Source organism: Nicotiana tomentosiformis, chromosome 7, assembly GCF_000390325.3.
Source record: "Nicotiana tomentosiformis chromosome 7, ASM39032v3, whole genome shotgun sequence".
Lineage (NCBI taxonomy): Eukaryota > Viridiplantae > Streptophyta > Magnoliopsida > Solanales > Solanaceae > Nicotiana > Nicotiana tomentosiformis.
Window position 1 is genome coordinate 385,859 of NC_090818.1, and position 59,421 is coordinate 445,279.

General features: G+C 39.5%; 2 protein-coding genes and 1 pseudogene across 11 annotated transcripts in view; all 3 read right to left on the minus strand.

Annotated features, from left to right (window-relative positions):
- Positions 1-9,183, minus strand: part of LOC117277769 (receptor-like serine/threonine-protein kinase ALE2) — a 9,345-nt gene extending 162 nt beyond the window's left edge. Inside the window, exons 1-10 of the mRNA XM_070179796.1 lie at positions 8,967-9,183; positions 3,321-3,434; positions 3,029-3,226; positions 2,851-2,940; positions 2,642-2,743; positions 2,419-2,520; positions 1,937-2,308; positions 1,556-1,849; positions 857-1,056; positions 1-537 (exon numbers count right to left, since the gene is read on the minus strand). The exon at positions 1-537 is cut by the window's left edge and continues 162 nt beyond it. Coding sequence (XP_070035897.1) covers positions 1-537; positions 857-1,056; positions 1,556-1,849; positions 1,937-2,308; positions 2,419-2,520; positions 2,642-2,743; positions 2,851-2,940; positions 3,029-3,086 — 1,755 coding nt within the window. The 5' untranslated portion in view covers positions 3,087-3,226; positions 3,321-3,434; positions 8,967-9,183. The remainder of the gene's footprint in view (positions 538-856; positions 1,057-1,555; positions 1,850-1,936; positions 2,309-2,418; positions 2,521-2,641; positions 2,744-2,850; positions 2,941-3,028; positions 3,227-3,320; positions 3,435-8,966) is intronic.
- Positions 9,184-13,241: 4,058 nt separating this feature from the next.
- On the minus strand, positions 13,242-28,722 carry LOC138895065 (uncharacterized; annotated as a pseudogene).
- Positions 28,723-39,245: 10,523 nt separating this feature from the next.
- Positions 39,246-47,350, minus strand: LOC104114212 (receptor-like serine/threonine-protein kinase ALE2). 10 transcript variants are annotated; one of them, XM_070181201.1, is made up of 18 exons: positions 46,719-47,350; positions 45,703-45,831; positions 45,346-45,618; positions 45,141-45,266; positions 44,958-45,047; positions 44,740-44,829; positions 44,276-44,365; positions 44,094-44,183; positions 43,561-43,674; positions 43,269-43,466; positions 43,091-43,180; positions 42,882-42,983; positions 42,659-42,760; positions 42,177-42,548; positions 41,796-42,089; positions 40,856-41,236; positions 40,523-40,766; positions 39,246-40,247 (listed from the first exon to the last, which is right to left on the minus strand). In XM_070181201.1, the coding sequence occupies exons 1-18, from the start codon at positions 46,795-46,797 to the stop codon at positions 39,563-39,565; spliced, it is 3,549 nt and encodes a 1,182-aa protein (XP_070037302.1). In that variant the 5' UTR covers positions 46,798-47,350; the 3' UTR covers positions 39,246-39,562. The 10 variants fall into 10 exon arrangements, with proteins under 10 accessions (XP_070037302.1, XP_070037303.1, XP_070037301.1 ...); XM_070181202.1 differs by having other exon boundaries at positions 40,856-41,245; positions 44,958-45,032; positions 46,719-47,349; XM_070181200.1 differs by having other exon boundaries at positions 40,856-41,245; positions 46,719-47,348.
- Positions 47,351-59,421: the final 12,071 nt, after the last annotated feature.

The window sequence follows — 59,421 nt, forward strand, 5'->3', positions numbered from 1 at the left end:
TTTCTTTCCAAATCTTGCTAATGGACTCAGTAAATCGGACATTGAGAGTCCCCTCTCAACATCCAGCTCACTGTCGGAGTTAGAGACCGGTGATCGAGGGTTCAAAAGTTGGCCCGAAGCTGTACTCATCCTAGCATCCATGTCAATAGATAGATCATCTCGGCTACAACTTCGAGACACGAATTCTTTTGTATGTTCACCTTCGCTGCACACCAACTTCAAAGCCTGGACGACCTCACCCATAAAAGGCCTGTGCGATACCTCTGGTTGAACACACATTGAAGCAATAGCAGCTACTTTTACAATGTCATCAAAAGGGAAATCAGGCCCCAAAGTAGAGTCCACAATCAACTCCAGACCACCATCTTCACTCGTTAGGAGTGGGCGTGCCCAAGCCACTAAATTCTCTTGACCAGGTGGTTGGGACATATCCACCGGCTTTCTTCCGGTTAGCAGCTCAAGTAGGACAACCCCATAGCTGTAAACATCACTCTTTACAAGGAGATGCCCCGTCATAGCATATTCTGGAGCTAATACCTGGTATAATAACAAAGTCAGAAATGTACATCTTAAGAATCAATTGTTAACACAGATGGTAGAGGTTTACTTATAGTCAAATTTCAATGTCATCGACTATGTATTAACCCATATTCAGGGAAAATAACAAATAAGGCATTTACAAAAATTATACTGCAGGCAAGCAAACCAGCATGAAGCAGCTGACCTGCTCAATGCTTCAGGCCTTCGAATAGAAAGAATGGCGAGACGACTGGCCTACTGAAAATAAGAATTTAAGTCGGCGAATATTTTACCCAAAAGTTCCCATGACTCGAGTGGATATGTGTCTGTTTTCTACATCTAATGCAGCTCTAGCCAAACCAAAATCAGACACTTTTGGGGTGAAATCATGTTCCAGTAAGATGTTGCTAGATTTAAAATCCCTGTGTATGACACGGGGACTGGAATCTTCATGCAAATAGGCCAGGCCTCGGGCAGCACCAAGTGCTATTTTCATTCGGTCATGCCAATCAAGTGGAGAAATTTCCTTGTCAACACCTGAAAAACAGACAGTTTTAGCCAGTCTAAAATCTAAATACTACATGGCTTCAATTGATGTGGTTGGTTCATATGATAAAATTTTGAAGCTTAAAGGTTCCCTAAGGCACCCATTAAGAGTTGACACTTCAAGATATTCCAGTCAAAAGACATTGGATGATTCACCATATTATCATTAAGAATTAACCAGTTAACTTGTTCTATATGCCATTTCATATATTTGGACATTCATTCCATTGTATGCTCATGATAAGAAGTAAAAGAAACTGCATTGAGCAACACATAGCATATTCAAAACTACAACATGATTTTAATTTCCCCTAATATAGTATTTACCTGGAATGCTACAAAGGCATGATGATAAGGGAGGTTAGACTTCTGAATTTCACTGTTTGAATTTCTTTTTCGGCATGAATTAAGAGAACTTATGACAGAGGATAAGAACACTAGGCAAACCAGATTGCACTATATCATATACATGTAAAGAGAAGGATTTAACCTGATGACTTTTCAAGGGATGGTAATGTAGTTCGCAGAGTTGGGTTTGACTGACATCCGCGATCTCTATGTCTGAAAAGAAAAACCCATGTCGCGGCACAGCATAAAATAACTGCGATAGAGGCTGACAATACAATTACTGCTATGACACTCCGATTTGGCCCACTTTTGTGCCTTTGCCCGCTCACATCAATGCCAAGGGGCTGTATGGTCCTTCCGTTATTATCACCAGGATATGGTCGGCTACCTATGGTATCAATGTCTGAAGTTGCTGAAGGATGGGAGGGAGGAAGACCTGTACATATAAAAATTCTATTTAAGTACTCAGGACATAGCAAGTGGCATCAAGATGACATGAATGCATTAGGGATGATTCTGATACTTGGATATTGCACATACAATACATCATAATCACCAAAGAGTGAAGCTTTTATAAGAACTTGTTTGTGCCAGAATCTTTGAGATGTCAGAAATGCTGTAGTGTTATCAAATTTTTCTCCAAGGGGTACCAAATCAATAAGGACAATGGTCTTTTCTGGATACTGGCTGGCTGAATTTGCTCCCATAATATGGACTTGACTTGGATCTATAAATACACCAACAGTGATTTCTGTAGCCAGCTCCGAAACCAAAGGGAAGAAGGTGTAAAGTGCTACACTAAGGTGTAGTCCAACTCGCATGGGCAAGACACAAACACAAGGTGCTTTTGGTGGACCATTTGTGAAAGGCTCCGCACAAGCCAATGATGCGCAATCTGCAACATCAACATCATGGTTTGAAATTGTTAGTGGGGCAAAACCTGGCAACTTGTGCATAAAAGATCTATATCATTTAGAGGAGATATCTCAGACAGATAACAGTTACCTTCGTTAGGAGGTGGCGGTGGTAGTGCTTGAAATGGATGCGGTATCTTTGGATGCCTTGGTGAAGACCCAACGGGAGACATTTTAGGGGAAAGAAATGGCTCTTGCAATGGCAAAGATGATATAGAGATAAGCATCAACTATGCATAGGATGAAAAATATAATGCAAGGTTAATGCCTTGATTATGGATTGCATGAAAAGGAAAAATATGACATACTCTTACTTTTAGTTGGTCTAGATGAAGCATCCGGAGAGGGTGCTATTGCAGGAGAATCATGGCTTTCTGGAGATTTTAAAGGCGCAAGAAGTGGCGGGACCGATGATCCTGTAAAGTAGGAATTATCAGAATCATATTTTTTTTCTTTTGCAACTCCTTTGTTTGTAGAGAGGCAAATGGGTAGCTAACTGAGAATGACTAGAATGATCACAAACCTGCAGTTAACGGTGAATGAGATTGGTGCCTAAGGTTAGTCTTTGGATATGATTTTGTGTGAAACGAAGGAGATGGAGGTATCAATGGACCTTCATCAATTATTGACCAAATTTTTGTCAGTGGCATATAACAGAATGAGGATATCAACGGACATATTTCTCAGGTAAGATACAGAACCTTGTTCAGTTGAAAGATGAGGATGAACTTCATAAGATGACGGAGTGATTGCTGTCATGTTATCTTTTAGGTGGTGATCCCTCTGAAATGAGGTTGAAGGTGCAGATAAAGGAGGATATAATCTTTCCTTGGGGGGAGAATTAAAGAATTTATGAGGAGCATTAGTAGAGGATCACATGGCTTTGTGTTCAGTAGGAGCTACAAAACGAGAAGAAATCCTTCAGTGACATAATTGGCCATTTCTCGTCATTGCTGACAATAAGAAAAAGAAAGAAGAAAAATATTCACATACCTTTTGCTGGATGCTGACTGATAATTCCATTATGAGGTGCAGCAGCCGGAGCACTTGCAATTTTGTGGTGGTTGCTTGGCCACAGAGTTGATACAGGGGATATGTCATGCTTAACTACAGTAATACCACTGACTCATATTAACTATGCTGTCAATACTACTTTGAGAACAAGTAGCTATTTAACAGAAAATGGGGAAAAAAATAAAACACATTCTTGTGTTTTTCTGCAGGTAAGGACAATCCAGGAAGAGGAGCAGTGACGGTTTCAACTACGAAAACTTTCAATAAGCATCAGTTCATTTTTCTTCGCCTAGTTCTATATTGGCAATCATTAGCAATTTGGAAGCAAGCAAAATTCTAGTTAAGATTCTCATATTCATCTGGGTTTTTTTACTCAAGGAGGTTATTACTTGATGTACAGTTTGATAGGTTTAAGTTTAGAATCGAAAAGGAAAATGGTATCTCGACAGCGCGTGTTCCAGACATATGACGGGTGACAAACAACTGTTCAAATCAGTCACCAAGCTAGATGGAGGAACAGTTACTTTTGGTGACAAATCCAAAGGAAATGTTATTGGTGTTGGAAAAGTTCCTTTAAGCTCGACATAAGTCTACCTAGTTGATGAACTTGGCTATAATCTTCTCAGTATCAGTCAACTATGTGACAATGATTATGAGGTTCGTTTTAAGAAACATGGCTGGTTTATAGAAGACGAATCAGGTAATATCATTCTCTCGGGTAATAGAGACAGGAATGTCTACACTATCAAGAACTTAGAAAACTTTGGGGATAAAATCTGTCTTACATCTATGATTGAAGATCCCTGGGTTTGGCATAGAAAACTTGGCCCTGCAAGCATGCATACTATTCAAAAACTGTCTAAACATGATCTTGTTATTGAACTCCCAAAACTAGATTTTTCGAAAGATCATATATGTGATGCATGTCAACTAGGAAAACAAACTGTCTCATCTTTCAAAGTCAAAAACATTGTTTTTACCTCTAAACCTCTTCAATTATTGCATATGGATTTATTTGGTCCTACTAAAACTGCTAGTATAGGAGGTAAAAAATATGCTTTTGTTATTGTAGATAATTTCTCTAGATTTACCTGAGTTATGTTTCTTAGTCATAAAGTGGATGAAGCTCTAAAGGATTCTCATTGGATTAGTGCTATGAAAGAAGAATTAGATCAATTTGAATGAAATAAAGTATGGGAATTAGTTCCAAAGCCTCAAAACTCTTCTGTTTTTGGAACTAAGTGGGTCTTCAAAAATAAATTGAATGAATCAAGTCAAGTTGTTCGAAATAAAGCAAGACCAGTGGCTTAAGGTTATTCTCAACATGAAGGAATCGACTATGATGAAACCTTTGCGCCTGTGGAAAGACTTGAATCTATTCGAATACTACTCGCCTTCGCTACTCACAAATGATTCAAATTATTTCAAATGGATGTTAAAAGTGCATTCCTAAATGGTTATATCTCTAAAGAAGTATATGTGAAGCAACCACCTGGCTTTGCAAATGCCACCTTTCCAAATCGTGTATACAAGCTGACTAAAGCCCTGTACGGTCTCAAACAAGCTCCTCGAGCATGGTATGAAAGGTTAAGTTTTTTCCTTCTAAATTAAGGTTTCAAACGAGGTACTATCAATAAAACCCTTTTCATTAAGCAATCCAGTTCAAGTAATCTTATTACTCAAATTTATGTAGATGATATTAGTTTTGGTAGCCCTAACTCTGTTCTTTGTGAAGAATTTGCTCTTTCCATTAAAGGAGAATTTAAAATGAGCATGATGGGAGAACTCACTTTCTTCCTTGGGCTTCAAATCAAGCAGTCCCCTAGAGGGATTTTCATCTGCCAAATCAAGTATACCAAGGAGCTTATCAAAAATTTTGGGATGGAAGATGCTAAGGCTATTGGTGCTCCAATGAGTCCAACTACCGTGCTAGATGAAGATAGCAATGGAAAACTGGTTGATGAAACCAAGTATAGAAGGATGATTGGATCTCTACTATATTTAACTGCCAGTCGACCAGATATCATGTTCAGTGTATGCAAATGCGCTAGATTTCAGTCGGCTCCTAAAGAATCCCATCTTTCTGCTATTAAACGAATTATTAGATATTTAATTGGTACATCTGAACTAGGACTATGGTATGATCACTCTAACAATTTCTCTCTAAGACACTTTTCAAATGCTGATTTTGCAGGAGACAAGATTGATAGGAAGAGTACCAGTGGGACATATCAATTGTTAGGAAATGCATTAGTATCTTGGCACAACAAGAAACAAAATTGTGTTGCACTATCAACGACTAAGGCGGAATACCTAGCCGTTGGAAGCTTTTGTACACAAGTTCTATGGATTATGCACCAACTTCTTGATTTTAATTCATCTCTTACATCCACTCCTATCTTTTATGATAATACTAGTGCTATTTGTTTATCAAAGAATTATGTACATCATTCTAGAGCAAAGCATATAGAAATTAAACATCATTTTATCCGTGATCATGTAGCAAAAGGTGACATTGTTTTAGAGTTTATTAGTATTGATTCTCAACTTGTTGATATTTTTACAAAACCTCTTTTGGAAGAAATATTTTGCCTTCTCTGAAAAGAATTGGCATTGTGTCAAATTTGTAAATCAAATATTTTCTTGAGTGTTTAAAATATTTTACCCTATACTAGAATATTTTATTTCCTTACTTATATGTGATCTAATTACTTTTCTGTGTAAGCGTAATTATTGCAAGTACCGTTGATCAGTCACTTCTGAACCATCTCTTCCGTCTGAACTTGGCCTTTCCATTAACCAAGGCGTCTCTTCGCTCTTCCCAAAATCTTCAATAAAAATCCTTCGTCTCCAATACTCCTCTTATTTTCTACCAAACAACCCTTCACACCATGTCCAAAAGAAATCCCTTCTCTGCAACCAGACATAGTCGAAGGTTCCAAAAACCTCTTAACACTGAAGTGCCTGTGGATGTGGAGTCGTCCATTGACTCAGATTTTCTTAGAACAGACAATGAAAGTAGCGAATCATCTGAAAATCCTCCCATTAGCCAGAAAAAGGCCGGCAAGAGACCCATGGAGCAAACCCCCAAAAAGCTGCATGCAAGAAGGGTAAAGTGGAGCGCTTGGAATTTGGTCCTGAGGACAAGCTAATCTTCTACGGCCCCAGTGAAAAGGCAAGGTTTGAATCCTACAAGTCAAAATCCATGGTTTATGGACGCTCTGTAAGTCTCTCTCTTATGAAAAGTCTTCATTGTGATGTGACTGCAATTATCGATTTTCATCACATTTCCCCTCTCTTTGACACTATTGGAAACTCTGTGTATGAAGAACCTGTTAGAATGTTTTATGCAAATCTTTTCGTGAATGATAAAGATAATTTGGAATCTATGGTTTTAGGGACTAGAATTGTTTTGGACTCGTACCAATTTGAAAAGATCTTTTCCGCCAAGTTTAGTGGGTATGATGTGTTTGTCCAAAATTCTTGGCCCAAAAACATTGAAGTGTCTTTTGATGAAGCAAAACTTTTTCTGTCTGATAACCCCCTGACATTGGCCCCAATAATCTTAAGTTTGAACACCGTGTCTTGGCCCACATGATTGCCACTACTCTCCTTCCCAGATCTGGGTCCCTTAGCTCTTTGTCCACTAGAGATGTCTTTGTCCTATATTGTCTGGTTAATAATAAACGTCTTGATTGGTTTGTGTGGATTCATCATTATATGCTTGAGAGTATCAGGGATATATCCTCCTCTACTGCACGTCTGCCCTATGGTCTTCTCATCTCTCATATTCTAGAAGTCATGAAAGTAGACTTGGCACCCTTTATACCCAAGTACATCACTAGTACTTATGATAAGATAGCTTTTTCAATGATGGGGTACACTCTGGGTGATGATGTATGGGTTAGGCGAGCCAAGGTTGAAAGTGCTCCAGCGCCAGTTAAAGTCCAAAATGACCAACCAGCTTCTCAGTCAACTGCATCTCAGAATCTTCAACAAATTCAACATTACCTTGATGGAGTCAAGCTGCTTCTTGTTGAGATGAAAGAACAGGTAGATAAAACCAGGGACGTCACCAAGGAGACAGGTACAGATGTGGCCAAGCTCCGGATGGATATAGGAGCCACATGGAGACAAGAAACCAGGGCTTTCAATTCTATGAGTGAAAAAATGGACAAACTCGTCAAGGACGTTGAAAACTCCTATGACTCCTTCTGTACCAAAGTGATCAACACCCTCAAATACTTCCTGGGAAGAAGTTAATGCATTTTTCCATGATGTTATGACAACCAATTGTATTTGCTTATGCTTATTTTTGTTGGTGGTTTCTCTTAGACAATTTTTTGGGTCTGTACTAACTAAGCCTCTGCTGAAGGCACTACTTCTACTGCTCTAACCACCTTATTAGTATGTACATTTTATCCTATATTATTTTGTATGCTTTTCTTTCCTTTTTGATTGATATCAAAGGGCGAGAAAAAATGTGAGTAAACACCAGCAGGAGGACCTGCAATTACAGTTATTCAGGAGGAGATGGAAACACATAATCTCAAGGGGAGCAACATCTTCAAAGGGAAGTATCTTAAATTACTGTTTACTCCTTCTTGATTGTCATCATCAAAAAGGGAGAGATTGATAGGTTTAAGTTTCAATGATGATAATATTATCTTATGTTATATTTGCAGGACTAACAAAAAGGAAAGAATGGAGATGCTCAGCAAGATGCGATTGCTACAGGATTCGAAATAGCAAATAATGATCAATCAGGATTCGAATGAAGATGTTTTTGCTACATCACTTGTCAATCAAGAGAAGCAAATTTATTCGTCCTCAATCAAAGGAACTCAGATTGCCAATCATGGATATTCAAATCAAGAAGCTCGCCAGCAATTATTCTGTATCCAGAATTAAGCACACTCCAGGCGTAAATGGCTCCTTAATTCAAGCTGTGACAAAGAAAGTCACAATCGAATCTGAACTCTTCAAAGAGCAGGATTCGAAGAGGCACCCCTTGGGTCAAAACCCTTTTGCAAAGATCTTGTACTCTGATTTCGCTGAAGACTCAACGGCTCTTTTCTCTCCTATAAGAAGGCTGATACTTTCAAGAAGAAGACTTGCGCAACTACATACATTGTATTCTAAGTCCATCTACTTCTTAGTTCAAACACTGTAATCTTTAGTTATCAGTGTCTCAAGATAGAAAGATTTAGAACACAAAAGAGAGTTGTGTCAATTACTCAGAACTCAAGGTGTGATACTGTTCATTGGTGATGAACGCGTTAAAACCATATGTGTTGTAACATTTTCAAAGATCTTAAGGGAACCCTTGTGACCCAAGGGAAACTGAATGTAAGTACCGCAACGGTACCGAACCAGTATAAATCGTTGTGTGTTTTTTATTCTTCTTTACTGCTTACTTTCATTCTGCATTGTGATCAGTCAACTAATACTTGTGTTAGTCAACTAATTTTTAAATAGTCAACAATTCATCCCCCCCTCTTGTACGTTCACAGTTGCCAACAATATGTGTTGATTGCATCAAGCCACAAACTTTTGGTTGGAATATGAAGAGTACATGTGCATCAGCAACACTAGCAAGCACTGAATACATTTTCCAAATGTCACCTAGTGAACTGGATGGAGGTTTTAGAGGAATTCTTGGATGGCTGGGTGGTGAATTGTTAGGCAACTTCCTTGGTGGTGGTGCAACTATCACTGCAAATTCATGGCATGGATGATCACATCTTGCTTACCAACAATTTATGTAAGATGAATATCACACAATAAATATAAGAGGGTAAGTATACCTAGTGGAATAGATGGTGAGACTTCTGGATTAGTTGGGAGAACCGGCAGCGATTTCTATGGCTTTCCCCTTGGAGAAGGGGCATTAAGGACTGAATGCAATGAGAGAAGGCTCTATCATGTAAGCCTTTATGCCTTCATGATTACATTTAATTTACTCTTTATTTTGCTTACATACTCCCTTTGTTCCATTTTATATGACACACTTCCTTTCTTTGTTTGTTCTCAAAAGAATGACTCATTTCTATATTAAGAAACTTTTTACCTTTGAACTTCCCATTTTACCCTTAGTGACTTAGTCATTTAGTCATAGAAATGTCATTACATGTATAAGACCTCAAATTCTAAGGCTACTCTTGGTATGCGTCAAAAGTCTTTCTTCCTTTTTTTCTTAAACTCCATATCCATTCAAACACCACAATATAAAATGAAACCTAGGGAGCACTAGATAAATATAGGAAAAATACCTGGTAGAACAGATGGTGAGACCTCTGGAATGATTGGGTGGGTGGGCAGTGGATTTTCTGGATTTCCCCTTGGAGCAGGCGCATTCAGGACTGAGATAAATAGTAGCAACACAAAATAATGTAAAAAATTTAACGCCATCCATGATCAACTCTAATTTACTGAAAACGTTATTCTAACAGGATTGTTACAATTTCCTCTAGAAAAAAGGCAAGGATACCTGGTGGAATGGATGGTGAAACTTCTGGATTTCTTACGGCCGCACGTCTTCAGATTCTATGGACCGCACATTTCTGAGTGCGGCCACACTCTTGAATTTGAGCTTGACAGGAGAGACTTCTGCGGACTGCACATTTCTGAGTGCAGCCGCACTCTTGAATTCTACAGCTGCACAATTATAGTGCGGTCTGCACTTCTTCAGGGACTCAGAATTCCATCTCTCTGAACCTCATCTTCTGCGGCCGCACAATAATTGTGCGGTCCGTACTTTGAAAAGGAATTCTATCAGAGTTCCTTCATAGTCTGCGGCCGCACTCAATATTGTGCGGTCTGCACTTTGCTCTTTTTGCTTGGTTTTAGTCCTTGTCCAAAAATACTCCTTCTTGAGTTGAATTTCATCATTTTGGCTCTTTTTCCAATGCTCCTACAAGTAAGCACATTTTATCAGTTTTCGGGAATACCTTTAAGTATTTTTGAGCTAAAACTAAAGTAATAGAGTGCAAATAAGTAGTCAAAATCCCTACTTATCAACTCCCCCAAACTTAAGCTTTTGCTTGTCCTCAAGCAAATAAGGTAATTCCCACCTCCACAAGAAAAGAACTATTTCAACTGGTCTAAGTTGAATCAAACACACATCAATTGGGACCAACAATGACCCACACACTCATGAATTATCAACACGGCCATGTTTTGAATGTTAAAGTACAAATAATTCTAATGTGACACTTGAGCATCAAGAGTTGACTTTACTCATCAAGGAAGTTTGCACTTTCATGTAGATCACTATGGATCACAAACTCCTCCTCCTACACTCTCCGTAAGCTCATCTCATTCAAGAATGTAGCACTCAATTCAATGATTCATGAAAGGTTCGCTCATCACTCTCAAAAGAATGTCACAAGTACGGCTCTAAGTACCATATGCTTGCCCCTCATGTAGATCACCACTAATGTAAGCTTACTCGGCTTGAAATCACGTAGGGCTTTTTCGGCATGTAATGAAGGTTTTTGGACTAAGGAGGAAAATGTTGGAATGGAACGGGTTCATCTTTGCTTTAGCACTCCATTTTCTCTTTTTGGCTCATATTTTGCCGACTCTTTGAGTCATTTTCTTTTTCCTTAGGGGAACTAGAGAGACTTGACATCACTCTTTCTTGGTCATGATATTCATATTCTCCTTCTTTGTTTTCTCCATGCTTTGCACTTTTTCTTTCTTTTGAATCCCTTCAACCCTTCACATTATTCACTTTCTTTTTGTGTTTTTCTTTTGTTCTCTCTTTCTTTTTCTTTGCCTTTCCTTTTCTTCATTTCTTTTCTCTTTTTGTGCCTTGATACCACTTTCAAACTCCTCATCTCTCTTCCAAACTTATATTTTTATCATTTGTTTCTCATGAGTGCAAAGGAAATCTCGGGTGTCAAGAGAGGATCACTATAAAACGGGTAAAGGCGTGTACCGTGGTTATCGAATGAAAACGACTTTAGACTCAAAAGGGTTGACTACGGATAACATCATTGGTGGGCCATGGAAGGTTTCAAAGTGGGTCAAGGAGAGACTACAATCACTTCTCAAGCCAAGCAAACTTAGAATTTCGCCTAGAAACACATTCAGGGCAAGTTCTAGACTATTCGCACGGGTACTTGGACTTGTAACAACATATCTCACCTCTCACACAACCGGATTGTCAAAGAGGATAGAGTCGAGGGCCCACAACAACCGTATTCAAGATTGAAAATCGCTAATGGTTCAACTAAACCACCCGATGATTGCCTAAGTCAACACAAGAGTCACAAGGTCAGTAACTAGAGTCATTTCTTTCCAAAAGCTTATTTTTGACTATAAGCGTGTAGTTAAGTGTGTTGGTACCAAGTGAAGCATGCTTGACACTATTTTATTCATTAACACTATTGTTTTTACCTAAACATCAAAAACGGACTCAATCCCTTAAGAAGGTTATCACGCCATCCATCGTTGGGAAGAGCCACCAGGTTCACACAAAACCCACATTTGGAAAGAACTGTGGCATTAAGAAAACCAAAGCGTTATTGCTCACTTAAACATAAAAAGAAGCTATCGAATCAAAAAGAAGTTATTAACATAAATAAGAAGCTAGAATATTAAGAAAACAAAATAAAGAAGCTATGAAATAAACTACTGAAAGTAAGACAAATGAATATACAAACCGAGGGGAATAGAATATATATATACATCAAAAGAGAGGGAGGAATATATACATAATGAAAGAGAAAATAAAGATAAAATAAAAATAGTATTAAAGTTATTACATGCCAATGTCATCAAATCAAACCCACCAAAATAGACCACCCCCTGAATAAAAATAAGCATTGTCCTCAATGCTTAGCAAAATCAAAATAAGGGAGGGTGGAGAGTAAAGAAAACTCCCTATGTGGTCTCAGGGTGCATGGCATCATCACCACCCTCGGGCTCCTCCAACTGGATCTCATCATCCTCTGCTCGGGGAACAACGAGGTTGGTAAACATCTGAAGCACCTGCTCGGTAGTATGGGTGGCAAGGTCTGGCTCGTCAGACTGGCCAGCTGGTGCCTTTGCCGATGGTGCTGTTAGGTCTGCTGGTACTGATGGATCTGTCTCCATCAGTAGGTCAAATGGTAAATCACCAACTCCTACAATCTTTGTCACCTCCTTTCTCAATCTCTCCACTAATTTCTTCGAGGCTTGGGATTTTCTTATCTTCTTCACCTATTTGCCCAACTCCTCAATAGCTCCCCCATGTGCTACTAGTGTATCCATAATGGTCTTCTGGTTGTCCAGGATCTTCTTTAATGTTTTCTCCACTGACGGAGGAACCTGTGGTGTTGCTGGTGTAGACGACTCTGCTGCATCAGCAATGGATATATCAGACAGCTTTGAAGTAGTTGTCTGCATCTAGTTGTTGAGACTCGCCAATGTCTGGGAGACTCACAGCGCAGTGAGTGGATATGTGGATGAGGCATGCACTGGTGCTGATGCTGATGCTGATGGTCTAGAAGATGAGGGTGGTGGCATGCCAGATGTCTCGGTGGAAGGACCGACTGCTGTGGAAGGCATGAGAATTGTAGATGGCTCAGCAGCAAAATCTGTAACCACCACAGATGGCTCATCAGACTGTCCAACGGTGGTAGTTGCCTTACCCTTGAACTTTGGGTTTCCCGGACCTTGCAAGTAGTACCATAAGAAGGGCTTCTTGGCCCGTACTTTTGTATCAAAACTCCTTGGCTTCACCTTTGCATATGTGAGATATTCTGTGAGGGTGTTGGGATATGGGTAGGAGCTTTCATCTTTCCGGATAACCACTGACATGTTGGCCAACATGATGGCATCCACATTGATTGGGTACCCGGCCATGATAGATGCCACCAAAACTGCTCGGGGAATCGGAAGATTGTTCTCATTCTAGCTTAGGTCAATATGGCTGCACACAAAAGTTTGCCACCCCTTTGCTTCAAAGTTGAGGGTGGCCCGTGCAATGGGAACCCCCACTATGATCCACTGTGGTAGTGGTCCTGGTGCTGCCAACATCTCTGCTAGCCAAGGGCGAGCTGCATCACTAATAACAAGCTTCTCCAAGTACTGGATTGTCTCTACCTCCTTGAATCCCAGGTAAGTGTTCAGAGTGGTTAGGTCGAATCTAACTTTCAAATTTATCACTTTGGTCACTTTGGTACCCTTCTTGATGTGTGCCACATTGGCATAAAACTTTCGTACCAAGTGCTCTTTGGCATCCATAACACTCTGGGTGAACCACATCCACCCTTTGCGCTCCCTGAACTGTTTAAGGATATTTGATTGTATTTATCAAAATCCTTCAACAAGAATTGTCATTCAAGTATGAGCGATCTCTGGGGCCAGTCAAACTCATGAACTTGTCTTCCCACAATTCCTTCTTCTTCGACCTCTCTAGGCCACCCACTCTAGTGTCACCTCCCCTACTATCCTCGGGAACATCATCATCATTATCTACTGCAACTGGTGCAGAGAAGGTGTGTGTAGAAGAGGGCTCTGAACCCTGGCTACCGGCATTGGAACCCTCAGAAGAATTTACTGTGGTGGAGGGTTCGTTGCGCAATTGGTATCTCCCAGTGAATTGTGGTGATTGGGACTGGGCCTCAGGTTGTACCTCCACTGAGTGACACTCGGAGGCTTCCCTAGACGGGACATACAAGCTTGATTCTGAGGGCTTTGTGGCCCTACCTCTCCCAGTGGTCGGCTTTTTGGCTATTGCTTTAGATTGCACTCCCAGAGGTTGAGTGCCTTTTCCTCGGCCTCAGGAGGGTTCACCCCTTCCTTTAGATGTATCACCTCTACCTCGTGATCGAACCATTGTCTGCTATATGAAGCACATAAGTTAGTTAAAGTTCAGAAGCATGTTAATAGTTGCAGGAAATCAGTTGTACAAAAGAGACAGTGCGGACCGCATAATATTGAGTGCGGCTGCAGACTGCCTTGTGCGGACCGCACAATTTCAAAGTGCGGTCACACATGCTGAAGTGCGTACCGCACAATTTTGAGTACGACCGCACAAAACCAGGTTCAGACTACTGGTTCTCTAAAGTTCCAAAGTGCGGCCGCACACATTTTTTCGCGGACCGCACAATGTTTTTGTGGACCGCACAATTTTGAGTGCGGTCCGCACTTTTCATGTATCACATTTTTCACTAACTCAAGATCCGCGGACCGCACAATTTTGTGTGCGGTCGCACAATTCAAAAACAAAATGGCACTGACTAAGGTTTTGCAATTTTTGCATTATTTAGACATGGTATTTGCAAATTAAACAAGATGGATGATTTACCCAGTCCCCAATGAGCACACATGAAATTACCTACACAATTTCAAGCACACATTAAGAACATTTGACATTTTAGGCCTAAAAATAACTATACTAATTAAGAACAATAACTAAAAATTTGAAAAATCGAAACACGAATTGAACATACCAGTGATGAAGGATGCAGGGGTGAATCTAAACTGATTAAATGGGTGTGGAGTGTGAAACAATTTATGTGTGCGGTCCGTATCTTTTCAACACTTGGCCAATTTTTTCTAACACAATTCCTGCGCTGCACACTCATTCCTGCAATTCACTTCAAAAGCAGTTAGCTCAATACAAAACCTATCTAAAAAAAAGAAAGTAAAAAATGAAAAGAAACATGGGTTGCCTCCCAAGAAGCGCCTGATTTAACGTCACGGCACGACGCAGATTATCATCAATCACTTGAAATGAATTAACGCCACGACATGGCCATCATCAACTTTTCCAAGATAATGCTTCACTCGGTGACCATTGACTCTAAACACTTCATCATTTTTGTTCTTCAAGTCTAATGCACCAAAGGGTGTCACATTCACAATCTCAAACGGACCACTCCATATAGACTTCAACTTTCCCGGGAACATTCGTAACCGAGAATTGAACAATAACACAAGATCACCTTCTTTAAACTCCTTGTTCCGGATGTACTTGTCATGGAGGTACTTAATCTTGTCCTTATATAAGTATGGACTTATGTAAGCATGGTACTGGAATTCATCAAGCTCATTCAATTGTGCAACCCTTAAGTTGGCGGCGACAACCCATTCAAGATTAAGCTTCTTCAATGCCCACATGGCCTTGTGCTCAAGTTTCATCGGAAGGTGATAGGCTTTCCCGAACACTAACCAGTATGGAAAAATACCAATCGATGTTTTATAAGCCATCCTATAAGCCCAAAGAGCATCATCAAGTTTCTTTGACCAATCTGTTCGGTTGGCATTCACTGTCTTTGACAAAATACACTTGATCTCCCGGTTGGAGACTTCCACTTGCCTGCTTGCTTGAGGATGATAGGGGGTCGAGACTTTGTGAGTGACACCATACTTGGTGAGTAAGGTATCAAAAGATTTGTTGCAAAAGTGCGATCCCACATCACTAATAATGGCCCTTGGAGTACCGAATCTTATGAAGATATTCTTTTTCAAAAATGCCACCACACTTCGAGCTTCATTGTTGGGTAAAGCCACAGCTTCAACCCACTTTGACACATAATCCACAACTACCAAAATGTAAGTGTTCCCACAAGAGCTCACGAACAGACCCATGAAATCAATGCCCCACACATAAAAAATGTCAATCTCCAAGATGGTGGTGAGGGGCATCTCATTTTTCTTAGAAATCCCACCGGCCCTTTTGACATTCATCACAACGCTTGACGAGATCGCTAGCGTCCTTGAAAAGAGTATGCCAATAGAATCCACAACTCAACACTTTTGTTGCCATTCTAACTCTACCATGGTGACCACCATATGGTGAAGAGTGGCAAGCCTCAAGAATTTCTACTTGTTCTTCCTCCGGTACACATCGTCGAATCACGCCATCGGTACAATTTTGGAAGAGATACGACTCATCTCAGTAATAGTCAAGGCAATCTCATTTGAGCTTCTTCCTTTGGTTTGAAGAGAACTCATTTGGTACAATACCACTCACAAGATAATTTGCTAAGTCGGCGAACCATGGTATCTCGGTCATTGAAATGGCTAGAAGTTGCTCGTCGGGGAAGGAATCATTTATCTCAAGGCCATCATGTGGCCTCCCCTCCTCCTTTAAACGAGATAAGTGGTCCGCCACTTGGTTTTCACTACCCTTGCGGTCTTGAATCTCTAGATCAAACTCTTGTAATAGAAGCACCCACCGTATTAACCTTGCCTTTGAATCCTTTTTGCTCATTAAGTACCGAAGCGTCATATGATCGGTGTGGACAATCACCTTTGTACCCATCAAGTACGGGCGGAACTTCTCCATAGCAAAGACAATAGCAAGTAGCTCTTTTTTGGTCACTGTTAAGCTGACTTGGGAATCATTCATGGTCTTGCTAGAATAGTAGACTGGATGGAATATTTTGTTGATACGTTGCCCCAAAACTGCTCCAACTGCCACATCACTTGCATCACACATGAGCTCGAAAGGCAAGCTCCAATCCGATGCGGTGATAATAGGAGTAGTAGTCAATTTGAACTTGAGAAATTCGAAGGCCTATATACAATCCTCATTGAAATGGAACTTGGCATCCTTCTCTAACAGTTTACACAAGGGGTTCACCACTTTGGAAAAATCCTTGATGAATCGGCGATAGAACCCCGCATGACCCAAGAAGCTCCGCACTCCCATCATGGATGTAGGGGGTGGGAGTTTAGAGATCACCTATATTTTGGCCTTGTCGACTTCAATACCATGCTTTGAAATTTTGTGGCTGAGGACAATTCCTTCCTCGACCATGAAGTGACATTTCTCCCAATTCAAAACCAAGTTTGTCTCCTCACATCTTGCCAAGACCTTATCCAAGTTGCTCAAGCAATCATTGAAAGAGTTTCCGACTACGAAAAAGTCATCCATGAAGACCTCAAGAAACTCCTCCGCCATGTCGGTGAAGATGGCCATCATACACCGTTGAAAAGTCGCATGTGCATTGCATAACCCAAATGGAATTCGCGAGAATGTGAAAGTACCATAGGGACAAGTTAAGCTAGTCTTCTCTTGGTCCACCGGAGCAATAAGAATTTGATTGTAGCCGAAATATCCATCAAGGAAACAATAGAAAGCTCGATCGGCTAACCTATCAAACATTTGATCAAGGAATGAGAGTAGAAAATGATCTTTCCGAGTGACTTTGTTGAGCTTCTGATAGTCCATACACACTCTCCACTCGGTCACCGTTCTTGTGGGGATTAACTCGTTCTTGTCATTTGTGACCACAGTCATGCCCCCTTTCTTTGGGTCACATTGCACCGGAGAGTTCCACGAGCTATCATAAATGGGGTAAACAACCCCGGCATCCAACCATTTTATGATCTCCTTCTTCACCACCTCTTGCATTGCTTCATTTAATCTTCTTTGATGTTCAACGAAGGGTTTGGCATCCTCCTCCAAAATAATCTTGTGCATGCAAAAGGCGGGGCTTATACCCCAAATGTCCGCCAATGTCCATCATATAGCTTTCTTCCTCTTTTGTAGCACCTCCAAAGTAGAGTCTACCTACACGTTAGTCAAACAAGAGGAAAGAATAACCGGTAAAGTAGAACATGGCCCAAGGAATTCATACCTGAGATGTGGAGGCAATGGCTTCAACTCCAAAGTGGGAGGCTCCTCGATTGAGAGCTTTGTTGGAAGAGTCTTCCAGTTCTTAAGATCTAAGGACAATTTTCGGGGTTCATAAGTGTATGACCTCATTCCTTGCAATCCATTTACACATTCCACATAGTCTTCCTTCTCATCATCATCATGATTATGCAATACGGCCTCCAAAGTATCATCAACATTCATCATGTCACTAGCATCATCAACAATCACCTCGGTCACTAAGTCCACAAACGAACAAACTTCATTGCTATTCGGTTGCCTCATAGATTTGCATACATGGAAAACCACATTTTTATCGCCCACCCGGAAGGTGAGCTCACCGGCTTCCACATCAACAAGAGCCTTCCCCGTAGCAAGGAAAGGTCTACCCAAAATAATAGGCACCTCATAGTCCACTTCGCAATCAAGAATCACAAAGTCCGCCGGGAAGATGAACTTATCAACACTAACCAACACATCATCAATAATACCCAATGGTCGCTTCATAGTACGATCCGCCATTTGTAACCTCATAGATATGGGTCTTGGTTGCCTAATACCCAAATTTTTGAATACCGAGTAGGGCATCAAGTTGATACTCGCCCTTAGATCACATAGAGCTTTGCCAAAGTCAGCGCTGATCGGTGCCAAACCTACATCACTATTAAGTAGCGAGGATGGTCGATGTAGTTTTACCCAACAAGGTCGGGATCGATTTCCACGGGGAATTAATTGATTTGGAATTATTAAGTTTTTATCTAAATCTAGATGTGTGTGTTGTTCCTAATTGCACTTCCAAACATGATGGTGTTGATTCTACTTCTATTTCTATTTCTATTGTATGCTAAGATTAAAGCTAAGTACAATATTTTTGATGATAGCTTTCAAGTGTTTACAAGGACTAGGGTAGTGACTTCCGCCTAGGTAGATATCTAACGGGTATCAAGAATCTAGGGCGAGTTTGATTTGATTGGGGTCGTAATATAGCTATCACACCCAAGCACTCACTCTATACCTCTCGGTAGTTTGAGTGATTTTGCCCAATTTGGCTTTCTCAAGTCCAAATGGGTATTCATGCAATACAAGTGATATTAGCTCAAGTCGGGTATTACTATCTCTAGGTTTAACACTTTTATTGGGGCTATCAATTTCTAGAGTTCACCCCAGTTCCTTGTTAGCCTAGTTTTCCTAGACTTAGTCCCTCTTTCTCAAGAAGAGCCTAAGTCACAAAGGCATGAATCAGTGTTTGCAACCACTAATTCTACAATTCTAGAATGAACTAGGCTAAATATCACTAACCCATAAACAATCAAACCCTAAAATTCAAGACCCGTTAAATACCCACACTAGGGTTAGGTCACAACCCTAGCTATGGGTCTAGCTACTCATAATAATATCATAAATCAAAGGTAAAGAGAAGATATAATCCATAATACTAAATTAAAAGATGAAAATCTAATGTTATAAGGTAAATCTTGTACAAAATTGCCCAAAAGGAAAAACCTAGCCATCTCACGTACTCAGAAAAAACATAACATTCCTAAAATTGACTAAAAGATCTATTTATACTAAGCTGAAATTTTCGAATAAAAATACCCCTGTAGAAGTTTCGCGGTCGCGTAATTTCCACCGCATCCGCGTGAGAGACTTTCGCGGCTGCGTAACTTTGACACAGACTGCCCTTCTCATTTTTTGCTTGAATTATGCTCTCTCTGAACCTTAGCAACCACGGTTCGCGGAATTCCCATCGCGGCCGTTTGGTACTTTCGCGGCTGCATCTTCTTATCGTTGTCCGCGTTCATGTTTGTGCCCAAAAAACCATCTCTCTGATTCTTCATATCGCGGACCTCGAAATAATGGCCGCGTCTGCGTTGATACTTTCACGACCGCACGTTTTTGTCGCGGTCTGCGTTCCACCCCTCTTGGCCCAGTCTTGGTTTTTGTTCACGTTTTGACTCCTTTATGAGTTGATTATGGCTCCTTTGGCTCATTTTGAACAATCCCTGCAAGCAAGCATATTAAGTTAGTTTCCCGGAATACATTCACGCATTTTTGGCCCAAAACACAAGTAAAAGAGAGCAATTAATAGGCTAAAATCCCTACTTATCAACTCCCCCAAACTTAAGCTTTTGCTTGTCCTCAAGCAAATAAGGTAATTCCCGCCTTCACAAGAAAAAGAAAAGGATATTTCAGCTGGCCTAAGGTGACTTCATCAAGCATCAATTGGGACTAGCAATTACCCTCAACACAAATGAATTATCAATAACGTCATGTTATGACCTTTTGAGTTCCATAGTTCTAATGTGACACTAGAGCATTAAGAGTTGACTCAATTCATCAAGGAAGCTCGCTCTCTCACATAAGTCATTATGGATCCCAAACTCCTCCTCCTCTACTCTCCATGAGCAAATCTCACTTTTTAGAATGTAACACTCAAAACAAGGATTGTGAAGAAGAGCGCTCATCACTCTCAAAAGAATGCCACAAGTCTGGATCTAAGTACCATAAGCTTGCCCCTTATGTAAATCACCACTAATGTAAGCTCACTCAACTTGAAATTATATAGGGCTTTAGCAGGGATGTAATAAAGTCTTTTGGATCAAGGTAGGACATAACGAACTATGATGGTTTCATCTTTCCTTAAGCACTCCATTTTCTCATTTTGGCTCATACTTTCTTGACTCTTTGAGTCATTTTTCTTCTTCCTTAGGGGAACTAGAGAGACAAACCGTCACTCTTTCTTACTCATGACAATCATTTTTCTCCTTTTCTCATCATTCCTTGCCTTTCATCATTATGTTCTTTGAATCCCTTCAACCTTCTCTTTCTTTTTGACATATTTCTTTTTGGCTTTTCTTCCTTTTCTTTGACTTTTCATCAATTCTTTTTTTTTTTTAAACCTTTTATCACTTTCAATTTTCTCGTCTCTCCCCCAAACTTATGCTTTTGCCAATTGTTCATCATGAATGCTAAGGAAAGATTGGGTGTCAAGAAAGGGTCATTATAAAATGGATAAAGGCTTGTAATGTGACTATTGAATGAAAAAGGCTTAGGCTCAAAGGGTTTGACTAGGGATATCATAATGGTAGACTACGGAAGCTTTCACAGTTCAAATTGGACCAAGGAGAGCCTACAATCACTTCTCAAGTCGAGCTACACTTAGAATTTCGCCTAGACAAACATTTAGGGCAAGTTCTAGACTTATTGGCACGGGACTTGGACTTGCAATTCAATACCTCACCTCTCAAGCTACTGGATTGTTAAAGACAACGGATTTGAGGGCCCACAACAACCCTAGCTAAGATTGAAGATCACAAATGGCTCAAAGAAATCACTCGATGATTGTTTTAGTCAACTCAAGAGTCTAAAGGTCCCAACTAGAGCTATTCTTGTCAATCAACTTGTCTCTAACCATGAGGTCGAAGGTAAATGTGTTAGTATCAAGTGAAGCCTGCTTGAGACACTTTTATTCATTACTACTATATATAAAAGCAAAAAGAAAACGGACTCAATACCTTAAGAAGGTTGTCACGCCATCCATTGTTGGGAAGAGCCACCTGGTTCACACAACATCCACCTTTGGAAAGAACCGTGGTATTAAGAAAACCAAAGGCTTATTGATCACGCAGAATGTAAAAAGAAGCTAAAAACTCAAATATAAGCTACTAAAGGAAATAAAAAGCTAAGCTATTAAGGAAAAATACGAAAGAAGTTATGAAGTAAACTACGGAAAGTAAAATGAATATGTACAATAATGGAGTGAAATGAATATATATACAAAATGGAAATGAATATATACATCGAATGGTAAAGTTATATACATACCAAAAGTGAAAATAACGATAAATAAAGTTAAAGAAAAATAGTATAATAGTTATTACATATCAATGTCATCAAATCATAACCAAATCAAAATGGACCACCCTCACCACCCCCCCCCCCCAAATAAAATATAGCATTATCCTCAATGCTAATATCAAAATAAGATCAGTGAAGGGTTAGAGATTAAAGAAAACTCCCTATGTGGTCTCTGTCTGCATAGGGTCAGGTTCATGAGTGGGGTCCTCGGACTGCATAGGATCATCAGCTCCCTCCGGGTCCTCTAACTGGATCTCCAAATCCTCTGACTGAGGGACTACAAATCCTCTAACTGGAGCTCTGTTTGCCTCATGCTCTGCTGCTTGTGCTGCTGGGGCAGTCTCCTCCATAAGCTAGTCAAGTGGGATATCTCCAGTAGAAGTGAACTTCTCTACCTCCCTTTTCAGCTTCTCCACTGACTCCTTTGAGGCCTGAGTCTTACTCATCTTCTTTACTTGCTTGCACAGATCCTTGATCACCTTTCCATGAGTATCCAAAGTCTCCAGGATCTTCTTTTGGTTGTCCAGGAGCTTCTTCTGGTTGTCCAGAAGCTCCTTCAATGAATCCTCCACTGATGGAGGTACCTGAAGCTGTGTTGGGGCTGACTGCGCTGCTAATGCACTGGAGGCATAGCAGCTGAAGGTCCCTTTGCTATGGAACGCTCTGACCCGGTGGCCACTACCCTTGGCTCTTCAGACTGGCCAGTGGAGGTAGTGGCTTTACCCTTTGCTTTAGGGTTGTCCGGTCCTTGGAGGCTATACCAGGAGAAAGGTTTCTTCGGCTTTACCTTCGTGTCATAGTGCCTCCCCTCTACCCCTTGGTCCTCGAGATACATAGTGATGAAGTTGGGGTAGGGGTAGGACCTTTCTTTTTTTCCAGTTTCTTTGGAGATGTGGTGGGACATAAGGTTCCTCACATTGATTGGATACCCCACCATGATGGAAGCTATTAAGATCGCCCGGGAGAGTGGGATGACATTATCATGCTGCTAGGATCAAGCCGGCTGCATACAAATGTGCACCACCCTTTGGCTTCAAAGCTGAGGATGTTTCTGGCGATTGGGACTCCAGCTGCGAGCCAGGCCGGTGTTGTCCCTGGGATGGCTATTACTTCCGCTAGCCAAGGTCGGGCTTCTTCATCTAGGGCCATCTTCTCCAAATAATGTACTGCTTCCACATCCTCAAAACTGACATATTTGTTCAAGGTGTCTCCATCAAACTGTATCTTCAAGTTCCGTACCTTTGTCACAGTGGTGCCCTTTTTGATGTGGGCAACATTTGCGTAGAACTCCTTGACAAGGTACTCATTGGCATCCAGAACCTTGCTGATGAATTACTTCCACCCTTTTCTCTTCTCAAACTGTCTCTTGACATTTGGATTGTGAGGAAGGAGATCTCTTTCTATAAACTGTCGCTCAAGGGTAAGTGACCTTTGGGGCCACCATTCTCGAAATTTGAGGTATGCTTTCTCGCTCACGAATCTATACGCCCACACCTCGGGCTTCCTTGATCTAGCAAGACCACCCACATTGGTATCACCCCCTCTCCTGTCATCTGGGACCTCGTCATCCTCATTTACATTGATAAGAGCAGATGTTGAGGTCGGAGTTGTAGCAGGTAGGGAAGATGGCTCCGATGCCTCACTACCTCCCTCTGAGCCATCAGACGACCCAGAAGAGGAGGTAGCTTCATTGATTAGGCGGTAGGGTTGTGATTGGGCCTCTTGTTGAGGTTGTGTAGATTCCCCCTCAGAAATCTCCCGGGATAGGAGATATTCACTTGTGTCTGATGATTCGGCAGGAGGTCTAGTGAGGGTTTGCTTTTTGCTTATGATTCTTTGAGCTGCTAAGGGCAAAGCCTGTTTTCCTTTGCCCCGGCCTCGGGAGGATTCTGCCCTCCCTTTTGATTTGTTTGCTCCTCCACGAGATCGCACAATTTTCTGCAACACCCAATTAGTGAAAGATAATTAGAATTGGGGTTCAATCATGCCTTAAAGCAGTATAGATGAAATGAACAACAGTTCTTCTCAAAACAGGGCATCGCGGACCGCAAAAAAGTGGACGCGGCAGTGGAATGCCCATCGCGGACCACGAAAAAGTGAACGCGGCCGCGAAGAGGTCAAGTTCATACTACTGACTCTCTGATCTTGGACACACGCGGACCGCAAAAAATTAGACGCGGCCGCGAATGACCAATCGCGGACCGCGAAAATATGAACGAGGCCGCGAAAGCAATTAACAGACTCTTTGAAGTTCACAAGTGAAGACCGCGAAAACTTGAATGCAACTGTGAAAGACCAACTGCGGACCGCGTAAAAGTGACCGCGGCCGCGAAATCTTAGCAATCACTCAGTAACTAAAAACTGGGTTAGCGCGGACCGTAAAAAAATGAACGTGGTCGCCTACCCTATCGCAGACCGCGTAAAATAGACTGCGGCCACGAAATTAAAATAAGATCGGTACTAAGAACACTGATAACTAGGGTTTTCATTAAGTGTACAAAAATTAGTTCAATTAACCATGCAAAGTTACTAACCCCAGCCCCCATCAGGCATATATACACTACCCACATATATTTAAGTATCAATTAAGCATTAACTTGAGATCATGGCATGTATCTAACCCTAACTAAAAAGAAAAATTAAAACAAAGAGAAAAAAAAATATATATAAAATCACATCATGGAATTGAACATACCACTTGTAAAATTATAGTAGGAAATGAACTCTTAATGTGAATGAGATGCAAATTGAGAGCAGGATGAGACGAACAGTGCTTTTTGTGCGGTGAAATGTAAAATGTTTAAGGAACCCTTATTTATACTAATCAACTGTGGAACCCACTGCCTTACCTGAGCGCGGCCGCGAAATTCTATCGCGGTCCGCGCTATGTTACCTTATGTAGACCAGCTTCAAGCACATGGGCGCGGTCCGCGGAATATTGGCTGCGGCCGCGAAATTCAACGCGGTCCGCAAAAATTGGAACGCGGCCGCGATCTCTGAAGGATTTGTTTGACAGTCCAACTTCAGAGAATTGGAATTTTACTCTTTTCAAGTACGCGTCCGCAGACAAAAATGTGCTGCCGTGAAATGCTCATGCGGTTCGCGAACTTCCAACACCCTGTCAAAATCCTGCACTGCACAACCAGTTACTACATACACTTCACAACCAGTTAGTCCAAATCAATGCCTAATCTAAGAAGAAAATCAAAAGAAAGAAAAACACATGGGTTGCCTCCCAAGAAGAGCCTGATTTAACGTAGCGGCACAACGCATGTTACCATCATCATTTGAAATGGATCAAGGCCACCACGTGGCTATCATCAATCTTGCCAAGGTAATTCTTCACTCGGTGCCCATTGACTCTAAAGATTTCACCATTTTTATTTTCCAAATCGAGAGCACCAAACGGAGTTATATGCACCACTTCAAAAGGGCCATTCCACTTTGACTTGAGCTTTCCCGGAAACATCTGTAACCGAGAGTTGAATAGAAGAACCAAGTCACCCTCCTTGAATTCTTTGTTTCAGATATATTTTTCATGTAAGTACTTCATGTTGTCCTTAATACAAGGACGAACTGGAATAAGCATGGAACCGGAACTCATCAAGTTCATTTAGTTGCTCTACCCAGAGATTGGCAACTACATCCCATTCAAGGTTCAACTTCTTTAGCGCCCATGTGGCCTTGTGCTCTAATTCAACCGTAAGATGGCATGCTTAACCAAATACCAGCCGATACGGAGACATACCAATTGGAGTCTTGTAAGTTGTACGATAGGCCCATAAAGCATTGTCAAGTTTCCTTGACCAATCAGTCCGGTTTGCATTGACAGTCTTGGATAATATGCTCTTGATCTCCCTGTTGGAGACCTCAACTTGTCCACTAGCCTGTGGGTGATAAGGGGTTGACACCTTATGATTGACACCATACTTAGAAAGTAAAGTGTCGAAGGCTTTGTTTTAAAAATGAGAACCCCCATCACTAATGATAGCCATTGGGGTGCCGAACCTTGTGAAGATATTTTTCTTAAAGAAATCCACCACACTCAGTGCCTCATTGTTGGGCAAAGCCAGAACTTCAACCTATTTGGAAACATAATCAACAGCAAACAGAATATAAGTGTTCCCGCATGAACTCACAAATGGACCCATAAAGTCGATGCCCCACACATCGAAAATATCAATCTCAAGAATAGTGGTGAGGGGGATTTTATTCTTCTTGGAAATTCCACCAGCTCTTTGGCACTTATCACAACGCCTAACAAGATCGCTAGCCTCTTTGTACAAGGTAGGCCAATAGAATCCACAGCTTAGGACCTTTGTAGCAGTTCTCGCCCCACCATGATGCCCACCATAGGGCGAGGAATGGCAAGCTTCAAGAATACTCAATTGCTTCTCTTCCGAAAAACATCTCCGGATAACACCATCATTGCAAATCTTGAAAACATATGGCTCGTCCCAATAATAATCCAAGTTGTCCCATTTGAGCTTCCTCCTTTGATTAGAAGAGAGCTCACTCGGGACAATGTTGGTCACAAGAAAGTTAGCCACATCGGCGAACCAAGGCATCCCATTCAAAGACACGGAGAGGAGTTGTTCATCCGGAAACGAATCATTAATCTCGAGGCCATCATGGGGCCTCCCCTCCTCTTCCAAGCGGGACAAGTGGTCCGCCACTTGATTCTCACTCCCTTTTTGGTCTATGATTTCAAGTTCAAACTCTTGTAGAAGAAGAACCCATCTCATCAACCTAGCCTTATAGTCCTTTTTGGTCATCAAGTAACGAAGTGCCACGTGATCGGTGTGCACAATCACTTTGGCACCCATGAGGTATGGCCTGAACTTTTCCATGGCAAAGACAATGGCTAATAAATCTTTCTTGGTAACCATATAGTTGACTTGGGCATCGTCTATTGTTTTGCTTGCATAATAAATCGGATGAAATATCTTGTTGATCCTTTGCCCCAAAACTGCCCCTACCGCAACGTCGCTAGCATCGCACATGAGCTCAAATGGTAAGCTCCAATTGGGTGCGGTAATGATGGGAGTGGTAGTCAATCTATACTTGAGAAGCTCAAAAGCTTTCATGCAATCATCATTGAACACAAACTTTGCATCATTTTCCAACAACTTGCACAAGGGGTTCACCACTTTTGAGAAATCCTTGATGAACCTTCGGTAAAACCCCGCGTGACCAAGAAAGCTCCTCACTCCCTTGACGGAAGTAGGAGGAGGGAGTTTTGAAATCACTTCAATTTTTGCTTTGTCCACTTCAATACCGTTCTTTGAGATCTTATGGCCGAGGACAATGCCCTCCTCGACCATAAAGTGGTACTTTTCCCAATTAAGCACTAAGTTGGTCTCTTCACATCGGGCCAACACTTTGTCAAGATTATCCAAGCATTCTTCAAATGAATCCCCCACAACACTGAAATCATCCATGAACACTTCGAGGAAGTCCTCCACCATATCCGTAAATATTGCCATCATACACCGCTGAAAGGTAGCCGGTGCATTACACAAACCAAACGGCATCCGTGAGAATGCAAATGTGCCATACGAACAGGTGAATGTTGTTTTCTCCTGGTCTTCAGGTGCAATGAGAATCTGGTTGTACCCGGAGTACCCATCCAAAAAATAATAATAAGCACGCCCGGCAAGTCTATCCAATATTTTGTCAAGAAATGGCAATGGAAAATGGTCTTTGCGGGTCACTTTGTTCAGCTTTCTATAATCCATGCATACCCTCCAACCGGTAACAGTTCTGGTGGGGATCAGCTCATTTTTCTCATTTGTGATCACAGCCATACCCCCTTCTTCGGGACACATTGTACTGGCGAAGTCCATGAACTATCCGAAATGGGGTACACAACCCCTGCATCTAGCCATTTGATTATCTCTTTCTTGACGACGTCTTGCATGGCCTCATTCAACCTCCGTTGATGTTCCACGGATGGTTTGGCATCTTCCTCGAGTATGATTTTGTGCATGCAAAAGGCAGGGCTTATACCCCGAATGTCAGCCAAAGTCCATCCTATTGCCTTCTTCCTTCTTTGAAGCACCGCAAGGGTGGAATCTACTTGCACGTTAGTTAAGCACGAAGAAAGAATAACAGGTAATATGGAACAAGGGCCTAAGAACTCATACCTGAGGTGTGAAGTCAAGGGCTTCAACTCCAATGTTGGTGGCTCCTTGATTGAGGGCTTTGTTAGCGGAGTCCATATGTGTAGGATCCCATTCCCTGCAAAGCATTTGCACATTCTATCAAGCATGTCTTCTCATCATCCTCATGATTCAACAACACAGCTTCCAGAGGGTCTTCCACATTGATCATAGCACTCGTGTCATCAACAATCACATCCGTCACAAGATCCACAAAAGAGCATATTTCGTTGCTATTAGGCTGCCTCATTGACTTGCACACGTGGAACATAACTTTTTCATCACCCACCCGGAAGATGAGCTCCCCAGCTTCCACATCAACCAATGCCTTCCTTGTTGCTAGGAAAGGTCTCCCCAATATGATTGGCACCTCATAGTCAACTTCGCAATCGAGAATCACAAAATCTGTGGGAAGAATGAACTTGTCGACCCGAACTAGAACTTCATCAATAATCCCCAGCGGCCTCTTCATTGTCCGGTCCGCCATTTGCAACCTCATAGAAATAGGTCTTGGTTGCCCAATACCCAATGTCTTGAACACAGAATATGACATCAAATTAATGCTCGCTCCCAAATCACGCAAGGCTTTGGCAAAATTAGCACTACCAATAGTGCATGGAATTGTAAAGGCACCGGGATCTTCTAGATTTGGAGCCATGGAATGCACAATGGCACTCACTTGATGTGTCATTTTGATCGTCTCATAATTCATTGACCTTTTCTTTATTACCAAGTCCTTCATGAACTTGGCAAATCCCGGCATTTGTTATAGAGCTTCAACCAAAGGCACATTGATGGACAAACTCTTCATCATATCAATGAATTTCTTGTATTGATTTTCATTGTTTTGCTTTGCAAGCCTTTGAGGATACGGTGGAGGAGGCCTTAGCAAAGGGGCCTTGGCTTTGGGCACTACCGTTTCTGGTATGTCTATCACGTGTTCCCTAGACGGGTTCACATCATTTTTTGTCTCCTCCACGTTGTCATCAATGTCTATCCTCACTTCATCATTCACATTCTCATAATTGGCTTGGATGTCATCATCTTCTTGCACAACCAAATCATCATTCATTATCTTTCTTGGATTGGAGGTACTTGCATCTCCACTTCTACCGCTTTTTGTGGTCACCGCCATAGCATGGCCTGTATTGTTCCCACCCTTTGGGTTTACTACTGTATCACTTGGTAGTGCCCCCTTAGGGCGAGTATTCAATGCTTGAGAAATTTGACCCATTTGTACTTCCATGTTGCGGATAGAAGTATTGTGGGAGGCTATTTAGGCATTGGAGTCGGCATTTCTTTCCATCATTTGCTTGAACATACTTTCTATCCGCCCTATCTCATTGTTTGAAGAATTTGCCCTTGAGACGGATATGGAGGCGGGTTGTTGGGTTGTTGATACATCGGGGGCCTTTGAAAGCCCGACCCCTGATTGCCTTGGTTATTGTTGCTCCAACCCCCTTGGTTTCCATTGCCTCCCCAATTGTTATTATTGTTCCCACTCCAATTGCTATTATTGTTTCCTCCCCAATTGCCTTGTTGATTACCCCAATTGTGGTTGTTTTTCCCCCAATTGTTCGGATTGTTGTTGTTGTTTCCACTATTCCAATTCCCTTGGCCTTGGTTGCCCCAATTTTGATTGTTTCCTTGTGATCTCCGTTGTTGATTTGGAGCATTGCTCCATTGACCTTGGTAATTATTGGCATATAAAACTTCCTCACTTTGATCATCATAAGAATCGTCTTAATTGTAGCCACTACCGCTCTGCTCAAATTGCTCTTGATTGCTTTGCACTTGTTGACCACGTTATCTTCTCTTTTTGACCATTACATTCACTCCTTCCATGGCGTTTACTTGCTTTGGCCCCTGAACCTGCTGAAGCTGAGCCTTTGCTAACTGGTTCATAGTAGTTGTCAATTCTGCTATGGCTTGTCCGTGATCATGACATTCCTTGTGAAGTTGGATGACATTAGGGTCACCCTGAGGAATGTTTGCCCGACTTTGACAAGCTGAGGAGGTGTCCGCCATCTCATCTAGAATTTCACATGCTTTTAAATATGGCGTGTTCATGAAGTTACCCCCTGCCAGCTGATTCACCACACACTGGTTGGTTGTGTTGATACCCCTATAAAATATTTGCTCGATCATTGCTTCAGTCATATCATTGTTGGGGCATTCTTTTACCATTGTCCGGTACCGCTCCCAGATTTCATGTAAGGGTTCATTTGGCTCTTGTTTAAAGGCTAAGATCTCATCCCTCAATGTTGCCATATGACCCGGAGAGAAAAACTTTGCTATGAACTTCTCAGCCAACTCATCCCACGTGGTGATGGAATGGTTGGGAAGCCTCCCAAGCCAATCCAAAGCCTTCCCTCTAAGTGAAAATGGGAAAAGCCTCAATCTCAAATCGTCCTCAGATACATTTGTCTGCTTGCTCCCCCAGCATGTGTCTACAAAACCTTTGAGATGTTTATATGCGTTCTGATGTGGAGCTCCGGTGAAGAAACCCCTTTGCTCCAATAGAGTCAGCATGACATTGGTTATTTGAAAATTGCCCACCTGAATCCGGGGCGGGACAATTGCACTTGCGTAGCCTTCATTGGGTAGCACCCGGTGTGCTGCCCTTGGAGGAGGTGGGGGAGGGTTTGGCATGTTGTCATGAGGCGGACGGCCTCTTCTTTGTACTTGAGGTTTTAGGTTGACCTCATCCACATCATTTTCATCTACCTCCACCCCCTGAGAAATATGTCCGAGAGCTTCATTATGAGCCATTTGGTACCTAAAGCAATTGACACACAAAAATTAGAAAACGGAATGAAAGAAAAACAAAACACACAAATAGTTAGATAGATAGCTAAAACCGTCTAACTCCCCGGCAACGGCACCAAAAATTGATCGGTGCCAAACCTACACCACTATTAAGTAACGAGGATGGTCGATGCAGTTTTACCTAACAAGGTCGGGATCGATTTCCACAGGGAATTAATTAATTTGGAATTAGGTTTTTATCTAAATCTAGATGTGTGTGTTGTTCCTAATTGCACTTCCAAACATGATGGTGTTGATTCTACTTCTATTTCTATTTCTATTGTATGCTAAGATTAAAGCTAAGTACAATATATTTTATGATAGCTTTCAAGTGTTTAAAAGGACTAGGGTAGTGACTTCTGCCTAGGTGGATATCTAACGGGTATCAAGAATCTAGGGTGAGTTTGATTTGATTGGGGTCGTAATATAGCTATCACACCCAAGCACTCACTCTATACCTCTCGGTAGTTTGAGTGATTTTGTCCGATTTGGCTTTCTCAAGTCCAAATGGGTATTCATGCAATACAAGTGATATTAGCTCAAGTCGGGTATTACTATCTCCAGGTTTAACCCTTTTATTGGGGCTATCAATTTCTTAAGTTCAACCCAATTCCTTGCTAGCCTAGTTTTTCTAGACTTAGTCCCTCTTTATCAAGAAGAGCCTAAGTCACAAAGGCATGAATCGGTATTTGCAACCACTAATTCTACAATTCTAGCATGAACTAGGCTAAATATCACTAACCCATAAACAATCAAACCCTAAAATTCAAGACCCATTAAATACCCACACTAGGGTTGGGTCACAACCCTAGCTATGGGTCTAGCTACTCATAATAATATCAGAAATCAAAGATAAAGAGAAGATATAATCCATAATACTAAATTAAAAGATGAAAATCTAATAATATAAGGTAAATCATGTACAAAATTGCCCAAAACGGAAAACCAAGATGTCTCACGTACTCAGCAAAAAAATAACATTCTTAAGATTGACAAAAAGATCTATTTATACTAAGCTGAAATTTTCGAATAAAAATACCCCTGCAAAAATTTTGCGGCCGCGTAATTCTAATCGCGGTACGCGTTTCTTCACATCTGGACCTGGGTTGAACCTTGTTTCACGGACCGCATAATTTCCACCGTGTCCGCGTGAGAGACTTCTACGGCCACGTAACTTTGACGCGAATCGCCCTTCTTATTTTTGCTTGAATTATGCACTCTCTGAACCTTAGCAACCGCGGTTCCCAGAATTCCCATCGCGGTCGTGCTGGTACTTTCGCGGCTGCATCTTCTTGTCGCGGTCCGCGTTCATGTTTGTGCCCAAAAAATCATCTCTCAGATTCTTCATATCGCGGACCTCGAAATAATGGTTGTGTCCGCGTTGATACTTTCGCGGCCGTACTTTTTTGTCGCGGTCTGCGTTCCACATCTTTTGGCCTAGTCTTGGTTTTTGTTCAAGTTTTGACTCCTTTATGAGTTGATTATGGATCCTTTGGCTCATTTTGAACAATCCCTGCAAGCAAGCATATTAAGTTAGTTTCCGGGAATACCTTCACGCATTTTTGGCCCAAAACACAAGTAAAAGATAGTAATTAATAGGCTAAAATCCCTACTTATCAGGCGCTCCCAATAGTGCAAGGGATTGTGAAAGTGCTGGGATCTTCCAATTTCAGAGCCACTGAGTGCACAATAGCACTCACTTGATGTGTCATCTTGATAGTCTCACAATTCATTGATCTTTTCTTTGTCACCAAATCCTTCATGAACTTTGCATAGCCGGGCATTTGTTCCAACGCCTCAACCAATGGCACATTAATGGATAAGCTCTTCATCATGTCAATAAACTTCTTGAATTGGTTCTCGCTATTTTGCTTGGAGAGCCTTTGAGGGTATGGGGGAGGAGGCCTTTGCATTGGTGCCTTGGCCTTTGGCACTACCGGTTCCGGTATGTCAATCATGTGTTCCCTAAACGGGTTCACTTCTTCTTGAGTCTCCTCCATATTTTCATCAATATCAATTCTCACTTCTTCATTAGCTTGAACCACATTGCTTGGGATTTCATCTTCTTGAATCACTACATCATCATCCACATTTATTCTTTGGTTTGAGGTTGTTGCCTCCCCACCTTTTCCACTCCTTGAGGTTACGTCCATGGCATGTCCCGTGTTGTTCCCACCCTTCGGGTTCACCACCGTGTCACTAGGTAGTGCCCCCTTAGGACGAGTGTTTAAAGCTTGCGAGATTTGCCCTAATTGAACCTCCAAATTGCGGATTGAAGTATTGTGAGAGGCTAGTTGAGCATCGGAGTCGGCATTTTTCTCCATCATTTGTTTGAACATATTTTCAATCTATCCCATCTCATTATTGAAAGATCTAGAAACCTGAGATAGATAAGGAGGCGGGTTACTTGGTTGTTGATACATCGGGGGCCTTTGAAAGCCCGACCCTCGATTCCCTTTGTTATTATTCCAACCCCCTTGGGTATTGCCTCCCCAATATCCTTGATTGTTGCCACCCCAATTGCCTTGGTTGCCTTGATTATTCCAATTGCCTTGATTATTGTTATTATTCCAATTACCTTGATTGTTGTTACCACCACTCCAATTGCCTTGGTGGTTTTGATTGTTCCAATTTCCTTGATTCCTTTGAGATCGCCACTGTTGTTGATTCGGGCCTTGAAAGTTATTTCTTTGCCCTTGGTAGTTGTTCACATATTGCAATTCTTCCTTTTGCTCATTGTATGATTCGTCTTGTTCAAACCCACTATCATCTTGCATAAATTGTTCCACACGGTTTTGCACTTGTTGACCCTTTTGCCTTCACTTGTTCACCATCATGTGTGACACCTTCCATTACATTTACTTGCTTAGGATCTTGAATTTGAGCTTTGGCTAATTGATTCATTATTGTAGGTCAACCCGGCAATTGCTTGCCCATGATCATGCAATTCTTTGTGTAGGTGAATTACATTTGGATCACCTTGAGGAACATTAGCTTTACTTTGCCATGCTGATGAAGTATCTTCCATTTCATCTAAAATCTCACAAGCTTTGGCATATGGTGTTGTCATGAAATTCCCACCGGCAAGTTGGTTGACCACGCATTGATTGGTAGTATTGATCCCCATGTAGAAGGTTTGTTGAATCATAGCCTCAGTCATGTCATTATTCGGGCACTCTTTCACCATAGTACGGTACCTCTCCCAACTCTCGTGCAAATTCTCATCGGGTTCTTGCTTGAATGCTAGAATCGCGTCTCGAAGAGTAGCCATATGCCTGGGATAAAAGAACTTGGCAATGAATTTTTCCGACAATTCATCCCCATGTATGGATAGAATGGTTTGGCAATCTTTCTAACCAATCCAAGGCTTTCCCCCATAGAGAGAAGGGAAATAGCCTCAACCTTAGAGCATCCTCGGAGGCGTTGGTTTGTTTACTCCCCCAGCAAGTGTCCACAAACCCCTTCAAGTGTTTGTATGCATTTTGACTCGGAGCCCCGGTGAAGAATCCCCGTTGCTCTAGCATTTTGATGTCGCCCAAATTTACACCACTGATTGGGATTGTGAAACGGTCGATGCAATTATAATTACCCAACTTTGAGTTGGGGTCGATTTCTCAGAGAGCTTATATTGGATTAGGTATATACTTAGACTAGGTGTATGACATGCCTAAAATGCTCTTCCACATACTTGGTTGTTTCTTTCTACTTCTAAAATTTTTGCTATTGTTTGTAAATGTAAAGCTATAGAACGATATTTTTGGTGTTGTTGTTTTTCAAGTTTATAAAAGATCTAGGGTTGTGACTTCCACCTAGGTGGTTACCTAACGGGTTGTGGGCTTTAGGGCATATTTCGTTGGTCAGGGTGTAATATAGCAATCAACACGCGATTACCCACTCGATACCTCTTGGTAGTTAGAGTGGTTTTGCCCAATTTGGCTTTCTCAAGTCCAAATGGGTAATTCACAAAACCGTAGTTATATGCTCAAGTCGGATCTTACTATCTCTAGATTCAACCCTTTAATTGGGGCTATCAATTTCTTGAGTTCACCCCAATTTCTTGTTAGCCAAGATTTCCTAGACTTAGTCTCTCTTTCTCAAGTAGAGACTAAGTCAATTAGACATGAATCAACGTTTGCAACCATTAATTCTCAAATTCAAGCAAGAACTAGGCTAAATATCATACACCCAACCTTAAACAAAAACACCCATTAAGTATCCACACTAAGGTTGAGTCACAACCCTAGCTAGAATTTAGTTACTCATAGGCAAAAATGAAGAAACTAAGGAAGAAAATAAGATTAAACTAATAATAGATGATAAAGGGATGAAAATCCAATGTTAAAATGATAAACTAATACAAAGTTTCCCAAAGCATTAAAGGAAAAATGATTATCTACTTTCTGGTGTTCAAACTTGACCTAAATTTGACAAAAAGAACTATTTATACACAGCTGAAATTATCGGACAAAATTGCCCCTGCAGAGGTTCTGCGGCCGCACAATTCTGTGTGCGGTCCGCACTTTGAAGCTGGGCTTGACAGGATGGACTTCTGCGGCCGCACGTCTTCAGATTCTATGGACCGTACATTTCTGAGTGCGGCCGCACTCTTGAATTTGAGCTTGACAGGAGGGACTTCTGCGGACCGCACATTTCTGAGTGCAGCCGCACTCTTGAATTCTGTGGCCGCACAATAATAGTGCGGTCCGTACTTCTTCATGGACTCAGAATTCCATCTCTTTGAACCTCATCTTCTGCGGCCGTACAATTATTGTGCGGCCCGCACTTTGCAAAGGAATTCTGTCAGAGGTCCTTCATAGTCTGCGACCGCACTCAATATTGTGTGGTCCGCACTTTGCTCTTTTTTTGCTTGGTTTTAGTCCTTGTCCAAACATAGTCCTTCTTGAGTTGAATTTCATCGTTTTGGCTCTTTTTTCAATGCTCATGCAAGTAAGCACATTTTATCAGTTTTCGGGAATACCTTTAAGCAGTTTTGAGCTAAAACTAAAGTAAAAGAGTGCAAATAAGTAGTCAAAATCCCTACTTATCACCTAACAAGTCACGGTCTCGATCCTCGTCGATGCTCGAGAATGGAGCCTTACTAGCCCGACGGGCAAGTTTTATTAGTCCCCCTCGATAGAGTCGGGGACTGTACAGACGCATGAGATGATCGATGGTGAAAGGACACCTTTCGATTTTGTTTACGAAGAAGCGGAGAATAATTACTATCATCTAGAAAAAGGGATGAATTTGACCTAGGGTCATCTCGTACCTCTTACAGAAGTGATGATGACCGGATCCAAAGGGCCCAACGTGAAGGGATAAATGTAAATACTTAAAAAAAACCTTCACATGGGTAGTAATCGCTTCCTTGTGCAAAGGAACCACTACGTGCTTATCAGCCTAGTTGCAGTCTTCATTGACCTTGGAGAGGAAGTTGTCGGTGATGAGCATATATATCTCGAGACCGGTACACACCGACACGGTACCTAGGAAGTTTTCTCGACCTTGAAATCGGCACTGATTGGGCACCCCGTAGGAACAAACATCTTCAGAGGAGGTTTCGGTGTCGGTTCCTCAGTAGCAGCAGATAAAACGTTTTCCTCTACATTCGGTCGCGAGGCAGAGGGACTTTCTTTTTGGGGAATGGACTTTGAAGTCTTCGCCATTTCTTTGATATGTGAAGGAAAGAGAGGAAATTTAAAGATTAAGTTTGATGGTAAAAACAAATCTAAAGTTCTTGTGAAAAGATTTCAGAATAGCCAAAGAGTAAATACTCGAAAAGTATTGAAATTTCTAAGAAACAAGAGTAGAGAAGATTTGGATGTAAAAAGTTTGAATGAACGAAGAAGGAGATATTTATAGTTCCCAAATGACGGTTCAAAGCCGTAAGTGGCCGACCAGCGCCTGACGAGCATTTAATGCCATGAAGATGTGACTGACAAGACGTTTTATTCAATTTGTCGTTTCTGACGAGGAACACCGAGGAGAGATATCGGAGGCTCATATCGTTTCTCATCGATTATTCTCTGAAAAACGAGGGGACTGTCTGTATACGGTCGAAGTCGAGCTCGACTTCAACTTGGTAGATTAGGTTTGGAACATGGCGACCACGGACTGAAGATCGACCTTGAGTTTCACCAAGCTAGAACCCGAGGTCGGAAAACTTTGCCTTCGAGGAAAATTGAGTCCGGTGTCGACCTTAGCCTCGAACGAGCTCGAGGATAACTAACAGAAGACCAAACTATCCGCGACTGGACAGATATTACGGCAAGAATCTCGGCACGTATTAGTAAGGAACGGGTAATCAGCGAATTAAGAGATTTTTACCTTTTATAGAAATGTACCTAGAATAGGACTCCTCTACTATATAAAAGGGGTCTGATAATTCATTAAGAACATTGTAACACGCATCCCTAAGCAATATATTATTATTTTTAGCTCTTATTTTCCCATCATTATGTTCCGGCATCGATTAAAGCATTTTTGACTCAGGGGTGATCGACCTTCAAGGCTAAGATTGTTCAACTTGTGTGGTTTGCATTTACCTTTTCATCGTTTATTTCAATATTAATTTGATTTCTCATTTTGTATCAAGTTAGATCACGTATCCTTAAAACTACGTATAAATTTAATTGTTATCCGATTTTGAGGGTAAACATATAGTACAATAACCTTCAATATTAGCATTATGGCTGTCCAACGGGACGGGACAAAATTAACGGGACGGGACGACATTTAGCCGAGACGGTGGCGGGACGGGACGAAACGGTAGTCCCATCCCGTCCCGCTAACAAACGGGATGGGACGGGACGGGACGGGACGGGTTCGCGGGCCTTAAGTGCTGTTTTTAAAAAAAAATATTTAAGCATTGAGTTTGGCAACGGCTATTCTTTTGACAATGACTAAGTTTTTAAAGTTTGCAACAACTAGTTTTTTTAACTTATTTAATAAACTTAAAAATTAAACGGAAATTAGAAAACTAAGTAAAGAATTATCAAATATTAAAACAAAAGACCTGTAATGAAATATTCTAATAATTATAAATTTATAATAGAGTTATAATTTATTTAATATAATTTCAAGCCATTAAGTAACTAAGTAAGAGTGTAAGACAATATAAAAAAAAATCAACGCTTAGAGCCTTTTATTTTATTAATAGAACTTTCAAATCTCACATACAAATATAATTCTTTTGAAGAGCATCTAATCTATGCAGCCACCTTCTAGGAAGGGTTCTGTTTGAACTAAGACTCTTAGTAGCCAATTACAAATTATCATACTAATATTTGTAAGCTCCTATATAACTTCGTTATAACTTCTATAATTTCTCTCGGACATTGTTCTGGAATTGGCAATGTTGATTGATGTTCCATGAGTTCCATGATGTCATCGCTCCCAGTGCTAAGTATCTCATTGTATTCTTTTTTTTCCCTAGTGGTTAATTTTTTAAAACCAAGATTTCTTCTTTCTGAATTAATCCAATCTCTGAATAATACGGAAATCTCTAGGATGTCCTCCGCTAATGAATGTCTATGATCTTCGATTTGAAATCTTGTCGCGCTAAAAGCACTCTCTGATGCTACTGATGATGCTTGAATAGCAAGGATATCTCAGGCCATTATTGAAAGTGTTGGAAAAGTCTTGCCACGCTCCCTCCACCATGCCAAAAGTTGTTCGTTGTCTTCTTCGTCTTTAATACTTTCCAATCCTTGATTAAGATAAGAATCAAGTTCACCATCAATAGAGGAATCAAAACCTGTTATATCATCCATATCTTCCCATAGAACTTCTACTCTAGACTTAGAACTAGAAGGAGCAGTTTCACCACATGTTGTTTTCATAGATTTATATTTATCAAACATTGATCTAACATAAGAATATATGTTAGCTTGGCAGTCTTCGAGAGATGGTTGTTCATTTTCTTGAATTGCTAAATTCTCATAAATTTTACGAATAAGTCTCTTTGCACCTCTTAATTTTAAAGATGGGTTAAGTATAGTAGAAATTAAATAAACTTGGGGAATAGGGAAAAAATGCTTTTTAAATTTTGAAATTATTTAATTAATAGCCGGTGCATTAGTTGGATTAGTTTTATACTTACCAAATACAATAGAAATTCCACAAATATACCATAATATTTGTGTAATAGTAGGATAATATATACCAAAAAATTATTTTGTAGCATAATAAAAATTTTCTAAAATTTAGTAACCAATTGGAGCCGTTTCCCAACGACTAGAATTCAAAAAAAAAAAAGGACAAGGGACGGGACGGGACAGACGGAACGAAATGGGACGGGACAAACGGGACGAAATGGCCATCCCGTCCCATCCCGTGTCCCGTTTAACATGGGCCCATCCCGTTTAGAATTAAGTGGGACGGGATGGGACGGGACCAGGAGGTCCCGTTGGACAGCCTTAATTAGCATATCTTAGCAGCAACTCACTCTTTTGCCTCCAAGATTTGAATTCAATACCATAAGAGAAAGAAGTATGATTCCTTTTATGAACAATTAGCATGTTACAATAAATACAATCTCCTTACAATAAGACGAAATCCCTATTTAGATATCTCCTCGTGCACGGTCCTTCCCAGCTTTTAGCGGAGGGCTTATCATACTCATGGATTATGCGATTGCATTCACAATAACTCAAGTATGCTGGGTTTGCTTCCTCATTCTATATCTTGGTCAAGAAGGTGCTGTACAATTTCACCATCTGGCATGGATGGTGAAAGACATTGACATTTCGCAGCAAAAATTTTATCAAAACGAAAGACAGAAACTTCAACAACGATTAGTGGGATCCAGGCTGCAACCCAAACATCATCCCATGCTCGCTTACACTACCTGCAGATAATCGTCTCATTTTTTGCCATAGCCTCCTGGTTTTTCCTGTTCTGAAAGGACCTGAGCTTGAGTACCTCCTAAATGGACTGGAATCTTTCTTTCCAAATCTTGCTAATGGACTCAGTAAATCGGACATTGAGAGTCCCCTCTCAACATCCAGCTCACTGTCGGAGTTAGAGACCGGTGATCGAGGGTTCAAAAGTTGGCCCGAAGCTGTACTCATCCTAGCGTCCATGTCAATAGATAGATCATCTCGGCTACAACTTCGAGACACGAATTCTTTTGTCTGTTCACCTTCGCTGCACACCAACTTCAAAGCCTGGACGACCTCACCCATGAAAGGCCTGTGCGATACCTCTGGTTGAACACACATTGAAGCAATAGCAGCTACTTTTACAATGTCATCAAAAGGGAAATCAGGCCCCAAAGTAGAGTCCACGATCAACTCCAGACCACCACCTTCACTCGTTAGGAGTGGGCGTGCCCAAGCCACTAAATTCTCTTGACCAGGTGGTTGGGACATATCCACCGGCTTTCTTCCGGTTAGCAGCTCAAGTAGGACAACCCCATAGCTGTAAACATCACTCTTTACAAGGAGATGCCCCGTCATAGCATATTCTGGAGCTACATACCTGGTATAATAACAAAGTCAGAAATGTACATCTGAAGAATCAATTGTTAACACAGATGGTAGAGGTTTACTTATAGTCAAATTTCAATGTCATCGACTATGTATTAACCCATATTCAGGGAAAATAACAAATAAGGCATTTACAAAAATTATACTGCAGGCAAGCAAACCAGCATGAAGCAGCTGACCTGCTCAATGCTTCAGGCCTTCGAATAGAAAGAATGGCGAGACGACTGGCCTAATGAAAATAAGAATTTAAGTCGGCGAATATTTTACCCAAAAGTTCCCATGACTCGAGTGGATATGTGTCTGTTTTCTTCATCTAATGCAGCTCTAGCCAAACCAAAATCAGACACTTTTGGGGTGAAATCATGTTCCAGTAAGATGTTGCTAGATTTAAAATCCCTGTGTATGACACGGGGACTGGAATCTTCATGCAAATAGGCCAGGCCTCGGGCAGCACCAAGTGCTATTTTCATTCGGTCATGCCAATCAAGTGGAGAAATTTCCTTGTCAACACCTGAAAAACAGACAGTTTTAGCCAGTCTGAAATCTAAATACTACATGGCTTCACCCAAAAAGTTAGGAGGGACCCAAATGGAATATTACCATGAAGGTGAGATTCCACGCTGCCATTTGGCATGAGCTCATAAACTAAACAGCGACTGCGCTCCTCAATACATATGCCTATCAGCTTGACCAAGTTCCGATGATGGAGGCGGCTCAGCATCTCTACTTCAGCCAAAAATTCACGACCACCCTGCTGGTCGTCTCTCTTGAGGATTTTCACTGCCACTTTCATCCCATCATCAAGCACACCACTATAAACACGACCAAATCCCCCTTCACCTAGTACTCTTGCTTCATTGAAGTTGTCAGTTGCTCTCTCAATTTCAGTTGAGCTGAATGTTCTAGCTGAACCAGTATAAGCAGCAAAGCTAGAACTAAAGGATAATGAAGGAGAGTTCGGCCTGCTCCCAATCATGGAGGCTGCAATCCCTACAGTATGCATAAAGATCAGAAACTAATTCTGTAGGTCTTTATTACACAAGACTCATGAGAACCACAAATTTGTCCACATTTTAAATGTATATTAACTACTCAATTGATGTGCTTGGTTCACATGATAAAATTGTGAAGCTTAAAGGTTCCCTAAGGCACCCCATTAAGAGTTGACACTTCAAGATATTCCAGTCAAAAGACATTGGATGATTCACCATATTATCATTAAGAATTAACCAGTTAACTTGTTCTATATGCCATTTCATATATTTGGACATTCATTCCATTGTATGCTCAGGATAAGAAGTAAAAGAAACTGCATTGAGCAACACATAGCATATTCAAAACTACAACATGATTTTAATTTCCCCTAATATAGTATTTACCTGGAATGCTACAAAGGCATGATGATAAGGGAGGTTAGACTTCTGAATTTCACTGTTTGAATTTCTTTTTCGGCACGAATTAAGAGAACTTATGACAGGATAAGAACACTAGGCAAACCAGATTGCACTATATCATATACATGTAAAGAGAAGGATTTAACCTGATGACTTTGCAAGGGACGGTAATGTAGTTGGCGGAGTTGGGTCTGACTGACATCCGCGATCTCTATGTCTGAAAAGCAAAACCCATGCCGCGGCACAGCATAAAATAACTGCGACAGAGGCTGACAATACAATTACTGCTATGACACTCCGATTTGGCCCACTTTTGTGCCGTTGCCTGCTCACATCAACGCCAAGGGGATGTATGGTCCTTCCGTTATTATCACCAGGATATGGTCGGCTACCTATGGTATCAATGTCTGAAGCTGCTGAAGGAGGGGATGGAGGAAGACCTGTACATATAACAATTCTATTTAAGTACTCAGGACATAGCAAGTGGCATCAAGATGACATGAATGCATTAGGGATGATTCCGGTACCTGGATATTGCACATACAATACATCATAATCACCAAAGAGTGATGCTTTTATAAGAACTTGTTTGTGCCAGAATCTTTGAGATGTCAGAAATGCTGTAGTGTTATCAAATTTTTCTCCAAGGGGTACCAAATCAATAAGGACAATGGTCTTTTCTGGATACTGGCTGGCTGAATTTGCTCCCATAATACGGACTTGACTTGGATCTATAAATACACCAACAGCGATTTCTGTAGCCAGCTCCGAAACCAAAGGGAAGAAGGTGTAAAGTGCAACACTAAGGCGTAGTCCAACTCGCATGGGCAAGACACAAACACAAGGTGCTTTTGGTGGACCATTTGTGAAAGGCTCCGCACAAGCCAATGATGCACAATCTGCAACATCAACATCATGGTTTGAAATCGTTAGTGGGGCAAAACCTGGCAACTTGTGCATAAAGGATCTATATCATTTAGAGGAGATATCTGAGACAGATAACAGTTACCTTCGTTAGGAGGTGGCGGTGGTAGTGCTTGAAATGGATGCGGTATCTTTGGATGCCTTGGTGAAGACCCAACGGGAGACATTTTAGGGGAAAGAAATGGCTCTTGCAATGGCAAAGATGATATAGAGATAAGCATCAACTATGCATTGGATGAAAAATATAATGTAAGGTTAATGCCTTGATTATGGATTGCATGAAAAGGAAAAATATGACATACTCTTACTTTTAGTTGGTCTAGATGAAGCATCCGGAGAGGGTGCTATTGCAGGAGAATCATGGCTTTCTGGAGATGTTAAAGGCGCAAGAAGTGGCGGGACCGATGATCCTGTAAAGTAGGAATTATCAGAATCATTTTTTTTTTCTTTTGCAACTCCTTTGTTTGTAGAGAGGCAAATGGGTAGCTAACTGAGGATGACTAGAATGATCACAAACCTGCAGTTAACGGTGAATGAGATTGGTGCCTAAGGTTAGTCTTTGGATATGATTTTGTGTGAAACGAAGGAGATGGAGGTATCAATGGACCTTCATTAATTATTGACCAAATTTTTGTCAGTGGCATATATCAGAATGAGGATATCAACTGACATATTTCTCAGGTAAGATACAGAACCTTGTTCAGTTGAAAGATGAGGATGAACTTCATAAGATGACGGAGTGATTGCTGTCATGTTATCTTTTAGGTGGTGATCCCTCTGAAATGAGGTTGAAGGTGCAGATAAAGGAGGATATAATCTTTCCTTGGGGGGAGAATTAAAGAATTTATGAGGAGCATTAGTAGAGGATCCCATGGCTTTGTGTTCAGTAGGAGCTACAAGAGGAGAAGAAATCCTTCAGTGACATAATTGGCCATTCCTCGTCATTGCTGACAATAAGAAAAAGAAAGAAGAAAAATATTCACATACCTTTTGCTGGATGCTGACTGATAATTCCATTAGGAGGTGCAGCAACTGGAGCACTTGCTCTTTTGTGGTGGTTGCTTGGCCACAGAGTTGATACAGGGGATATGTCATGCTTAACTACAGTAATAACACTGACTCATATTAACTATGCTGTCAATACTACTTTGAGAACAAGTAGCTATTTAACAGAAAATGGGGGAAAAAATAAAACACATTCTTGTGTTTTTCTGCAGGTAAGGACAATCCAGAAAGAGGAGCAGTGACGGTTTCAACTACGAAAACTTTCAATAAGCATCAGTTCATTTTTCTTCGCCTAGTTCTATATTGGCAATCATTAGCAATTTGGAAGCAAGCAAAATTCTAGTTAAGATTCTCATATTCATCTGGTTTTTTTACTCAAGGAGGTTATTACTTGATGTACAGTTGCCAACAATATGTGTTGATTGCATCAAGCCACAAACTATTTGGTTGGAATATGAAGAGTACATGTGCATCAGCAACACTAGCAAGCACTGAATACATTTTCCAAATGTCACCTGGTGAACTGGATGGAGGTTTTAGAGGAATTCTTGGATGGCTGGGTGGTGAATTGTTAGGCAACTTCCTTGGTGGTGGTGCAACTGTCACTGCAAATTCATGGCATGGATGATCACATCTTGCTTACCAACAATTTATTTAAGATGAATATCACACAATAAATATGAGAGGGTAAGTATACCTGGTGGAATAGATGGTGAAACTTCTGGATTGGTTGGGCGAACGGGCAGCGGTTTCTGTGGCTTTCCCCTTGGAGAAGGCGCATTAAGGACTGAATGCAATGAGAGAAGGCTCTATCATGTAAGCCTTTATGTCTTCATGATTACATTTAATTTACTCTTTATTTTGCTTACATACTCCCTTTGTTCCATTTTATACGACACACTTCCTTTCTTCGTTTGTTCTCAAAAGAATGACACGTTTCTATATTAAGACTCTTTACCTTTGAACTTCCCGTTTTACCCTTAGTGACTTGGTCCTATAGCCATAGAAATGTCATTACATGTATAAAGACCACAAATTCTAAGGCTACTCTTGGTATGCGTCAAAAGCCTTCCTTGTTTTCTTACTTAAACTCCATGTCCATTCAAACACCACAATATAAAATGAAACCGAGGGAGCACTAGATAAATATAGCAAGAATACCTGGTGGAACAGATGGTGAGACTTCTGGAATGATTGGGTGGGTGGGCAGTGGATTTTCTGGATTTCCCCTTGGAGCAGGCGCATTCAGGACTGAGATAAATAGCAGCAACACAAAATAATGTAAAAAATTTAACGGCATCCATGATCAACTCTAATTTACTGAAAACTTTATTCTAACAGGATTGTCACAATTTCTTCTAGAAAAAAGGCAAGGATACCTGGTGGAATGGATGGTGAAACTTCTGGATTTCTTGGGACGGTGGGCAGTGAATTGTGCGGCTTTCCCCTTGGAGCTGGCATGTTAACGACTACATTCAATGAAAGAAAGCAAAATAATGTAACAATCATTTTCTATCTTAATATACTGTGTCAAAACCAAAATTCACATCGGCCAAAATTACCCGGGGCAATTGAGGAGAGAGGACTCTCTGGTGCCCTGCTCTCACTGGGTGGCTTAGATCCAGGTAGCGGTGGAGCTTTAGTTGGTGCATCCTCCGGTGATTTCCTTCCAGGTGAGGAAACTGGTGCTGCTCTCCATAAAAAAGAATATTCAATTAAAACAGAAATTAAGTCATGTCAATATTATGACCAGAGTCAACCGCGTACCTGGAGCTTCTGGCACAGCAACAGGCTGCTCAGCACGCTCTCTCTTAGGAGCACTTGGTGGAAGAACTGGAGCAGGATCATTCCACTTAATTGGAGGATCTGGTAAAGAAGCGACTGGTGGTGGAGCTGAAGACATTGCGGGAGGGGCTGAACTGGATGGTGGCAATAATGTAGGAGCGCTTGGTTGCAGAGATGGTGTGAGAGCTTCTTTCGGTTGAGGAACAGGGTTAGACGTCAGCGGTGGAAGCACATTTGCAGGAGGAGAAGATGTCCCTGAGGTCAAAACAAACTTAAGATGCATAACATAAAACATTGAATTTGGTTAAAAGATTTGATATCCAAGAATCGCGGTCAGACCATTTAGTTCAAATGCAGGAGCAGGTGCATTACTTCTGAATGCCTTTCCATGAGAGACGGAAGAGGGTATTCCTTCTTCAATAGGAGGAATTGCAGAGGAAGCTGACGGAGAGGGGGATAAACTGAAACCTAAAATGATTTTTTTTTTAAATAAGGAAAAAGAATAAAGAAGTTAATAGCAGAAAGTATGTATGATAAGCAGTTCATCATTACCAGACCTCAGTAGTTATCCTGTTTCATGCAATTGAAAAGATTCTCTATTATCACAAAACTGAGTGGAAACGACAGCTCCACGACAGATAAAAAGATAGTAACAGAATCATTTCCTTACTTTTCAGCAGAAAGAGAGATTAATTATAATCATTAAACGTTAGAGTGTTAAAGCGGACGGTGAGGAACATGGACTGTTCATCAGTTTTTGCAGTGGCCTACATGCGAACAAAATCCAGAAGACAATACATTCCAACAAGATCGCACACCATTCTCCGCCATCAGAAAAAAGGGATTTGGGGAAGAACAGCCGTTGCATAATCAATTTGCAACCAGCTCTACTAACACGCTAGAATCTTACAGCAAGCTTTAATTGCAATTAAATTAGTAGGGCCTCTAAAACCCAAGAGGAATCAGTGAATCAATGGAACAGTTAAAAGTAACTTAGCTCAATCACTTGTATGCAAAAAGCAAGCTTGAGAACCTAAAGGCTAAAAATTTCAGCTTGGCACTACTAAATTAAAGGGAAAAGGTATAGGCATAACAAGAAGACTACACAAAATTCTGAATGTAAACTTTCAATTCAGAGTGTCTGATCAAATTCCTCAGAAAATATAATATCTGAGTATTTTCCAACCAAATCCAGAAATCAACAATACCAAGACTGAACATTTATCTGACCAATTCCTCTAAATTATTTCCTGAGCAAAAAACTCATAAATACACTACAAATTTTGTCAAGATAAAGAATTGGGTACTTGAATGAATCTATACTCAAATCAAGAACTTGAGAAAGGAAGAATTACCTGCAGATCCCTGAAAAACCAAAGCAAAGACACAGACTTCCAGCACCAAGCAAAGAAGTTGCAGCCACACCCCACCCATCCCATATACTAACTAAAGAAGGTACAAAATCAGAACATAAAGGAGAAAAATATGATCTTTTTGGTACAAAAAGAATTGGAACTTTTAGATAAACTTGAAGCAATAACAAGAAGGGGACGTTATAATTAGATTAAAGGAGGAAAATTGAGAAGCAAGCAATGAAGATGGAGATTATTGAAACGCCCAAAGATGGGTTTGGTGATATGAACAAAAGAAGTAAGAAAAGCAATCAGCTTTGTCTCAGAGCATAACAAGCTCTGTTTTTGGCACAAGTTTGAGATTAGCATACTATACACAAGCGTTTCTGCTACCATGTGAGCAATTAAACTACTCTTTTTCTTTTCTTTCTCTATTACAGTGAGTATTAAATACCGACCAGCTAAGTTTATGTTCAACGAAAAACAACACAACAAACACTCTTTGCTGTAACAACTAACAGCCACCTTTTAACAGACGCCCCAATACAAAGGACAAAGAGAACTGTGATGCCTAATTTTACATCATATTATATCCAGCTCCTTTCTTTTTTTTATTGAACACTATAAAAACCATTCTTTGTTCTTTTCGAAAATACACTTACCCAGAAGAATTTAAGAGAGAGATTGTCCAAAAAATGTTTCTTTTTTATTACAAGTGGAAACTAGTACTAATATTATTATTATTTTATTGGGGTGTAAATAGGAGAAAGCACAAATGGTTGGCTACATGCGTATAGACCCATAGGCAAAGTCATTAGATTCCCATCTTATTTTTTTACCAAGAAAAAGTATCACTAACTTAGTGAGTTGGTGTATTAATGGGGAAATTTAACTTATATACATTTAGTGTAAAATCTTTTACGTTATCAGAGTAGATTTATCTACTTATAAAAAATTAAGTTTAAGTTATATATATATATATATATATATATATATATTTGTATAAAAAAAACTTTATTCTATTTGGTGACTTGACATGTCAGCATGTAACATATCTTATTTTTAAAATTACAAATCATAAATTTTAAGGAAATTTATTTATAAATATACTTTGGATAACCTGATAATGTAAGAAACTCTTTACAATGACATATATAACTTAAACTCTTAAAAATTTACATATCACATTTTCTATGTAATCAATCTATTTAGTGTAAATACTTTTTTTTAACTAAATTTTAAATGATCTAATTATATACGTATTCTTTTAGGATGACAAAAGTTACATTCTAGATTACATCCTGGATTGAGAATGAACCAACTTTTTAAATTATTATTTGGGTTGTAAAGGTCTGAAATTTTAGAGATTTGTTTAATGGTAAAAATAGCACGGGCTAGCTAGTTTTCGGATTGGTAATTCAAAAATAGTCAACGTTTGTAAAGTCATTAAAAAATAGTCACTATTTTGCTGCAACACGGACTGGTCCAGCATAATATACTGGAGATTGATGCACTTGTGTATGAACTTCCAGTATATTATGCTGAAACTCCAACACGCGAAAAGTTCCAGCATAATATACTGGAGATTGGAGCACCTGTGTATGAACTTCCAGCATATTATGCTGGACCGTATATTATACTGAAACTCCAGTATAATATGTTAGAGTTCCAGTATATTATACTAGAACTCTAGTATATTACGCTGGAATATTTTTCGGATTTTGAACAGTGTTTTCGTTCAAATTTATCTTTACATGAAAAGTAGCTAAATTTTAATTACTTTTAAAACTGTAGCTATTTTTCAATTACCACTTATAAATCTGGCTATTTTTAAATTTCTCTATATTGTTTGACTCATTTTACTTCAATCCTGAATTTAGGTAATTGATGTTAGCCACGAGAGAAGTGGGATTTGTGAGTTGGGGTGTGGGGGGCATGTGTCAACTGCAATTTGACACCTCACCTTCTTGTACTTTGTCATTTTAATTAACCAACTAAATTAATGGACCCTCCCCTAAGGTACATCTAAAGTGACTAGTGGTTTTCATTCTGTCAATTTGGCTTTTAATTTTTCACCTATAATTTTCACTTCTTTGACATGGTTGTCACTCAATAGTCACACTATGCTTAGTGATCAAATATGTTGGTTTCCAAATCAAATAATTTAACCATAGGAGTTACAAATTATTATAGTAAGAAAATTTATCACTTAATCGTTTTAAACAATAAAAATTTATATTAAAAATATATATTGTTTATTGATTTATTTTGGTGTAAACACGGATATGAATTAAAAAAAACATGGCCACTAGTGGATGTCCATTTAAGGAGCTAAATAAATCATGGCCAAGCAATTAGTCAAAGCAAGAGGTCAACAAATAAATGTGATTTTGCTTTGACTTGCATTGTGTTATATTTTAGTGACCCATTGAAGATTCAGAATGGAGGTCCAATTTTTCGCAATTACAAGAGGATAAAGAGACATACATAGCCTTGTAATTCCCTTATCAATGAGTTTTCAATTAAGGCCATTTTTGTCTTTTCAACGTGATGTTAAAATTGGCGTTTAAAATCATTCCCATAATTGTAGTGTAGCAGCAGAGAAATATACTGCCAATATTGGGAGGGCCATCTGATTTGAAGGCATTTTCATGTAAAACATTAATTGTATTCCTTTGTTTGGAAATTTTTTAAAATTCTTCCTATATTTTCCTGGTCGTATGTACGAGGTATTGGGGAAAAAAGGTGGAGAGAAGAAATTATTCCGACTGGCCAAGTTGAGAGAGAGGAAGGCTCGGGATTTGGACCAAGTGAGATACATCAAGGACGAAGATGGTAGAGAACTGATGGAAGATGCCTAGATTAAGAGGAGATGGCAGACTTACTTTCATAAACTTCTGAATGAAGAAGGGGATCGGGATATTGTGCTAGATGAATTGGAACATTCTAAGAGTCACCGTGACTTTGGGTACTGCACGCGTATCGAGGTTGAGAAGGTCGTGGGAGCTACCCGTAAGATGAGTAGGGGCAGAGCGACCGAGCCAAATGAGATTTCGGTGGAATTTTGGAAGTGTGTGGGGAGAGCAGGTTTGGAGTGGTTGACTAGGTTGTTTAATATTATTTTTAAGGGAAAAAGGATGCTGGATGAGTGGAGGTGGAGTACGGTGGTTCCATTGTATAAGAACAAGGGTGATATCCAGAGTTGTAATAATTATAGGGGTATCAAATTACTGAGTCATACCATGAAAGTGTGGGAGAGGGTGGTTGAAGCGAGGGTGAGGATGACAGTGTCTGTATCCGACAACCAGTTCGGGTTCATGCAGGGTCGTTCGACTGCAGAAGCTATACACCTTGTTAGAAGGTTGGTGGAACTATACAGAGAGAGGAAGAAGGATTTGTACATGGTGTTTATTGACCTAGGGAAAGCGTATGACAAGGTTTATAGAGAAATTCTCTGGAGATGCCTGGAGGTAAAAGGTGGGTCGGTTCCCTATATTATGGCGATTAAGGACATGAATGATGGGGCTAAGACTCAGGTTAGGACAGTAGGAGGTGACTCTGAGCATTTTTCGGTTGTAATGGGGTTACACCAAGGTTTTACGCTCAGTCCGTTCTTATTCTCCATGGTGATGGACGCGTTAACACACCATATTCAAGGGGATGTGCCATGGTGCATGTTATTCGCCGATGACATAGTTCTGATTGATGAGTCGCTAGCCGGTGTTAACGAGAGGCTGGAGGTTTGGAGACAGGCTCTTGAGTCTAAGGGTTTTAAACTGAGCAGGACGAAGACGGAGTACCTGGAGTGTAAGTTCAGCATTGAGCCAAGGGAAGTGAGCGTTGATGTGATGCTTGATTCGCAGGTCATCCCGAGTAGAGGCAGCTTCAAGTACCTTGGTTCGGTTATCCATGGGGGAGGGAAGATCGACGAGGATGTCACACTCCATATTGGGGTAGGATGGATGAAGTGGAGGTTAGCATCTGGAGTCCTGTGTGACAAGAGAGTGCCACCGATACTCAAAGGTAAGTTTTATAAAGCGGTGGTTAGACCGGCCATCATGTATGGGGCTGAGTGTTGGCCCGTTAAGAACTCACATATCCAGAAGATGAAAGTAGCAAAAATGAGGATGTTGCGGTGGATGTGCGGGCACACTAGGATAGATAAGATTAGGAATGATGCTATTCGGGAGAAGGTGCATGTGGCTCCCATTGATGACAATATGCGCGAAGCGAGGCTTAGATGGTTCAGACATGTTCAGAGAAGAAACCCAGATGCTCCGGTACGGAGGTGTGATCAGCTGGTTGCGGAGGGCACGAGAAGAGGTAGATGGCGGCCTAAGAAGTATTGGGGAGAGGTGATCAGGCAGGATATGGCGAAACTCCAGATTTCTGAGGATATGACACTTGATAGGAAGATGTGAAGGTCGAGTATTAGGGTCGTAGGTTAGGAAGTAGTTGAGTCGTGCCTTACTTCGTACCATGGTGGGACTAGCCATATAGGGTTTTTGTCTAAGATAGCTAGTGGGAATGTTGTGGCTTACTATTTCGCTTTTCAGTGCATGTCCTATTTACTAGCTATCGCTTTTGCTTTGCATCTTTCTTCTAGATTTCATGGTGTTCCTATTTTTCTTATGACCGTTGTGGTGATACTAATATTTACTAATATTGTCTCCCTTTACTTTGCATCTTTCTTCTGGATTTCATGGTGTTCCTATTTATCCTATGATTGTTATTGTGATACTAATATTGTCTCCCTTTTTGTCCTTTTATCTTTTTATTTTTTTTGAGCCGAGGGTCTTTCGGAAACAGCCTCTCTACTCCTTCGGGGTAGGGGTAAGGTCTGCGTACACGCTACCCTCCCCAGACCCCATTAGTGGAATTTTACTGGGTTGTTGTTCCTATATTTTCCTGAATGTTAGCCTAGAGCATCGATCAAGTTGTCTCCGTGTGATATATAGGTCACGAGTTCGAACCGTGAAATCAGGGTAAGCTGCCTACATCGCACCCTCTTGGAGTGCGGTTCTTCCGGCGTGAACGCGAAATGCTTTGTGCACCAAGCTGCTCTCTTCCTATATTTTCCTCTTCAATTACTTTTTTCGGAAATCATGATTTATTATATTCATTTATTCAGTTATTTTTTAGGAATATGTGATAAGTAATACACTGCCACAGCAAATAAGTTGACAGGCTCTGCTAAATTTATTAGAAAAAAAAAAGTAAATAATTTCACTTGTATGAATCTTTTGATCATTGAAGCATAACTTGCTAACAAGACTAATGTCCCATTGAATCACAAAATGCTCTAATACAGTAATATGCATTAAAAGGTGTGTTTGATACGAAAAATAATAATTTCATAAAAAATATGTTTCAATTGAATACATGAATTTCAACTATTTTTAGTGTTTAATTGTTGATTGAAAATACTGAAAAAATATTTTCTTAAGTAAATCTTAATATAATTGCGTTGCGACAAAAATTGTTTTTGGATAATTTATACTTCTTAAATTTCAAACGAACGATGACTACAAAAAAAGTTGATCACAAGAAAACTAGAACCCAATGTCTATTACCAACTAGAGGCTCATTTTACAGCTTAATACGTACTAGTTTATTTATTTGTTTGTTTTCTTAAAAGCACCGTCTTCTTTTACCTAAATATTATTACGTGGTCCACGATAAAATAATCGCGTAGAACGAGGTCCCACCAATGCAAGATTAGATTTAAACAAAAATGTGCAAAAGCTAATTATTTCATCTTTTAGGGATTTCTTTCATAGCTTCTAGTTATAAAGCGAGTTTAAAATGTGTGTTAGTAATTGAACGAGGAACCTCTAAAGGTGTGATTGACTTTGATTAAATTAAAAAAAGCATCACAAGATTATGTGGGTCTTAAGCATTAGTACCTTGAAAAGTTGCATAAACATTTTTCACCTTTCTATGTAATATTTGTAACTTGTAATCACCAGAAATTTACTTTTGAAAAGTTACTAAATAAAAAGACAGTAGTTCGTACACAGTTCCAGTCTTCATGCAATATTCGAGGAAGTCGATATAATCAATATACCATAATATAAGTATTAGTGACTGCTATCACCGTTCAAACTCGTGACCTATAATTTTAAATCCTAAACTCTAAAGAGTTATTGACCACTAGGGATATTTGGTTAGTCTTTAATTAACATATTGAAGCTCTGCCAATTTTTAAAATTTAATTAAACCTATTTGTGAATTGTGAGCTTCAAAACCAAGCAAGCACTTAAACTATGGCGCCTTACATGATAAGGTTGGCATACTTTGAAATCAAACCTAATCTTTTTCTTCATAGTTATTTTATTTGGTTCAAAGTGGGAGTGAACCAAAAGTTTAGCAGGCCAAACAAGTTAGTTTTTCCTACCTTCACATTTTAGTAAATAGAAAACCGAGATATATAGTAAAACTTATAATATTGTTGGCCTTTTCCTCTCATTAAAGAAAAATGTTAATAAAACGCAATCGGATGTTGGTATTATGCTATATATATTTTTTTTCATCAAAAAATTAAAATTATTAAGAACTGGCAATAACTACCAAGTCTTAGAAAGATAAATTTCTTTTTTAAAGACGTACTTGGACTAGACATCTAAAAGGCCAACGATATAGGTTATCCAAAGAAAAGATTCAAGCTAATTGAAAAATTAATCAAGATTATATTTGATAATACTATACGAATTAATTTGCCACACATTTTTCTCCCTTAGATTTACTAGTGCAGTTATTCTAGAAGGACAACAAAAAGATGATAAGATGTCTTTGTTTTTTTAACCTTAGAATGCAAAATTGAGCAAAGTGTAGAGTCCCTGTCCGAACACTTTTGGAATTAAGGTGGTTGGCATTAGAATTTTCAAAGCTCCTCTCTTTTTCTCTTTTCTCTTTTCCAAGAAACTATCAACATCTTTAAATATATAGTTCAATTTGATGGAGACCAAATCAATTCTTTTTCTTTTTTCTTTGTGATTCCCTAAACCATGTGAGTTAAATATCCACTAATGGACCACTGCTGTGTATGTGGACACACCAAATAAACTCGTCATATTTAGGCTGCTACATTAATTAATACCTTTTGGTGGAATAAGTTTAGAACCGTAATTATGATTTGAAGTTTATAAATTTAAGATTTTAATCTTTTAAAAATTATTAAATTATTAATTATTTAAATATATTTAATAAATTTTTAAAGATAAATACAAATTTTAGATTAAAGCTATCAAATGTAACCCGTAATCAGAACTTTAACGCCGCTCCTGAACAAGTCCACAGTGCAAAGCCTATAATAGTTTCCTGATGTACACGTTGTCTCTTATTAGGAGCTCTCTCCCCCACCCCCCAAAATGTTTTGTGGGGAGGGTGAGTGCGTAGGTTGTTTTATTTCTCACATGTATTTCCTCCTTCGTTCTTAACATATCTGTTGGAAATCCACAATGTGTTAGGTTTAAAAGAAACAAAAATTTGTCTTTGGTAATCACCGCCATATAATTATTACTCATGTGGTGCCTGTTAGAGAATTAATGATGGTTTATATACATATGTCTCATCAACAATTTCACATAATTAATGATGGTTTTTAAGACAAGCTCATGTCCAAGATAAGTTGGTGATTTCTATTGCACTTTGGAGGGGCGCCCGCTTAAAATTGGTCCAAGTGATCGGACCTACCGTCCGCTTAAGGTCGATTCAAGTGACCGAACCTACATCATAAATCTAGAATATCACTGAATATGTTGTTGTTGTATTGTGGTTTTTAATAATGATATTTCTTCTCCTTAATTACACTCTCATCTTCATCATAAACAATTTAGCCAGGCAATTGTCACTCTCGAAAGATAATATTAAAAGCAAAAAGCAAAAATGAACAATAAGTTTCCAGATTGGGGGATGTAAAGACCATCATTTCATTTCAAGGGTATTTGCTGTTGCTTTTTATCAACCATGTGAGGGCATGCATATATATATATGCTTGTAGCTATCACTCTTTATTTTAGAAAGGAAAAAAAAAAGACAAAACTTTAAAATGTACTAATTTCTTTTCCTGCTTTCTTAAGGCTGCAATGAGGTAAATGGATCTGTTCTTTATAACATCAATAATATTATTCGATCTTCTTCAATATTCTTCAAAACCTCATTGTCAAGGAACCTTTTGTCAGACGTATCATTTAATTTCTGTTTGAAGCAACCTATGGTCTTTCTGTCATATTTCGATGCATTTGTAGCTTCTTCTTTTCTTTTCTTTTTTTTTAAAAAAAAAAAAGGAAAATGGTCAATTAGGTGTCTGCAGCAATTTAGTACTCCCTCCGTCCTATTTTATGTAATGGTGTTTAATCGGGTACGTTTTTAATTTTTTTAAATAAAAAATACTTAACATTTATAATACAAAACAAGATATTTATATTGGTGTGGCTATAGATCATCTCATTAAGAATAAACTAACTATGAAATTTTAAATTATTTTTAAATAAATAGAAATATTAGTTTTTGGTATAGACTAAAAAAAATTGATTAACCACATAAATTGAGACAGATAGATAGATTTTTGCAGTGTGACTCGAGCACATCCTGGTCATCGATCTTGAACACAATGTACATGAAAATCTGCTAATTGTATTTAGATCGTTCAACTCGACCCACATTTTTAACGTAGCTAGATAATTAAAGCTTCATAAAAAGAGCAATACACGATAGTTCGATATGCCGTGGTACAAGCCTATAGAACAGATCCTGTTCAAATAAGGTCGTATCTATGCTTTGACAGAAGGTCTTTATAAACTCCTGAGAACTTACATCTTAGTTCGATATGCCGTGGTACAAGCCTATAGAACAGATCCTATTCAAATAAGGTCGTATCTATGCTTTGACAGAAGGTCTTTATAAACTCCCGAGAACTTACATCTTAGTTCGATATGGAACAGCTTAAATAGCATCTACTGCTGTTTTGGTAACTTTTGCCTGTCTTTAAAGGAGGATTTGGTATTGGGTTTCCAGAGAGAAGGGAGAATTTGATTTTGGGCCTAGCACAAATAACAATTAGGAATTTAACATATTGCCACACTGAATGTCTTTGGACCCAGGCCTTCAGCCTGCTAAAAGAGGACGGAATAGCTCCAACTTTGCAGGGATTTTGGCATGGTGTAACAAATCACCCACATAATTGTAGAAATGGCGTGAGATAGCCATTTTTTAACATAGTATTTAATTTTTATCTAGTATTTTTAATGCTGAGCAAAAATAGTCACTACTCTATTAAAATTAATACGAAAAGATATTTTTACCCTTTCTTCATGAGAGTTGTGTAAATATTAAGGACATGGTGTCCTTAACATTTACACTGCACACATGAAGTGAAGGGCGTCATGTCCTTAACATTTACACGGCACGTATGAAGTTAAGGATATGAGATCCTAAAGTTTAACAACGGAAGGTGTAAATGCGGGACACTTTGTCCTTAATATTTACACAACATTCATGAAGTTAAGGACACTATGTTCTTAATATTTACACAACACTCATAAAGTTAAAGACACTAGTCCTTAACATTTATACTGCACACATGAAGTTAAGGACACCATGTCCTTAACATTTGCACTGCACATATGAAGTTAAAGACATGAGTTCCTAAAGTTTAACAATAGAAGGTGCAAATACAAGTTAAGGACATGTCCTTAACATTTACAATGCACACATGAAGTTAAGGACGTCATGTCCTTAACATTTACACTGCACATATGAAGTTAAGGACATGATGTCCTAAAGTTTAATAACGGAAGGTGCAAATACAGGACACTTTGTCTTTAATATTTATACATCATTCATGAAGTTAAGGACATCATGTCCTTAATACTTACATAACACCCATGCTAGCACAGGGGTATTTTTGTTTAGGTAGGTGCTAAATAGTAAAGACATCTCTAATTAGTGGCTAACTCTGCACTTTTCCCCACATAATTAGCACTAAAAAGCCCTAGTTATAGATATTGGCACAAGATAGCCAATAAATATATATCACAATAATATGTATATCAAGATGTATATCATAATTTTATTTTACTTTTTTGTGTATATCATAATTAAAATATATAGTAAGATTTTATTTTTCTTTTGTCTATCTAAAATATGAAATTATAAATATAGTTGATTAAAATTTATTGTTGTCTCTATATCAATGCATATCCAAGTGTATAACAAAAAATAATCATATTGTTTGTATATCACAATGTATACCACATCAAATGATGTGTATACCAAAATATATATTACAACTTTATTTTTCTTTTTTTTGTGTATATCAAAAATTTATTTTTCTTCTTTGTATATCTCAGTATAACACATAATTTCTTATGGATACATACAAATATAGATGGTAGAAATACATTAATATACAGGATGAGAATTAGGGCTAATTTTTCAATAAAAAAACAAAAGAAAAAAACAAAGGAAAAAAATGAGGATGTATCCACCCATAAAAAAGGATTGACTCCAAATGTATGATACATGTGCATATACGTGTAAATACATATCTGCATTTTCTAATAACAAAAAACAATTCTGCATTTTATTTGTTTGCAATCTGATTTGTCTTCAAAATAATGAATCTGAAGTTCATAGCAAAAAAAGTTATGAGTCGGAGAGTGTTTTTGAAATTGTAGCGGCAAAGGAGGTTAGCATTTGGTGCTTTTTTTTTGTGCGGAAATCGGATGTAGTTGAGTTTTCTAGAATTTGGCTATACAATACCCTTTTTTTGGGCTGTCTTTGTCAAACAAACTCTAAGGATAAAAATTTGCCAATTCATATTATATGTTGTTACACTCTGCCAATTTCTCAACTTTGCAACTTCTATGTTATGCACTTCTACTGCACGGTTGAGTCTCTCACAAAATTTGTATCGAACTTATCCGTCTTTAATCCATCATAATTTGTGACGTATTAATCTTAATTACGCCCAATATTTAGTGATCGATCAGAAATATTCGTTTCTGATTAAGATTTAAGACATACATTCCATCACTATTATGAATCTACCGCAGCCCAATATTACACAAGTAGCTATTGGGTTGAGAAGAGCTTTTGGGCCGAGAATAAGTAATAGGGGCAGGTTAATTTTGGATCCAGATTAAGTATTTGATGCAAGGGCGCTTCTGCTAAAAGGGGGAATGGTCGGTTATTTTGGGAGTATGCGAATATTGTCGAGAAAAATGTGAGAGTCCTCTCATCTCCAATTCTTAGTCTAGCTTCTCATCCCCTTCTTTGGTTCTCTCGTATCTTACTTAGTTCTGTATTTTGTATTCCCACTAATGTTGTTCTACTTCATTGAATTGTAACCGTTAAATACTACCATCAATATAAGTTATATTTTGGAGTTATTACAATTACAAACATTTGTTATTATTCCATCATAAAAATTGTGCGACATCCACAAAAACTTTATCACGGATTTGTTACAAAATCGAATTTGTGATGGTATTCTGACAGATTCTTCCGTTGTAAATCCTTTTTTCCTTGGTCATGTCCGACCCGACTTGCATGTTTACCATCCCTAATCATGACTATTCCAAAAGTACTCTGATGTCATCGATCTATGGACTCAAGAAAGGTTCTAAATTGACTCGGTTATAAAATTCAAGTCACAAGATAAACAAAACACCAGTAGCTGACTCGAACTGCATATAAAAATTGTTTGTACGCTGTAATTGAGTTTTCAAAGCCAAGCAGAAGTGCAAAACACCAATGCATGGTTGCTAATCAGTATCATCTATATATCTATATATTAATATAAAGCAGGGAATAGCAAAAGTGATGTGGCATATCTCAAATGCCAGGAAACCTATTTATCCTTTTTCTTATTTATTTGCAATTTTCTCCTTATTATTTATATAAAACTCAATTCAACATCTGTTTAAAAAATTAGAGGTCACAACCGTTACCAAAAGTCACATACTTAAAAACCTTTCCCATTAATTAGGAATACCAAAAGCCACATCAGTTTTGTAACGGTGCATAATCTTTGTAGCAATGTATACAAAGATAAGTTTCAGTTTAAAGCATTGATCCAATCACAGAAACATACTCCAACAAAACAGAACAGATGCTCTTTCCACAAGAAAAAAAACATATGCTATTTATATTATAGTAGTTGTTTCTCTTTTTCTCTCTTAATCTTTTTGTTCAAATTTAATATTGTCTCCCTCAGAATATGCTTACAATTTTCTTGGTACTCAGGATATATTTCATTTTCTTCGTAAATTTGACTGATTTACATTCCTTAGAAAAGATCAGAAAAGGAAAACGCTTATGCAATAATGTAGTTTTGTGTTCTTAAAATAAGTTCACATCTTTTTGGGTATTAGCACTACATTCAAATTCACTAACACTTCTATTGCAAATTAAAATTGCATATGCAAGATTCTTCATGTATATGATTTATGAAGTTGAAAAAGATAATTAAGTCGGATACTTCTCATGTTGGATGGCACGGATACTCCATTAGTCACTATCAAATATCTAAACAAAGTGAGTGCTTTTTACTTTCCTAAGCAGGCTTTGAACTCGGAGTACACTTGTGATGTTAGTAGACAAATTTCCTAAGAGGTGCGCAGTAGAACGGAACTTTATACCGCTTACAATCCTTTGGGTTACGTACTCCTATATCAAGTGCTACTATATATGGACATACCGA

Coding starts and splice junctions, on each gene's coding strand:
- LOC104114212 (XM_070181200.1), bottom strand. CDS start 46,797: ATGGGTGGGGTGTGGCTGCAACTTCTTTGCTTGGTGCTGGAAGTCTGT. Junction 43,675..44,093: donor ACCTCCATCCAGTTCACCAG/GTGACATTTGGA, acceptor TTATTACTGTAG/TTAAGCATGACATATCCCCT. Junction 40,767..40,855: donor CGTGGAATCTCACCTTCATG/GTAATATTCCAT, acceptor TCTGTTTTTCAG/GTGTTGACAAGGAAATTTCT.